The 60,948-nt window shown below is 32.1% G+C and overlaps 1 protein-coding gene across 1 annotated transcript; it reads right to left on the bottom strand.

Annotated features, from left to right (window-relative positions):
- Positions 1–367: 367 nt before the first annotated feature.
- On the bottom strand, positions 368–3,941 carry LOC145307045 (uncharacterized). The gene is made up of 13 exons (XM_080149385.1): positions 3,869–3,941; positions 3,497–3,589; positions 3,312–3,374; positions 3,159–3,209; positions 3,001–3,063; positions 2,831–2,887; positions 2,609–2,671; positions 2,232–2,294; positions 1,938–1,994; positions 1,584–1,640; positions 1,429–1,482; positions 1,099–1,161; positions 368–397 (listed from the first exon to the last, which is right to left on the bottom strand). The coding sequence occupies exons 1-13, from the start codon at positions 3,905–3,907 to the stop codon at positions 368–370; spliced, it is 753 nt and encodes a 250-aa protein (XP_080005511.1). The 5' UTR covers positions 3,908–3,941.
- Positions 3,942–60,948: the final 57,007 nt, after the last annotated feature.

Raw genomic sequence — 60,948 nt, 5'->3', positions numbered from 1 at the left:
CCCCAAGGAGGAAAGTGCCAAAATGAAATAAAAAGTGGCTACTTGGCTCAATTATGCAAAAAAAAGTATACTTTAATAAAATCAGCTTGATATCTCTAAAAATAAGCCCAGAACTTAAAGTTTTAGTAGTTTTGGGTGCAGTTTTACCCCACTAACCCCTTGAAGGAAAATACCAAACATTAGGTTTACTGGTATATTTAATCATATAAGAGATTTTACAAAAATGATCAGGTTAATGGCTAAAACAACAAGCCCAAAAACAAATTTTATACTGAATTTCATTGCCTATAAGTGTATAAAATTTCCCCCCTCCCTCCTTGATTCTTACTAAAAACTAAAGTATACACATTTCAAAGACAATTTTTAATTAAGCAAAACTTGAAAGTACCAAAAGTACCTAAAATATACAAATATATCTATATCAAATAATTAAATAACTCTAGGTAATAGCAATATTAAAAGGTTTGTGTATCAAGTATTAAACTTAAAATTCAAGGAATAAATTGCATTTTTAAAACTTGTGCATACTTCAGAGGATAGCTCAAAAACTAATAATAGTACAAAAACGTAATATACCAATATGAAAAATAGAGGTTATAAGCTTTCTAATGGTATGCATAGCATTTTTCTACAACTTCTATGTGCTGAGCAATGACATGTTTAAAATGTCTGTATATATTTTGCAGGCTTGCCAATGTGAATTTTAGGTTAAAAATAGCTAAAATCTTTTTCCCGGATTTTCTCCCAAGAAGGAACGCTTTTGATTTCGTTCTTTGCATTTTTCATTAGTCTATATATGTATATATCAGAATCTGTAATAATCTCAGAGAGCCTGTTTCAAAAAACTGCTTTTTCCTTCCGGCGACTAGTGCTTAGGGGGGTAGGTTTTTGTTTGTTTGTTGATTGATTTAGGTCAGGTTGGGTAGCCCCACAGGATTAGAAAAAACAGGAAAAGTTCCTGCAGGGTCAGTGCCCATCAGAGGGATTAGGCAAAGTAAAAAATCTTCATTATTTTCAAATTTTTTTTCAAAATTAAGGGGGAGGGAGGGGGGGTTCTGTTCTTTGTATGACTTTGTGTGAAAGCACCAGGAAACAAACCTGTTCAGTTTCAGTCAAGAAAGGATCATTCTCATCCATATCTCCATCTCTCTCACTTGCAATCTGGATAATAAATAAAAAAAATATTAGATAATAGTAAGATAAAAACTTTAATGATCCAAAACACCAAAGATTTATGATGTGAAATAGCTAAAAACCTGCCTCAAAGCAGTCCAACCGCAACCAACCGCAGTCCAAAGAAATTTCAGCCTTCTATCCTAACTAGAAGCTGAGAAAATAATGTTTCCCCCTCTCCATGACTAACATATAGACGGACAGACAGACATATGGAATTATAGAGTTGCTTTGCTACTAGAAATTAGTTTCTACCTGTTCATCATATTGAGTATTTACATTCTTGTCAACAACTTCAGTGACATTTACCTTGAAAAATTAAAAAAAAATTATTTATTAAATCAATGGTAATTATCAATTATTAGTTTCAATGGCCATGAAGGAGCAAAATTAATAAAATAGACTAAAACCTGCTTGGTGTTGGTCAAGAGAGGTTCATTCTCATCCATATCTCTCCCACTTGCAATCTAAAAAAAATATTAGATAACAGTAAGATAAAAACTTTATTGACCAAAAACACCAAATATATGGGGAAAATTTAAGATGTAAAGATAGCCAAAAACCTGCAAAAAAGCAGTCCAACCGTCATAGATATTTTTTTTTTGTGCTTCATTATAATAGGAATAATGACGAGAAGTTTCAGCCTTCTCTCTTAAATGGGAGCTGAGAAAATCACGTTTTCCCCACTTCATGACTAACAGATAGACGGACAGACAGACATTTTGAATTATAGAGTAGCTTCGCTACTTGAAAGTAGTTTCTACCTGTTCATCAACTTGAATATTTATTTCTTCAACAGTTTCAACTTCAATGACATTTACCTTGAAAAAATTAAAAAAAAATAATTTATGATATTGTGGTATTCCCCCTTACTTTTACAGCTATAAGTTATCTTCGCTTCCAGAAGCAAAGCTCTTCTATAAAACTGACTTGTCCACGTCTGCTTACACTTCCATAATTCTGGACTCCTAGCAGCCGAAATTCGTAGCCGCTACCATAATATCTATGGCAATTATCAAAAGCTATGAAGGAGCAAAACTAATGAAATAGGCTAAAACCTGATTGGTGTTGGTCAAGAGAGGTTCATTTTTATCCATATCTCCATCTCTCTCACTTGCATTCTAATTTAGTAAAAGTATTAAATGGTAGGGAGGGACAATTATTTTTGGGAAATTCAAGTATATTGAATCAGACTTTTTAAATAATACCAGAGGCTATTTGCTTATAATTCCAAACATTTCAGTTTAATCTATCTAAGTTAAATTTTTGGTGTACATGTCAATGAAAAAGCATATTTAACAGGAATAGTACATTTTCATCAATATCTTCGACTTTTTCCTTTTGGTAAAAAAAATATTAAGTATTAGAAAAATAAAGATAATTTCAGCAGTGTCAATGTTTATTAAAAAGCAATTATATTTCATAAATCTAAAACCTGATTGTTGTTAACCAAGAGAGAATCATTTTCATCCATACCTCCATATTTGACACTTGCATTCTTAAATAGTAAAGTTATAAAAATCGTAGTAAGACAATTCTTTTTGGGAATCAGACTTGTAGACTTATTGGTTAGTTAGCTATTCTTACATTTGAGTTTAACCCAACATATAAAAGTTGTAATGTATATGAAAAGCAAAACGATTAAAGAGACAAAAACCTGATTGTTGTCCAACAAGAATAGTTTATTTCCATCCATATTTCCATCCCTCACATTCTGATAATAATGTATATTAAATAAAAGTAGATAAATACTTGAACAGATGACAGAATCATAGGATATTAATATAAATATACAAAGAACTCTAATTGATATATTTTTCCTCCTACCTGTTCATCTTGAATATTAGAATTAACATTTGTATTTTCATGAATTTCAACTGCAACATTTACCTAAAATCATATAAAATTAAACACTCAATTTAAATTACATCTAAATTGCATAAATTATTAGTGTAAATGAGAATGAAAAGCAAATATAGTGAAACCTTGTATGTCAAGAGAGGTTCTTTTTCACCCATATCTCCCCCACTTGCAGTCTAGAAAAATATAAATAATAGTAAGGTATATAAATTGAATATTGTTTTATAAAATTATATTTATCCGATTTTATAAAGCATATACATAAAATAGTTCAAAACCTGATTGTTGTTTGGTAAGAGAGGCTTTTTTTCATCATTATCTTCATCTCTATCACTTTCATTCTAATAATAATAGAAATATTATTAAGTATTAAGATGTATAATAGATAACAGAACATAAAATTAAGAGTGTATTGGTAACATAATTTAATAAATAAAATATTGAGTAATAATTTTGTTGGTACCTGTTCATCTTGAACCTTGATAGTTTTGTTAACAGTAACAGAGTGGTTACTTTCATCAAGTTTGGGAATTTCTTCATGAACTTCTGCATTCACCTAAGATAATATAAAATTTTATCGAGAATATGTTAGAATAACGTAAATATAACATACATTTGGAGACCCAATTACAGAGCAGATAATATTTCTAATATAGATGATCTATTAAATTTAAATGATGCATATTGATTAAAGATTTTTTAGATTATGGTTAGAATTGTTTTAGATTTTTTTTCCAAAAAAATAATTTTTCCATTTCATATAACAGCCAAATAAATCATATTCCCATTGCTGAAACAAAATTTGTTCTAAAGCATTACTAAAAATGTTATCAACCTGAATAATGCCTCTCAAGAGAAGGTCATTATCATCCATACCACTGTTTGCTACAGTTTCACTCTAATATATCAATCATATATAATCCTTATATAAAAGTAACAGGATGTCTGTATGTCTGTGTGTAGTGGAAGATCTTGTTATTGGCTAAACATATATGATACTCCTTTGTGATGAAGCTTCTTACAGGTCTAGAGATGTTTATAACTATTTTTGGGGGAGAGAAACTATACAAAAACTATGCAATGCATAATAGATTTCCTACTATTGAGAAAAATTAATGGTAATAAAGAATTGAATACATTCAGACCAACTTCTGTTGTTAAACTGTGATATAACCTGATCAATCCCAAATGCCTCTAATTGAATCATTTCCACTTCTGTTGGTGTAATATCATGCTCTGATACAACCTGATACAAAATTGAAATACGATGAAATCAAATTAGTCTTTAGTGCTGGTTGAATACTTTTTTTTGAACATCATTATGCCATTTGATAGCTAGCAAGCTTGCTTTTGGTTACTAATCAAAAAAGTATTCCAACTTCAGCTTAAAATCTCACTACCCTGTTATGATAGACTTTCCTTTTTAAGTGAATATACATACTTTGTTGGGCCAAGATTGTATTAAAAAAAAACTTTAAAGTATGAATAGTGTCTGTTTCTGATCTTTAAAACAATTTGTTTGCAGACAAGCTTAATTAAAATAAACTCTTAAGTACTTCAACTAATCATTTCAAATACAAGACAAACAAGTTTAAATGATATTTATATATTATAATTACCTCAGAGATAATGAAATTTCCTGGCTCCCTATTCCAAAACTCAGTCTCTTCAGTTTCTTTGCCATCTTCATCAAATGGATTCTCAATTCCTTAATGAAAAATATTTTCGTATTGTCAAACATAAATAGTTTTGATTCATAGGATTTAAAGCTGTGATTTTCAACAACAACTAAGAAATATTGCTCAACTATAATCATAAGTTTTCCAGTATTTGACATTCTACCAGTTTCCAATAAAAAACAATGACTCAGGATCAAGAAGTAAAATGTTCATTTTATTGCCATACCTTTAAAATCCTCTGTTGAAAAATTGCAAGGGAAACTCCATGTGATTTTCTGTACATGCTCTTTACACAACCATCTTAAGAAAATAATGATACTGAGTTATATAAACTAAATAGCAGGTTTTTATTGGAGAAGAAGATAACCACCATCTCATAAATCTAGGATTTAAAAATATTAGTGTTACCCTTTACAAGTAATCATCTCTTTAAAGAACTGAAATAGCATTTATTGTTGTAAACAGGTTTGACTACTTCAGCTTAATCTTACTTTAGTTAGGATATTGGGGGAGTAAGAAGAGAAGCATCTATATTACCTGGTGTGAAAGGTATATTTTCCTTCTTCTAGTCTCTGAACTCCCAAGATTGTGTTCCATATGTGGAAATATTTGTAGAATATCAACTTAATAAGTAAAGTGTTTAATATTAATAATTATGGGGATTGATTGCAAGACCCTATTTAATAATCATAAATGTGCCTGATAGTAAGTTTTTATGGACCAAGGCATTTTCTCCATTTCTCAGAAGAAGGTAAAACTTTCAATGTCTTTATTTATGGTCTGCTTTGGACAATGATTTGAATATTCACCTTACCAATGATGATCAGTTTTGATCTAGTGATGTTGAGCAAGAGCTAATCATTCCCGGCCGGTTAGGCATGAAAAGATTAAAAAATGGTAACAATCAAATGGCCTCTCAGGGCCTAAACATTAAAGAATTGTGTAACTAACTTATGTAATTTGGCAAACCACCACCCCATTGGCCAAAGAGGGGGGGGGGGGTAATTTACCCCCCCCCCTCGATCTGTAAGGGTTAAAATAAAGGCTTTTTTGATTACCTCCGTAATTATACTGATTATCCATAGACAGTTAACTACAGCTACAATGATTCCAAAAGAGTGTTCTGATATGTTGGGGAAGAGATTGGGGAATATAAATGGTAGAATACACAGGAGGTTGTTCTCAATAAAAACCACCAACAGAAACAAACATCTGCTGATAATATCAAACTTTGGGTAATGCAAATGTGTTCTAAAGTTGTGTAGATTATTTAGAAGGAAAGTTGAAGATATGCAGCTAATGAACATCAATATTGGTCTCTTGGTTTTGTTATACAAAATTGAATATCCACTTATCACACTGTTTAGACAAGGAAGTGATTTCTTTATACATGTCTCCACTGTACTCTTGAGGCAAGCAACTCTTATTTTTTGTAGAACAAATTCAAAGCTCTCTTCTGATAGCACTTTGGCAACTTTCTGTTTCTTTTTCTTGGCTCTGGTTTCAAACAGGGTTTTTATCAACATCAATAGAGTTGTGTGGGTCACAAGAAACAAACTGTATTTCAACAATCCACTTTGTTCCATTAGCATCAGGGTACAGAGGGAGAGCAGCCTTGCAATAACTTGACACAGAGCACCAGGCAACAAAACAAGCAATGACTTCATTTTCTTGCTAAAATTCAGGCCTGGTTTTCTAAGTCTCAATAGTGAACAACCAGTAGAAATGGAAATGACAGCAAATATAATCTTTCCACACTTGACTGCCAGGTCTCCAGGATAATAGTAATTGAAAGAGAAAATATTTCCCAGTCCTCTGAGTCCTTGAAAGCACAGTTCAGTCCATGATACACAGGCAAAGTATGGAACAAGTAACCATATCATCAGAAAAAGCTGGAGACTATTTTCGACTGATGTTTCAATGAACTTAACACCAAGCCACAGTTTGTTTGACTTACTTCTTCCTTCGTTGTACTTTATTGGGTTGTCAGATGTACCTTTTAAGGGGTTTATATGTTTTAATTTATTCATTAAATTTTGTCATAAATCCTTGTACAATTTTTATTCTTCTTATTGAGCCATTTTTGAATTTAGTAATCATCTTTTTACACAATAGTACACAGAAAATGCAAAAAAAATTTTTTTTAAATATACAGTACACATGAAGCATTGACATGGAAATACACAGAAACATTAACATAAATATTCACCGCTCAATACCTTTGAAGTATTCTTTAGGTAATACAAACTAGAATTATAGAACATATACACCACTTAATACCTGTCAAGTATTCATGAGGCAATACAATCAAGAATGGCCAGAACAATTTTGTAAAACATCGGAAGACTTTGAAAATTGTCAGCTTTCTTTCAAGTTCAGGAAGTTTAGGTTTGAGGTCATCATATTTCTTTTCTTCTTCATCAGTAGTAACAAAGTTTTCATCTTTAAGTTTTTTGATTCTGTTGAACTCTTCTAAATCTTTATTCACTCTATCTATCATTTGATCTACCCAGGTTGGATTGCTTATGATGACTCCAATAATGTATGTTAAAAGATTGGATAGAAGTACCACCTTCATGATATATCCAGCTATAGCATATTGACTAGTCACATCATCTACTACACAGGTTGTTTTGTTGTTCACCTTGATTTCATCCCATGTTTCATTGACATTTTTTGAGCTATAATCTAACATTAAATTAACATCTGACACCTAATTAAAACAAATTTTTCCAAAATGATTTTCTTCCATTTCATGGAGCTAACTTATGAAAATATATACTTAGTAAAAAGTTTGTTCTTCTGTCTGATTATTTGTCCATCTTTGTGTCTGTCTAATATGTTTCTTGGGAAATATGATTCTCTATATAAGAAAGACATCTAAAAAAAAGGTTATTCTGTTTATCATCGAGGATCCAATATATAATTTTCTTGGTACAATATTGCTATAACTGCCACAAGAATTTTGTAAAACAATAATTAACATCTTTATGTGGACAGATGACTTTTATATAACCACTAATTTACAATGGTTAGTAAGTGTCAGTGTTTAGCTGTAGTGCTCTGAGGGATATCTAATTTCCATGAAGATACGATCTCTTCTGATTGTAAGAATAGAGGGCCTTTGTCTCAAATGGGTCTTAGTGAAAAGCAGTTGTGTTACTGTTCTTTTATTCTATCTCATATTTTTAAATTTGTCTATCCTGATCCATTGCATAGGTACCCATAGAAAATAGAAATGTGCCAAATATAATGGAAATCCACATCTTTCTTTCTTTGTTGATTCCTATCTTGCCCAAACAATCATTATCAACTTCTTCCTTTATTTGTCTAACAATCCATTGTTTCAACTCTTCATCAACCAGGTTTACTCTGGCACACTGCAGGAGAGGTAAATTGTTCTCATCATAATTATGAACGTCTTTTTCCAACTTTATAATTTCAGTAGCAGACTCCTCATCATTATTCTTAACACAGTTGTTTAAAACTGTGTCAAACATCTCATGTCCAGCTTTTCTTATGTGAAGAATTTCATACACTTCTTTTTTAGTCAATATGTTCTGACTGGTAGCCTCCTCCATACACTGAAGGAATAACTTCAATTTCTCTTTTCTTTTATATTTTGTTGACAAACTTAGATGAGTGGCCAGATAAGACTTCAGCGCTTCTTTGTAGGGTGGTAGTCTTTCATTTATTGCTGGTATATAAGTTTCTTTCAAATTATCTATGTAATCCTCTAAAATAATGAATATCTTTTTAAAATCATTAGTGTTTAGAAATCCATGGGTGGAATTGTTTTATTTCAATTATAACATGTCTTAATCAATGATAAGAGCTTTTTTACTAACCAATCATAAATAAAGAAAAGCTTTAATACGATATTTTTAATTTATTTTGTTCTTTCTTTCATACCATCTTTTACTTCATATCTTTTTAAAATTCAAACATGTACATTATTATGTTTGAAATATATCATAATAATTATATATATTATTATAAAACTAAAACTTATAAGGTTTGTTATGAATCTTGAGGTATAGAACAATGTATGATAAATTTGTCTAATTATTCCATTTGTAGATGATTGCTTAAAGTTTGAACACAAGAAGTTATGAACCAACTATTTAATTTTTAATAAAAGTTTCCAAAGTTTTTGAGCCAACAAAAAAGAAAACTTGGTAATAATAATTTGGGTAATAGTGTAATTTATAGTAAAATGTCCCCTCCCTCCTTGTTTTTTCCTGATTTTTTTTGTCATTTAAATTGTTACAAGGATAACTCAAAAATAATAAAACACAAGAAAACAACAAAAAACATTAAATTAAAATAATATGATAAATAAATTACAAAAAGTTGCACATCAGACAAAGACAAATTTAACAATTTCAAATGCAAATAAATAACAACTAGAAATATGGTTCATGTTCATATTTTTAAAATTAAACAAAATATCATTAACAACAAATACATAAAAGTATAATTGTTATTTTATTTTATGATTCACATCTGATACTTTACCCATAAAATTATGAAAATTGTACAAAAACATTAAAGTTACTTATCCTTAGAATTAGATATTTTAGCTATCTATCATATCTTGATTAACAGCTGACAATTTCTAATATATTGACAGATATTCACAATTATAAAGTAGCTTTACTGCTTAGAAATTACAATACTAAATATGTTTACCTGGCTTAACCATCTGATCTGACTCTACTCCATTATAGATGAAGTATTCCAAACACTCAGCACGAACATCACGGTGAGATGCATAATAAACTGCATTGTATCCTAAAGTTATATAAAACATTGTAGCCAAGTTCACAGAAGCAAAAAGGTGACCTATAGAAATTTTAGGCCAACTTTTTTTTGCAGAGGTCAACCTATAGGTTGTACTGTTAATTTTCATGTTTTAGTTGTTTTATACTATACTAGTACTCTCTTCCCTGAATTTTTTTTTCACAGGGGACATTTACAAATGTGGAAATGTTTAGACTTTTAAGAGTTGAGAAGGTTAAACAAATGGAAGGCAGATCTTCTATCTCCTAAATTTTTCCTATTATTTGACCCAACAGACATACCCATACCTCAAATACCTCACTCTTTCCCTTTATTAAGGAGATCTTCGCCAGCCTGGACTGGGACATGGTGACCAGGGACTGTGGGCAGAATGACGGGGTAATTGAGGCTGGAGGCAATTTTAGTGAATAATCTATTAGTCATATACCTAGTCTGCTTTTAAAATGAAACAAAAATTTACAGTTTTATTTTCATTTGTTAGAAAAAGTTTTGATTTATGTGCCACACCCTGTATATATTTAGGACTATTGAATTACTTTATAATTGTCAATACTGATTTGTCTGTCTAATTAGATAAACTTCGATTTTAGAATCTGTCATTGCTTATTTAATTAGTTTGACTTAGTTTTCTTGATGTGAAGCCACTAGAGGACAGGGGTGAAACCAATAGTTTAATATAAATATCTCTCTTTCATCTACATATCTATCTGTTCTTATATATTTTCTTTCTGTCCATCCATTTATCCATTCTTGATAATTCAATTAGATATATCTAGTTACTAATATATATTAAAACTGACCATTGTAATCTCTTTCTTTAAGATCACCACCTCTCTCCTCCACTAAATATTGTACCACAGGGAGATGTCCATTTTGTGAGGCAGCCAACAATGCTGTAACTCCTGAATATAATTTTAATCATTATCATTTGTGTTTCTATATTTATCAGCCTATCTCTTGAATATATCCTTCTTTCTATCTTTATCAATCTATCTGTCTATCTGTCAATCTATCTATCTATGTATATATCTATCTTACCTTTGTTTTTTCTTTCTTTAGGATCAGCACCTTTCTCCAATAAATATTGTACCACAGGAAGATGTCCTTCATATGAGGCAGCTAACAATGGTGTCTCACCTGAATATAATTATATTTATTATTGTTTTTTGTTTCAATATCTATCAGTCTATCATTTATATATATCATTCTTCCTATCATTATTTATCTATCTATCTATCTGTCTAAATGATAAAAATTACAATCATTATCACTTTCTTTAATATCAGCACCTTTCTCCAGTATCTTTCTTTCTTTCTTTCCTTCTATCTATCTATCTATCTAACTATCTATCTATCTATCTATCTATCTATCTATCTATCTATCTATCTATCTATCTATCTATCTATCTATCTATCTATCTATCTATCTATCTATCTATCTATCTATCTATCTATGTATCTATCTATCTATCTATCTATCTATCTATCTATCTATCTATCTATCTATCTATCTATCTATCTATCTATATATCTATCTATCTATCTATCTATCTATCTATCTATCTATCTATTTATCTATCTATTTGAAGTATATCAGACGGACTGTTAGATATCTATCTATCTATCTATTTATCTATCTATGTATGTATGTATCTATCTATCTATCTATCTATCTATCTATCTATCTATCTATCTATTATCTATCTATCTATCTATCTATTTACTATCTATCTATCTATCTATCTATTTACTATCTATCTATCTATCTGTCTATATATCTATCTATCTATCTATCTATCTATTTATCTATCTATCTATCTATCTATCTTTCTATCTATCTATCTATCTATCTTTCTATCTATCTGTCTATCTATCTATCTATCTATCTACTTATCTATCTATCTATCTATCTATATATCTATCTATCTATCTATCTATCTATCTATCTATCTATCTATCTATCTATCTATCTATCTATCTATCTATCTATCTATCTATCTATCTATTTATCTATCTATCTATCTATCTATCTATCTATCTATCTATCTATCTATCTATCTATCTATCTATCTATCTATCTATCTATCTATCTATCTATCTATCTATCTATCTATCTATCTATCTATCTATCTATCTATCTATCTATCTATCTATCTATCTATCTAGATATATCTAGTTACTAATATATTATATAATAAAACTTACCATATTTATCTCTTTCTTTAATATCAGCACCTTTCTCCACTAAATATTGTACCACAGAGAGATATCCTCCATATGAGGCATGTATCAATGGTGTGTAACCTGAATATAATTATAATCATTATTATCATTTCTGTTTCAATATTTATCAGTCTATGTTTTATATATATCCTTCTTTCTATCTCTATTAATCTATCCATCTATCTATCTATCTACCTATCTATCTACCTACTTATCTATCTATCTATCTATCTATCTATCTATCTATCTATCTATCTATCTATCTATCTATCTATCTATCTATCTATCTATCTATCTATCTATCTATCTATCTATCTATCTATCTATCTATCTATCTATCTATCTATCTATCTATGTATCCATCTATCTATCTATATATATATATAAATATCTATTATTAGACATACCTATAGATACTACTAAATAATAAAACTTACCATTATCATTTCTTTCTTTAAGATCAGCACCTTTCTCCACTAAATATTGTATCACAGGGAGATTTCCTCCCAATGAGGCACTTAACAATGCTGTCTCACCTGAATATAATTATAATCATTATTATTTAATATTTATCAGCCTATCTTTTGTATTTATCCTTCTTTCTATTGTTATTTTTTTATCTATCTATCTATCTATGCATATATATATATCAATCTATCTATCTATCTATCTATCTATCTATCTATCTATCTATCTATCTATCTATCTATCTATCTATCTATCTATCTATCTATCTATCTATCTATCTATCTATCTATCTATCTATCTATCTATCTATCTATCTATCTATCTATCTATCTATCTATCTATCTATCTATCTATCTATATATCTATCTATCTATCTATCTATCTATCTATCTATCTATCTATCTATCTATCTATCTATCTATCTATCTATCTATATATCTATCTATCTATCTATCTATCTATCTATCTATCTATCTATCTATCTATCTATCTATCTATCTATCTATCTATCTATCTATCTATCTATCTTTCTTTCTATCTATCTATCTATCTATCTATCTATCTATCTATCTATTTATCTATCTATCTATCTATCTATCTATCTATCTATCTATCTATCTATCTATCTATCTATTGATCTATCCATCTATCTATCCATCTATCTATCTATCTATCCATCCATCTATCTATCTATCTATCTATCTATCTATCTATCTATCTATCTATCTATCTATCTATCTATCTATCTATCTATCGATCTATCTATATATCTATCTATATATCTCCCTCTATCTATCTATCTATCTATACATTTATCTATCTATCCATCTATCTTTCTATCTATCTCTCTTTCTATATCTCTCTCTCTCTCTCTCTCTCTCTCTCTCTCTCTCTCTCTCTCTCTCTTTCTCTCTCTATCTATTTATCTATCTCTCTATTTATTTATCTATCTATTTATCCATCCATCCATCTATAAATCTGTAAATCTATAAGTCTATCTATCTACAGGTTGACCCTCAAAAAAGTATTTTTTAGCATCTGCAGCCCTTATTTCTCAATGAATTATTAAAAAATGTATATGTCCTTGTTCTCTATATATTTCCACATAAGTAGATATAAAAATATTTTTTTTTAACTCCAAAGTTTTGAAAAAGTGACTGAGGAAAAAGTAACTTTTAACATGAAACAACTTTTTTAGCAAAATTAATGTAGAAATCCTTTTATTTTTGTTTGATAATAAAATTACAACATAATGATTTTATAGTCTCAAAAGTTTAATTAACCCCCTATTAAATGATTGAGATGTCAGAAAAGGGGGCGGAGCAACTGTCAAAATTAATACTTTTCATAAAAAGGGGTAAATAAATAACCTAAATCTATCTATCTATCTATCTATCTATCTATCTATCTATCTATCTATCTATCTATCTATCTATCTAGCTATCTATCTATCTAACTATCTATCTATCTATCTATCTAGCTATCTAGCTATCTAGCTATCTAGCTAACTATCTATCTATCTAAAGGGTGTTAAAAAAATAACCGATCGCTCACAATTTTAACCACCATAAGTACTTCAAATCTTGGAGATTTACCCCATAATGTTTAGAGTTTTTGATGGGGCATGTAAAGACCTTTCTTTAGACACCTTAACAAGGTTTCTAACTCAATCTATGCCGATTTGACATAAAAAAGACATTCCCATCCAACTTTGAGGCATGAAGGCTCTGTCTATTCCAGGGATAAGGGATGGGAAACGTAGGAAAATATTATTTCAGGCCTATTTCAAGCCTTGGCCTAATAAACCAGTTTTGGGATGGCGCAGTGGTTCGTTATAAACGGTAATGAAAAAGCTGTGTGTGTGTGTGTAGATAAAGTATAGAATCAAATTCAGGTAGCTAGTTTAAAGTAAAAAACATAACTTTTTATAAACCTATATATTAATGGCTTTTGTTTAAATGAAGTTGTTTCTCTCCCAAAATTTTTTTTTCTTTTACTTTGGTAATTTGAATTGTCAGAAAGCTATCGTTGGGTTTCCCTCAGACAGATTTTAGTTTGTATTATTTGCATTTTTATTAATGAGTAAAAATTTTATTTGAAAATTTCATTGCTAATCAAAATTCAAAATAAACAAATTAATATGCACTTGGGTAACATTCTATCAAGTTCTTTGGATACTATTATGTAATGAAAATTTGTAGCTACCTCCTTTCCAAAAATTAATCCCGTTATTTTAGTTTTTTTCTATATGGTTCTTTTTTAATGTTTAACTCTAAGCAGATTTAATAATTAAGCTAATGTGATCTAACACCATTTATATTTATTTTTTAGTAGCAGAATAATAATTTTTATTTCTAGAATTGTCTGCTTCTAAAATTTCCGCCAATTGGTGATTGGTTGATAAAAACAGGCCAATTCTTATTGGATTAGAGCGATAGCTACTTGGGAGCGTCCGTCAGTTTGATAGTAATTTGTAATAGTTGCAATATCCCTTTAGAATATAGGCCGGGACCTAATTAATGGCCAGGTTTCCTGTCCCTTATCCCTGGTCTATTCGTAGTTCTTGATGATTGTCAAGTCTTTCTTTTTGATGCCAAATTGGCTAAGATTGTGTTAGAAACCTTGTTAAGGTGTCTAAAGAAAGGTCTTTACATGCCCTATCAAAAACTACAAACATTATGGGGTCTATCTACAAGATTTTATGTACTTATGGTGGTTCAAATTGTGAGGGATTGGTTTTTAAAAAGACAAATTTGTAATAAAATATGCACTTTCGGCGTAGGGCAAATTTCTCTGCAAGGGCTAGGTCTTAAGCTCTAGGGCTCTGGAAGGGTGAGTAGATTAAAAAATTTAATAATGTTTCCTCATTGTCATTGCTTGGGCTATCTATCTAGAGATACAACTAAGTAATAAAACATACCATAATTATTTCTTTCTTTAAGATCAGCACCTCTCTCCTCAACTAAATATTGTACCACAGGGAGATGTCCTCCCAATGAGGCAAGTAACAATGGTGTCTCACCTGAATATAATTAGAAACATCATCATTTTTGTTTTAATATTTATCAGCCTATCTATTTATCTATCTATCTATCTATCTATCTATCTATCTATCTATCTATCTATCTATCTATCAATCTATCTATCTATCTATCTATCTATCTTTCTATCCATCTATCTACCTATCTACTTACTATCTTTCTATCTATCTATTCCTATATACACTACTTAATAATAAAACTTACCATTGTAATCTCTTTCTTTAAGATCAGCTCCTTTCTCCTCCACTAAATATTGTACCACAGAGAGATGTCCTCCATATGAGGCAGCCAACAATGGTGTAGCACCTGAATATAATTATAATCATTGACATTATCATTTGTGTTTCAATATTTATCAGCCTATTTATCTTAATGCCTGTTTATCTTTCTATATATCTATCTATCATTCTTTTTATATAACCATCTATTAATTATCAAAATGTCTTTTCATCTATCTAAATATCTATTGGTTTGTTCACCTATCTGTCTCTCTATAAAGCTACCTGTTTACTATCAAAATATCTATCTATATTATAAGTAAATATAACTTATAATAAAACTAAATAATAAAACTTACCATCATTTTCTCTTTCTTTAAGATCAGCACCTTTCTCCACTAAATATTGTACCACAGGGAGATTTCCTTGAAATGAGGCAAGTAACAATGGTGTATAACCTGAATATAATTAGAAACATTATCATTTTTGTTTTAATATTTATCAGCCTATCTATTTATCTATCTATCTATCAATCAATCAATCTATCTATCTATCTATCTATCTATTTATCTATCTATCTATCTATCTATCTATCTATCTATCTATCTATCTATCTATCTATCTATCAATCTATCTATCTATCTATCTATCTATCAATCTATCTATCTATCTATCTATCTATCTATCTATCTATCTATCTAATATCTATCTATCTATCTATCTATCTACTTATATAGACACTACTAAATAATAAAACTTACCTAATTCATTTCTTTCTTTAAGATCAGCACCTATTTCCAGTAAATATTGTACCACAGGAAGATGTCCTCCCACTGAGGCAAGTATTAATGGTGTATCACCTGAGTATAATTATAATCATTATCATTTACGTTTCTATATTTATCAGCCTATCTTTTAAATATATCCTTCTTTCTATCTTTATTAATCTATCTATCTATCTGTCTATGTATTTATCTATCTATCTATCTATATATTTATCTACTCACTCACACAATAATCCTACCATTTCCATCTGTAAATCCTTTCCCTATTAAAATACCTTTATAAAATGTTTGCTTTCTTGTTTTAATAAATAAGATTTATGTTACTATTTATTTTCATTTTTTCTCTCATGTGACTATTATTAACCTTGTTTTTATACTATTGTCGTATAGCGGCCGCAAAGTGAAAGACATGTAATCTGCTTAAACTGTATTATAATAGTTCAATGATAGATATTAATTCAAATATATGTTAACAAATAGCAATTACAGAGCACAAATGTTTTTGTGCAATCCTAGGACAAGACAATACTTGTCACAGGAAAAGCGCACACAAAACTGACTTGAATAAATATTGCTCTGCATAAAATGAGAAAGCAATGTACTCTATTCTACATTTTCTCCCTTATTTTATTTACAATGTCAGAGCTTAAAATTAATTTCATATGGCATAAAAACATAATTTGCCAAAACATAATTATCAATTCATAATATATTTTTTTTATATATTTTTTATTCATATGGCAATAAAATAAGACTGCCAAACATGACATTTTATTTGTGTTTTTTATATTCTTCATTTTCTTCTTTTTTTTGTATGTTTATAAAAAAACATTTTTGTTTGTTATGTATACAATATATAAGTTCAATAAAACATGTAGACAATTCTGTCTAATAATGCATAAAATAATTAATAGGTTTTACTAAAGCAGATCCTAATCTATCATTAACACATAAAATCATTTCTTCTTGCCAGATCTCTTCTTGACTGCAGTGTCTTCAGATTCCATCAATACATCATTGTCAACGGCTCCATCAGTATCAGCAGCTCCAGTTCCATCATCAGCTCCATCTTGCGCAGCACCATCCTGTGAAGTCCAAGCACCGCTGTTCCGTTGAATAGGCACGTCCATTTTGATCAAGCAGTGATTCAAAACCTTTTCATCCAGTTCATCACTGAGTGCTTTAAACTTTTCCATCATTTCCCGCTCAATTCTTTGGAACATTGCACACAAACCTGGATTCATCCAGCGTATGTCTTCCATTGCCTGATAATCTAGTGTCCCTTGACGACTCGATGATTCCAGATCCAGACACATAGATATTTTCAGCCAAGCAGGCAACTCCGGTTGAGCCGTCAGTGGTAATCCGTAGCGTGATACCATTTTAAAATCCGCATCGAAGATTTCATCCTTCCTACCTTCCGCATTAAATTTCCACGCTAAATTTGTAAACAACATGTTGGAGAATTGTTTACCTGACAACTCAACAGATATTTCCTTTCTAACCGTATCCAAAGTTGTCGTTGGTTCACACAGCAAAGTCTGTTTAGCCAAGATTACACAATACCGATTCATCCTGTTTTTCATTTCCCAGCTAAACATCCTGGCATCGATTTCCGGATTAATCATGTCACCAGTATATGCAAGTTTTAACAGCTTTTCTAACACTCTGTTTTGTGCATTAATCCGAATATACCGATTCTCCGCCACATTTTCGTTGTGAGTCACTAGGCTTACAGCAGACAGATCTATCACCCGAGGAAGGAAGATGGACAAGTTCACCATCCCATTCACTAGTACATTCTCTATGCACACTTTCGCCGTCAGATCTTTCTCAGTCAGCCCTGAGCACCAATCTTTGTGCAATTCCGAAAGAGTTGTGGGTGGCATCTGTTGCAAAATAAAGGGAACCTTATTTACGCAATCGCCCCAGTGGGCCAGCAGCCGAACAGCAGATACCACTTGATTCTTTAACCGAAGATCTACCGTATGATCAATGTTTCTTAGCTGACCAACAATTGGTAGCAACTCTCCAAGAACATTGCTGCTCCTCCTTTCATTATCAACCGCGTATTCCATCTTAGCCAGGAGAACAAGGGAAGGCATCACCTCGCAGATGAGTTTGGCCGAAAAGATAATTGCATTGATATAATTTAACGAGGTTTTTCCTCCCAGAAAATCTTCCTGTTTATACTCTTGGATTGTTCATTAGCCGCTTGCAAATTAAGATGTCGGGAATTCTGGGAGGTCCACAATAGTGTTTTACTTGTATCCCAATTCATTGCCATCAACAGACGTCCAAACTCCAAATGGATACTAACCATTTGTGCCAAATTCACTTTGTATTTAGGTTCGTTATCTAAGATATCCAATAAATGTCCGATGGGAATATCCTCCACACTCGAAAAAACCATTGGGGATGCACGACCAACACTAAGTGTAGATAGGTCAGACCGATTAATCCGTAAAGCTAACCGTGACGCCGAATTCTTGACCAGAGCCTGCAACGGTAATCCGGGTTTCATGTTGCCTCTGTCCTCTGGCGCCATCTGATCCTTGTTATTTTCTTCTTCAGCATAAAACCGCATTGCTAACGAATCCTCTGTAACCAGCCTGTAAAAGAAAAAAAAACATTTTATTATTTTATTCAAAAAATGAATTAATTATTGGTAATAGCTTGAAATTCTTCCTCAGTAAATCTTTTTTTTACAACACCAATAACAACCATACATCCCTGAACCGATTATTCCTATAGTCACCAGCAATACTAAAATCATAACCAAAAATTTAGCAAATAATGGTAAGATATCCGAGAATAGATGTTCAATACTATATAAAGGACTCATGATTTGGTCAAAGAACGACACCTTATGTTCAACAAAATCCATCTTTGATGCCTGTCCGTTAAAATCTTCAAAATCCTCTACCCCTTTATATTTAATGGTACTGTTAAAATCCTTTATATAAACACTTTCATCGTTTAAATATATTTTCTGTCCTAAATGATCCGACTGTACATTCCCAATATGAAGTAATTCTATCCCGTGTCCCTGATTGCCTAAAAATAGATTAACTGTCAACCTCAAAAACAAAGGATTTGTAGAACAGTTTACCATTTCAGTTTTACCCACAGGAACAATCATTCTGCTGTATTCCTGAACACCAACTATTTCCCCTCCATAGTTTACCAGCAGATGTCCTGCAGCACAACCATAATCTTCTCCAATCTTTACCGGAATATTAACATTTGTACACTTCTCATATTTAGCGAGTTCACCTAAGAAAACCATCTTATATCCTTTTATCATCTGTCTATTTGTTCTTGTTTCTGTCTGTACACATTTAGAAATACTTGACCACTCCATTAATCTCTCATTTCTCTCTTTACAAGCTACAAACATAGCATTTAACTCAAATCTAGCCTCCTGTTTTAACATATCACCGAAATAAATCCTAACTGCAGCTTTTGGCTGTTCTAAAAATTTGATACCCTCTAATTCCGTTAATATCACATTAAAATCTAAATGTTGTAACACAAATTTTTCCGTATCCACAATATTAACCAAAATATTTCTTTCAAAATTAGACACAAATAATTGCTCGTTCCAACGCGTTATGTTAAAAGTATCCTGAAAAATTACCTTTAAAGTACTTGCTGGTTTTCTTAGCACGTAAGGAAAAAATGTAGAACTAGGTGCAACCCACCAAGAATTCTCTATAAATTTTCCTACAACCTGTTGCTTGTCATAGTCTATAACAATATTTTCCTTGATTAACACCGGAGTATTTTTCACCAATATATGTAATGTTCCTATTCCGAAACCATTCGCAAACCAATCATTATGAGCATAAATACCTAAAGTCTTGCATTGAATATTTTCTACACCTAAATCATTCCAGGCTGATAAAGAACCATTTACCACAAAACTATGACTTGTCTTCACGCCTAAACTCGTCAGAAATGTCTGTCCGTCGAATTGAAACTTTCCCGAATGAAAAACACTTCTACATTCCTCGACACTTATCTCTACCTGCCTTTCATGTGGAACGTCAAGCACATGCACATGACTAGCAGTTCCGCAAAACCAACGTTCCATCTTAATTCTAGCCTCACAACTAACAGCCTCGGATAAAATATAATCAGTCTCTGATAATCCACAGTCCTGACTAATTCCGTTTTCGCATGTAAACAAGCAGCTGACCGCAACTCTACCCCTTCAACTGTATTACAATCATATGCCGATAAATACGGTGTATACATACAACCCACCAGAATAAAGCAATAAATCTGCCACACACACGTGAAAATCAAAATATTATTGTACCTGGCACTTTTAAGTCCACTGCTACCAGGCCTGGTCCTCGAGTCTCGACTATTGTCCGGCGAAGGTCTTTTCCGAACACCAAAATTACGGTCATCCCTTCTATTGTCATCTAGATTCATTGTTTCCCTGCGCTCTATCTCCTCTCTACGCTCCTTTGGCTTCTCTACCGCCCAAGGTTGTTGTTGGCGCCTCATCTAAAAGAAAATAAATATTAATATTCAACTATTTTATTCATCATTTTGTTCACCAAAATTTTCGTCAGAATTGTCTTTTCCCTTAAGAAGATTTTTAACCATCCTAGTCATTACATCTGACCGCGAGTAGCGCGCCATGCGCTCCTCATCCCGTTTTTTTTTATCTTCATCTCGTTTTTGTAACAAAACCTCATTAGTTGAACCTTTAGGCCGTCCCCTTTCATGTAATGTATCCGACATTTTTTGTGTTTTAAGATTAGCTGCCGACCTGTCTAAATCATCATTTTCTACATCCCTACCACATTTAACACTACCTCTTCTTTGTTCTAAATCTGATATTTTATCTTGAACTTTACTAAATGTATCCTCTAGAACACTCATTCTAGACTCAAGTTCCCCAGCTGATTCCATATTAAGGTCATTAGTATTTTCATTAGTATCTGTTACTAACAAATGACTATCATCCGATAAATTGCTATTATTTAAATTATCCTCGTAAAAAACGCTGTCTTTACCTATACTTGACAAAGTAGAATCTAAAGTAGAATTTTGAACCGAAAAATTTGAATTTCCTAAATTATTGCTAGAATTTATCTCTGTGTCCTCTGCCAAAGAACAATTTTCCATTGATACACTAAGATCATCAACCAAAGAATCTGTATTTGTTTTGTTTGCATATGGAATTCCTGCACCCAAATAAGAATTATCAAAAGAAGATATTACCTCACTAGAATCTGATTTTTTGTTGGACACTCTTCTACTTGTTTTTTCCGAATTTCCTTCAGTTTCCTCGTCAGATTCGGATTCTGTACCACCTGAACAAGTTAAATTTCTCAATGTATTGGGGAAGTCGAAATTTATGCACACCTGGGAGTCGATCCCGAAAAAATCATCTGTCACCACTAAGTCTATCTTTTCGTCTGGTGTCAAGTCCAGTGTGCTATCAATTACGTAAATCTTATCTCTAGGAACAATTCTAACACCTTTATCTTTTAACCTACATGTTTCAAGAGGTTGTACCTCGAACAAGCTATCCGAAATTACCCTAGAAATAAGACACGGCCCAATCCAAAGAGGACAAAGTTTTTTAGATACACCAACCTGAGTTACATCGTAGAAGATGTAACAATATGCATTCAACCTAATTGCCTTTGATGTACGTACCGAATTTTCTATCTGCAAATATCTCTCAGTCCTGGTCTAGGAACAATTCTAACACCTTTATCTTTTAACCTACATGTTTCAAGAGGTTGTACCTCGAACAAGCTATCCGAAATTACCCTAGAAATAAGACACGGCCCAATCCAAAGAGGACAAAGTTTTTTAGATACACCAACCTGAGTTACATCGTAGAAGATGTAACAATATGCATTCAACCTAATTGCCTTTGATGTACGTACCGAATTTTCTATCTGCAAATATCTCTCAGTCCTGGTTTGTCCAGATTTCCAATTCGCTTCAAGGCAATCCAACAACTCTGAAAAATTCATATTTTTAATTTTTGTCCTTGTAAGTGGATCAAATTGATCCAATGGGAGCTTAGGCGAGCGACAGTAAAATTTGAAATACGGAGAACATCCCAACCTCTTATTAAACGAAGTATTCATACAAAACTGCACTGCTTTAAGTTTATGAGCCCAAGATCCCTCCTGAAACCACCTATCAGTCTTTAAGAAGTTGTAAACCGACTGGTTATATCTTTCGCTATAATTTGACTGAGACGACCTAGGTGGAATAAAAACCTGTTCAATCCCTAATCTTAAACATACCTCCTTAAAAATCCGTGACTTAAATGATGCTGCGTTATCAGATCTTATTCTATCACACACGCCCATAGTAGAAAATATTTCATTTCTTAAACAACTAATAATTGTTTCAGCTTTGACATCCTCAATTGCAAATAACCAAGTAAACCTCGAATAGCTATCTATCACAATTAAAATATGCTTACATAGAACTCCATTATATTCGCACTCATTGAGCGGGCCAAGCGCATCGATTGCTATCTCGGCCATAGCCTCCGCTGCCATCGGAGAAAATTCAATTGTATGATTATGCTTAGGTTTTTTCCGTCTATTTAAACATGTAACACAATTAGCTATAGCTGCAGCCACAAACCTACTAGCATAAGGCATACAAAAATGCCTATTAATCCTACTTAAAGTCTCTAGGTACCCCCTATGACCTGCCGACACATCCGCATGAGCTAACAAAAAAACCTGCCTATACATCCCTAGGGGCAAAACTACACGCTCAATGAATTGAAATTCCTTTTGCATCCTCATTGGCGTAGTTAGGATAATAAGACCATCCCGATAACTCAAATGCTCAAAAAACTTAAAGATCTGTTTTCCTCTGTATGGTAATTGTGATAATTCCCTAGCAAACGGCTTAATATTATTAACTATGAATTTTCTAACTTCAACTAATACCTTATCTCGTTCCAGACTTTTGGCAAAACCACGAGCACGAATCCGTTCAGCAATCCTGTCTGCCACCTCTGTACTGATTCCTACAATTAAACATAATTTAGGTTCTTCAATTTGATAAACTGTATCCAATATTAAATCTCCCTGCTCATCCGAATTTAATTTAGATATCCTACTAGTATTATCCTTTAAAGCCGTTCGAGATAATATGTCAGCATTGGTATGCAATGTGCCTTGACGATATACAACTACATAGTCGAAGGTGGATAAAAAGTTTATCCACCTAATCGTTAAACCAACAAAATACCCATTCTGTCTCCATGTAGGCAAATGTTTGAGCGCTGCGGAATCCGTTCGAACTATAAACTGTTTATGCCTTAAATAACACTCAAATTTTTCAACCGCATTTACAAGCGCACATAATTCACCTTTATGTGCAGCATAATTAGCCTCATGAGCCGAACGAACACGCGACCAACACAAAATCATCTTCTCCTGCCCCCCTTGTTTTTGACTCAAAATTGCAGACATTGCAGTAGCAGACCAATCAGTGTCTAAAATGAACGGCTCCGCCTCCATACTCCAGTCCAGAAAACTCTTGCTCACCTCCATGCAAAATAATTCCTTAGTATCCTTGAAAGCTTGTAAACCTTTTTCATCCCATTCTATTTTGGAACTATTCCTAAATTTATTTAAAGGTGCCGTCACATCTGAAAAATCTTTAAAATATGAACCGTAATAATTTATAAAACCAGTAAACCTTTGAACATCTTTACCTGTCTCAGGTACTGGCCAACCTTTAATCTTATCTATATACGCCCTATTCATGAAAATACCACGTTCATTTATTAAATGACCTAAAAACTTAACTTCCTCAGCGAATAACGAACATCTGCCTAAATTTATCTTAAGCCCCGCTTTACAAAAAGTTTGCAACAAAACATCCAAGTGCCGTAAATGATCTCCTACATTCATACTATAAACCAAAATATCATCAAGATAAACCAAACAAAAAGCTCTCAACTCCAGACTCAAATCCATTACTCTATCCATTAACTTGACGAATGCGCTAGGCGCATTCATCAGACCGAAAGGAAGCCGCTTAAAACAATACTGACGCCCAGCAGAACAGAAAGCGGTATATTTCCTAGCCGATTCTTTTAAATGCATCGAATTATACGCTGAAGTTAAGTCAATCGAGGTGAAAACCTTTTTACCCCCTAACTTATCAAATAACTCTCCAATATTTGGCAATGGGTAACATACAAAACGTACCTTTACCTCATTAGTATTACCAACCTTTTACTTAACCGCAAAAATTCCAGAATTATATGGTGAATTACACTCCTCAATAACATCCGTCTCCAACCATAAATCAATTTGTTCTTTAAGTTTTTCAGCATGGTGTGGATTTAATCTTATCATTCTATTTTTAAATGGCTGAGCTCCGGGTATCAGCTGAATATCATACTCCACTAACGTACAGGATCCAATATCTGTAGGTTCTACCGATAAAGCCGAAAAATTCTTCAAAAACAAACCAACAACCTTTCCTCGTAAGGCAACATTATCCTTTAAATAAGGTGACTCATCTATCTTTAACTTTTTCTTGATAAACCTAATCTTTTTCAACGTAGATGATACGTCTTCTTTAACCCGATTCTCCTGAAGCATTGCTACCTTTTTGGCCAGAAATAAATTACCAACCACTGTACCAGCAGGAATTGATTTATCAACCGACTCAAAATTTGTAATTTTACTAATAATTCGCCCTCCAACACCTACTTCCGTAATTCCCTCATTCAGTAACAACTTATTACGACTGCAATAACCTTTCCTAGGTGCTATATAACAAAGTTGTCCTTCCGATAACAATTTTTTAACCTGAATTTCAACAGTAACAGTACGTGAAGCTGGAACAACTATCCTATTTTTCAGCATGCAAGTCCATTCCAATTCAGCTACCCCCACCTCCGGCACCACAGTTTTATTTTTATCTACCTTATCCAACACGGAATGTACTAAATTCTTTACAATCACTTTCCGTTTAGCAACCAAATTAATACTTTTATTATACAATTCAATCCTATTTCCTTCAGACCCGAAAACTGTCTTCACACCATGTCTTTGCATCCATGCACTTCCGAAATTAACTGGTATTATCATATCCTTTATCACGAAGAAATCCTCCTTAAACACCCAGTCTCCATTAATTACAAAACTAACATTTTTAACTATTCCATTAATAACAATAGAATTACCCGAAACCCCTGCCGCCTTTAAATTTGTCTTTTCAACCGATAATCCGAGCTTCAAAGCTTCGAAGCCCGAGTCAACCAATGCCAATACATTTTCACTCTTAATACTTATGGGTAAATAAACCTCTGCCGCCATATTTCACCAACTCTGTATAAACCAATGCCGTTAAAATACTGTAAACACCGTCAAAAAATCATTCTTAAATAATCATTAAAAGTTCATAATAAAATTTTCACTAAAACACCATAAAATAACAGAAACTATCTAACACCTCGTTAAAATATTCACACTCACCTAATATTATAATCAAGATGCTTCAACCAACAAATCAAATACACGTCTGACTGAATACAATCTAAAATAATAATCTAATTTTAGACTTCACAAATAAATCCAAATATCATACATCACTATTAAAAATCATTATAAGAATATGCTAAAAATTAAAACGAAATATCTGAATTATTATAATTCCGAATAACACTAATATAATACCAATTTAAATATAAAAATCTAAATACCTTAAAATAATAATTCAAGTTAATATGGTAGCGAATTGCAACCTCAAAAATTAAGCTGGACCTATTAGAGGCACCAGATGAACTAGAAGACTGATTCAATTTGCCGATAATTCCGCCCAACTATCTTCTTACCTGAGAGCACTCCATGCGCCAAAGCACGCCTCTACGTCATAAATATCCTCTTTGCGCAGACCAACGCCTCGCCACCTATGCCAGAGCAGTCCAGAGCAGGCCAGGTTTCTCTTTGCCTGGCTTTCCTCTGCGAGAATTAAGGAATGTCTAAATGAATACAATAACAATTTTGCTTCATGATCCAATTTTAATGATACAAACATTCCTAAATAATGAAACGTACTTAAAACAAATGAAATCATGCTAAATCTGCACTTTCCTATTTTTTTAAAAACAAATAACATTCCGATACCAAATAAATTCTGCTGATAAATATTATCAAATAATCATCATGAATTTAACACTTTTTAAAAAATTTAACCTTAAATATATTCATTTTAATACTTAAATTAAAAAAAAATTGTTATCCCTTTTAATTACAAATTTCCTTTTTCTGAACCAATTCAGATTTTCCTTCATTCCTGTTATTCCAATCATAACCTAAAACAAAATAAAGTATCAACAAAAACGAATATATCCGAAACTAAAATTAATCCAATAAGAAATCCGATTCTAATCAATTCAAAATATAATATAATATTTTAAAACAAAACAACTTACTTGTCAACAAATTGAAATTTCACTATTAAAATCCTTTATACACAATATCACAAAAATAACAATTATTGAGTGGCTCCGATTTCCCTTATATTTAATATTTTGTTTAGTTTTTGTTTATAATGCGCAATAACCCAAACATAATGAAATCCGTATAAGGTTTTAAGCGCATCATAAATTAATCTTAATACCACATAATTTCATCTATTAGCACCTGATTCCAGGCGGCTACTTCGGCAACTAATTCCTCCTCATATTCAGATGTTCCCTCACCATCCAAACATGATATATCCTTTGAATCCACCGAATCATCTTTAACCTCTCCCACTAATTTCTTCCCCTCCTCCTTTTTCTTGTAAGGAAAAAATTCTTTCCCCTCATCCTTTTTCTTGTAAGACACAAATTCCTTATTCTCCTTTTTATAAGGAATAAAAGGTTTATTTCCATATTTTTGAAAATATTTACCCTTAGGATTAGGTGGTTTTTTATCCCGAATATCGAAACATGTTCTCATTAAATGTCCTTTCCTATTACAATAGAAACACACAAAGCTACTCTGAACAGCCCCAATTACAGCCAACAATTCTTGAGGCCCTTCAAATTCGTCCGCTAAGTCAATGTCCAATTGATAAATTTCATTAGAAACATAATCATCATCACTAACCTGATCAATGGTTATTGGATTTTCCTTTGAACCTGCACCTCCAATCATTGTCCGAGCCAAAACCATCTGATTTGTAGCACATGTAGCATGTTGTAATCCTTTGACAATTAATTGAGCTCTTTGCAGAAGTTCAGTCCGAAACTTTCCTAAATTCCGTACTTGTCCGTCACGCTCTAAATCCACCGCAAACTGTCTCATTTGATTAGCCAATGTTGGAGATAAAATCACATTACACACTTGAGAATAAAAATCCATAAAAGTGTCATCAATTGTTGCTGGATAAGCACGACGCCAGAACGAAAGTATCTTATCGAAAAATGCATCAATCTTATCATTCTCATGCTGTTTCACACTCAAATACGCATCTTTGCATACATTCTTCATGTCAGGTGGTAGGAATAGATCACGCATTTTACATAAATAACCTTTAAAAGTTAACCTCCTATTCTCTATGTCCGTCGGTTTTAACGTATAACAGCAAGCCGCCCTAACCCCTGTACATTTCTCATACAAAATTTCTTTACACAATTGATGATTAGTCATATGATACCTCCTAACAGCCATCCAAAATCTCTCTAGATAATCAACAAAAAATATAACATTATCTTCCGTCGTAAATTCCGGCGCATGTTTTCTAAATTGATCACCAAGTTTAGCACATGTCTCATTATTTCTTGAAACATTTTCATCCCCTGTTTGCATATAAATGGATCTATCCGGTACAAAAAATAAGTTGTTTACACCAATTTACCTGTTCAATTCCCATTCTTTCCTCGAAAAAATTGATGGTATTAAACTCCTCTGCCTTGACCTCATTTACATCTGGCCACCACATCCATTCCATGTCAAACATTGTATTTTTAGCGTCCACTCTAGCTAATTCCCACAGCCGAATAACTTTATCCTCCTGCTGTAATGATCCTCCAAAAATAGCACGTGTTCCTCCAGAAGCCATTTCAGGTTTTGTTTCATAATATTCAGTTCCATTAAATCCAGTTTTAGACCGATTCTTTTCCGCATTCTTACGCTGAATATTTTCTAACACAGACGTTGTTCCTGGCATAAAAGTTTCAGTCACCGCCGTCAAATTCTCATCCTTAACTCTTGGCTCCTCCAGATCCTCCACCATTTTAGCTTCCAAGTCCGCCAGCCGATTATTCAACGCCGTAATAACCTCACCATTCGAATTAATAGTAGCCGTCAGACCATCAATCCTTGATTCCAATGGCTGCAACCGCCCAAAATTCTCCTCCAGCCTAGTAAACCTATCCTCGATTTTACCGAACTGCAGAAAAATATACGCCATTTGCTTAGGCAGCGGCAGCGCCTCAAACTCCGAAACATCCATCCTCCGCCTGACAAAAAATCTACCAAAAAACTAAACAATACAATTAAGCAGAAAACATAGGTCCATCACTTTAGACTGCGCCAATTTTATGTCGTATAGCGGCCGCAAAGTGAAAGACATGTAATCTGCTTAAACTGTATTATAATATATAATGGGCCAACTAAAGTTAAAGTGACCAAGAATCTATTTTTTCAAAATGCATTTTCGTTTACCTTTTCTTATTTTTAAAGTAATTTTCATAGAATAATGCCTTAAAAGTTCAACTAAGTTTGAAAAAAATCAGTTTAAAATGGCGAAATTGTTTCCACATGAAAATAATGTTAAAATCTGAGCAACAATCAAACTAAGAGAAAATTAACCATTTCTTCGCTTACAGATAAAAACAAAAAAATCAATACTTAGGAAATAATTTTGTAATAAACCTCTACTAATATTTGTCTTCAAACTTTCTTTAAAACGTAATGACAAAATTCTCTATATTTTATAAAATGATTAACTAAATTCCGATACGTAAGCGTTTTATGAAGACAAAAGAAAAATTGTTCAAATCTGTAAAAAGAATGATATTTAAGATTTGAATTGTTAATATAGAATAAACAAATAATATATGCTGCACATATCAAGCATAAAATATAACATTTCTTGGCGTTATCCTCTTAGAAATTTTTTTTTCATTTTTTTTCAATTTTGTACCCCACCCCACCCCCCCCCCGACTACCGACTACCGACTACCGACGAACAACTATTTTAGGTTAGGTTAGGTTTTAGGCTAGGGAGCCGAGCGCTGCGGCTAGGCAGGCAAGGGGGCCGAGCGCTGCGGCTAGGCAGGCAAGGGGGCCGAGCGCTGCGGCTAGGCAGGCTAGGGAGCCGAGCGCTGCGGCCAGAGTTCATAGTTCGCTGTCGGGGGGGGGGGGGGGGGGTACTCAAATTTTCAATATTGAAAAAAAAATTTCTAAGAGGATAATACCCATTTCTTTAGTATTTACATAAAAATAAGCATTTTATCATCGTAAAATAATCATCGTAATTTGTCGAATTTAATTAAATACCTGTCATTATACCTACACACGCCTGCAGCCTAACTCACACACACACTTACATAGGCCATTCGTATTTCTCTCTTCCATTCTCTGTCTCCCCCCCCCCCACACACACACACACTCGCTTATATTGGCCATTTGTATTTCTCTCTTCCATTCTCTGTCTCCCCCCCCCACACACACACACACTCACTTATATTGGCCATTCGTATTTCTCTCTTCCATTCTCTGTCCCCCCCCCCCCTCCTTATCTTTTGTACCAACGGATTTTGTTAAGTTGAAGTATAGAAACCAAACATTACTGAATATTATAATAGTCGCAGTCCCTTCAGTGTATTTTAAGTTGTAAGTTTGGACCAGTACGGGAAAATTTCAATAGCTATAAAAAGTAAATAATTTTATTCCCATAACTGAAAAAACATGTTATTCTATTCCCTTTTTTGTATATATTAATTGCTAACTGACTTGATTTAATATCTCAGGAACCATCTTTGCAAAATTTTGTTTAGTATTAAAATAAAAGCCTTGCTTTAATTATTGTACATCCATAAATAAATTCATTAAAAGAATAGAAATTGTGTGCTCTTTATCTTATTCCATGTTTTGAAGAATAAACTGTAATACAATCAAGTTCTGTGGTGTCCGTACTCTGTCTGTGTGTATGTGTGTGTGTGTGTGTTTAATGCAACCTGACTGTACTCATAAAATGCCTATCTTAGAAAACACCTTTAATTAATTCACATTTTAAAGTTTGTTTCTTTTAAATATCTTTATAAACTTTAGATTTCACAAAAAAAATCAGCGACTTTACTAAATTAATATATTGATTGCTAGATATAAAATAATGCTTTGCTTTTTAAAATGTTTTTTAGAAAAGCATTTTCTGAGATAAGCACTTTTTGAGATAGGCATTAAATAAGATAATACATTATTGATGGTCCCGAGAATAGCTTAATTTTATAGTTTCAATTATAATATTATCAATTGCCTGTATGTATCCGGTTCAATGGTTATATTACATTTTATCATACATATACAAAGCAATTAACTGATTTAAAATGATATTTAACGTCACATATCTAAAGCCATGTAGATATGTAGATATTCATATAAATTTTTAAATAAAGGAAAAAATGAAAATCCAGGTACCATTATCAGTAATATCATTTTCCATATATGGCTTTATTTCTGTGACCATCGGAAGAAAATCTTTAATCTATCCGTAGATAACAATTTCAACATTTATTGGTTAGTTTAATAACGTACGTAACAAAAGCTCTTAATTTACTATAAATTTGCAAGTAAACTTCAACTAAAAGATTGTTATTTGTCGATTTTGATAGGTTTTTAGATATGTATAATAAAACACAAAATACAACAATATTTTCTAGGGAATAAATTCGTTTTTTTAAAGTTTGATTTATTTTTAAATGGGAAGTATTTAAGACTTAATTCTCAAATTAGTACTCTTAAAAAACATTAATCAGTGACATATATCAACTTTTTTCCAGCTTCGTGAACACTTTAATTGGATACTAATAAAAAACCTGTTTCTGGCTTTGTTATTAAATTTGGCTTTCAATAAAAAATGTTAATTATTTTATCAATTTCTTAGTAACTATACATTGGTTTAAAGCAAGAATTATGTTAAAGGTTAGCTTAACTGTTAGGAAAAGTCAAGAACTATGTGAAAAAGTTTAATTTTAGCTATAATGGGAGAAAAAAGCAATTTAATGCACATTTTATATAATACGGAAAATTTCTTCCTTTCCCAGTACCTTAAAAATCGTTGGAAAAAGCCGTTTTTTAAGCAAACAAAAGTGCGTTTTGCTCTATCTGTGAGACATTATGAATGAGATAATGTTAAGATTTGATATTAAGATGAGAAAAATTTACGTTCACAGTCCCTTTAATTAGGAAAAATTCCCCACACCCCACCCGAAGGCGTGTTAGCTTAGAAAAAAAACCCCGAGGAAAGGGTTTACACAGGATGTACTGGGACCTTATGGTGAGTTCAGAACATGCTTTCCCTAAATTGAGTTAGTACCTTCCCATAGTAAAAAATTTTAAAATTACTTTTGGTGATCATATTTAACTTTTATTTTTATTCTACCTTCACCTAACCTGCTTTATTGTCTTATTTTGTCTTTCATGATTTTCATGCAAATTCGCTCACAATACAGTTGAAATAACAGATGTTGGAGCTTTCTTAAAAGGTCTCTAACATTTTTCTAGCTCTAATACTTTTTGAGATATCTTATTTCAAAGTATTGCTTTAAATTCCTCTGTTACACAGCAAAAAGTTGAAATATAAAATTAGTCATTTTAGAGAAAATTACAAGTATCTTCATGTAAATATCTCTAATATTGCTCCAAATTGACCAAAATGGAAAGTTAAGATGCCTAAAACTATCTACATTCAATGGAAAATCCAAATACACACTTTTTGATACTTTTTTAGCGTAAAAGAGCATGCTGAAGTGATTTTTAAAAATTCGAAAGGAAAAAATATTTCCTGTTTTTTTAATCAAATTGAAATTTAATCGACTTTAGCAAGGATTTTAAGGTAAGCTATGGTGTATAAAGTTGTCACTTTGTAATTAGAAAGCCAAAAAACATAATTATCTGATATTTGAACTAATAGAAACATATCGTAAGAAAAATATACATAATCATTAAAAATAAACCAAAAATTGGTTAGAATTTTAAGCATTTCCAAGCAGTTTACAAATGTAATCTACTAATTCTAGTAATTTTATCTAAGAATAGTTGATTGGCCTTTTAAATTTTTTATAAACTTTTGAAACAAATTTAGTTTTGCCACCTTAACTAAGAAAACAAAGTAATTAAAAGACTTTCATGGATGATCTCACATATAATAAAAGAAAAAAATTTATTCTTTGGCCACATTTTTTTTGTTAACCCATTAATGACAATAGGGTCTTAAACGACGCACAAATTCAAACCTATACTATCACTCTATTTTTTTGTGCTGTCCTTTTTAAATGTTTGTAAATAACTGAATAGAGCTTCAAGTTTTGTCCTCTACATTGCTTGGGCTCTCACTTAATTCGATGACCAGATGAAATCATATTTTCATGGCAGAGGTGGAAAAAATAGGAAAAAATTTCCACACCAGGTCTAACTTTTTTCTATTAATGAATTAAAACATACTTATTTATAATTAATTATAGCATTTATTATATATTTTTAGTTTCTGCTAAGTTTTCTTTAATTTTAGTTAGTTTACATACTTTTTTTTGATAATTTGTTGTGCGTCGTATTCGACGCATTCGGACTAATCATTTTAGCCATTGCGTCCTTTTTGACCTTATAGGACTAATCATTTTAGAATTTTACTGTATAATCTCCTATAATCTGCTAGTTGCTTCGCCCCTAACCTCTAGGGTGGGTGGGGGATGTCAGGAAAAGAGCACAAAACCATCCCAAGGTGTTTATAAAGCTTCCCTGATAAGTAAAACCAATTCAGACCCGCAATTTCTGTAATCTTTGGCTTGAGACAAAAAAACCTTACTACTTTTTAGTATGGAATACAATAAAAGCAGCGGCTACGCCCCTAGAGGCATCTAGGGGCTCTTAGGTTGCGGGGGGAGTCAAATCCCCTCTTTCAATTACAATTTTTTAAAGAAAAAGTTTTTTTTTTTATTTTGGTTTTTTTTATTTTCTAGGGGTGATTTCTCTCGGGATGGGGGTGGTACCCTCCTTCAAAATAGCTATAAACCTTACCAGGACCTAGTAGAAGCTACCATGTAACGGAGCACCATATAGGTTCAGTGGTTAGCAAGGTCCTTTGATACACACACAAAGACATACAATAACCTGTTACTTTATTTTAAGGATATAAAAATAGTAGCACAGATAATCTACAACTAGGGTCTGTCTGTACGTCCACCTGTCTGTATTTCCATAATTGCATCCAAATGAATAATAGCTACCTTACAACTAGTGAATGTATGTATGTCTGTCTATATATCAAAATTACAGCCAATTAAAGACTGTAAATATGTTTATACTTCTGTAATTTTTATTGCAGCCTAGCTGTTAAGGGATTCATGAAAATAGCGCAGATACTCTACAATTATGGTCTGTCTGTATATACGTCCGTCTGTATATACACAATTGCATCCAATTAATTAACAACTACACTACAACTAAGAAATGTATTTGTTAGGGATCTAAAGTAATAAGTCAATGGCCGATAAATTGATGTACTTACTCAGGGCTATTATACCATAAAATCTTTCTGTAGATTACATTTAGTGGTTGAAACATTTGGACACTTAACTTAATAAACCAACCAATCAAAATACAAATACAATTCCCCAAAGTTGGCAAGACAACAAATAAGAAAAAGTTATTATTAAACTTTGGGGACTAACAGGGGCTGGGAGGGGGGGCGAGGGTTTGTCATGTATTGGGTTGTTCAATATAATTGTCGACAAAATCATATTTCTTAGCTAAAGCATTGTAATAGAGTGATAGGATATCTCTCTGTGTATCTGCTTAACTGATATGCTTCTTTTTTTACTTTGTAGCTTCTCATAGGTCCTGGGAAGGTTTATAACTATTTTTTGGGAGGTTACCTCCACCCTCCAAAGAGAAATTGCCCCTTAAAAAAAACAACCAACACAAGAAAAAATAGAATAAACTACATGAAATTAATTCTTTTTAAATCTAAAATAAAAAAAAAACATTGTTGTTGAATTCAATGACCTCTCCCCATCTCAAGTGCCCCTAAAGGCCTCTAGAGGCGTAGCCATTGGTACCAAATAATTATATTCTGAATTGTTTTATGCAGATGAATGGACGTAGAGACAGACACTGATTGTAGAGTATCTGTGTGATGTATCCTTATAATAAAGTAACAGGATATACATTCTACATGTGTCTGTGTGTACTAAGGGATCTCACTAACCACTGAACCGATATGGTTCTCCTTTACATGGTAGCTTCTCATAGAACCTGGTAAGGTTTATAATTATTTTGGGGGAGAGTATCACCACCCTCCAAAGAGAAATAGCCCCTTAAAAAAAAAACCAAAGAGAAATCGCCAACACAAAAAAAAAGAATTAACTTAATTCAATTAATTCTTTTTAAATCTAAAACAAAAATATTGTTGTTGAATTCAATGACCTCTCCCCATCTCAAGTGCCCCTAAAGGCCTCTAGGGGCGTAGCTACTAGTACCAAATAATTATATTCTGAATTGTTTTATACAGACAAATGGACGTACAGACAGACACTGATTGTAAAGTATCTGTGTTATGTACATCCTTAAAATAAAGTAACAGGATATACATTCTATATATATGTGTCTGTGTGTACAAAGGGATCTCACTAACCACTGAACCGATATTGTTCTCCTTTACATGGTAGCTCCTCATAGGACCTGGTAAGGTTTATAACTATTTTGGGGGAGAGTACCACAACCGCCCTAGGAGAAATCACCCCTAGAAAGTAATAAACCCCTCTCAAATTTTTTTTATCAATTTTTCTCTAAAAACTGTAAGTAAAAGAGGGTGTTTGACTCCCCCCCAACCCAAGGGTCCCTTAATGCCTCTAGGGGCGTAACCGCTGCTAGTATAGTGTTCCATACTATAAAGTAGTAAGGTTTTTGTCTGAAGCTAAAGATTATAGAAATTTCGGGTCTGAATTGGTTTTACTTATCAGGAAAGCTTTAAAAATATCTTGGGATGGCTTTATGCTTTTTTCTAACATTCCCCACCCACCCTAGAGGTTAGGGGCGAAGCAACTAATAGATTATACAGTAAAAGCCTAAGATGATTAGTCCGATATGGTACATAATAGACGCATGGGAAAAATGATTAGTCCGAATGCGTCGGAAACGACGCAAAAAAAAAACTTCTTTGGTATGCCACAAATCAAAAAATCTAAAAATACAAATGTCTTACAATCCCTTAAGGAAGCTGTGTTTAAAATTTGAAGCGATTCTGACGACAGGGGGGAAGTTCGGCACTAATGGGTTAATATACACTATTAGATACTCTAAACTAGTACTGAGATTTTTAGAAATAATAAATAATAATTAATTTTGAGTTTCTTGTACCTTAAACACCTATTACATTATTAAAAATGCCTTAAAAGTGATTTTTAATTAAAATTAAATTGCATTTGTTTCTTTGATATTACATTTTAGGCTTCTCCTGGTGACTTATAAAGTCTCAAAAAGTGTGGATTTGGATTGTCCATTGAATATAGATAGGTTTAGGCATCTTAACTGTCCAATTTGGTCAATTTGGAGCAAAATCAGAGAGATTTATATAAGAATACATTTAATTTACTCTAAAATAACTAATTTTATATTTCAACTTTTTGCTGTATAAAAGATGATTATACAGAAATACTTTGAAATAAGATATCTCAAAAAGTAATAGAGCTAGAAAAACGTTAGAGACCTTTTTAGAAAGCTCCAATATCTGTCATTTCAACTGTAATGTGAGTGCATTTTCATGATAAACATGAAATACAAAATAAGATAATAAAGGAGGTTAGGTGAAGGTAGAACATCCTGTGTAAACCTTTTCCGCGAGGTTTTTTTTTCTAACCTAACACGCCTTTGGGTGGGGTGTGTCCCATAAGCATTACTAAACAATAAAACTTACCATTATTATTTCTTTCTTTATGATCAGCACCTCTCTCCTCATGTAAATATTGTACCACAGGGAGATGTCCTCCATATGATGCAGCTAACAATGCTGTCTCACCTGAATATAATTATGATCTTTATCATTTTTAAAAGAGAAGCTTTTCTATAATTAGGGTCGGTCCGCATGTACGTCCAAGATAAATAGCTTTTATTCGTTTATTTAGAATTGTCCTATTGATTTCAAACTTTGCATGATGATTCCTGTAATAGTTAGGTACGATTTAGAAAGCGTAGCAACTCTAAAATCATTACCAAAATGTCCGTATGTCCATTTTAATGTTGATTTTTCTACTTTTTTAACAACAAATTTTTATGTGATCTAATTATCCATTTGATCAGATTTTTGATATATTGATTCTTGGGACAAAGAACATATTATAAGCGAAGCAACTCTATAAACAAGTAATAAAAATGTCCATAAACATTATCCTGTATCAAGCAGTTTTTCAACAAATTTATTCACAATTTTGCTTCGATTCTTATACTTTAATATTCTAATTTTTCAGTTCAGACACTAAACAAGTGTTAATTTCCGTTTGTCCTATCATTTCAGTGCTTTGCTTTTATGAATGTTGTCATCCTTGTTGTTTTAACATTTATCTGTCTTACTATATGTACATATTTTTCTCTATTATTGTCTATCTTTCTGTCTGTCCTCTCTTTGTCTGCCTGTCTTTGTCTAAGATGAAGCTAAAAAAATGTTAAAGATAAAAATTACTCCTAAAAGTATACAAAAATGATTTTTAATATGTATGTTAAAAAATCCATTTTAAAATCTTAATTTTGATGATGATGGCCTTTAAGATGCTCCTACAGGTAGTGATTGTGAGCCAAATGTTATCGAAGTGCATGACCATGATGACAACTTATATATTGAACTGTGGTCCAATTTTTGTATTCATAGCATCCTCCAGCCAAGCAGTAATTAAAAAGAAAAATATTGCAATTTTAATTACTCCAATTCATAAGGTAAATACTGTCATTTTTAGAAGATGTTTACATTTCTTGAAATTAGGCTCCACTGGAGATTGCTATGACTACAACAATGGTACATAGGTTGATAGACAAGTTGTTGTAATGGGAATGTACTTAGATAACATTTAGCTCACCATCATCACCAATAGGAGCATCTGAAAGGTCATCATCCTCAAAATCAAGATTTTAAAATGGATTTTTTTTATCACATTAAAAATCATTTTTGTATACTTTTGGGATTAATTTTTATCTTTAACATGTATCAGGCTACAACCATTAATCTGGAGGCCAGCAGCTGACATCTAAAGTGATAGGGGTCGAATTTCTTTTTTTCTAATATTTCTTATTTTATAAAATCATTAATTTCTACCTTATACTATATTTCATAATAATTAATTCATAAATCCCTTCAAAAATGGTTAATTTATCAGAATCAATCTTTAAAACAGGATAAAAGTGGAAAAAAATCATTTTTCCATTGATTTGTTTTGGATTTGCATATCTTTTTGATTCACCAGTTTTTAACCAAAATGCTATTTTTGAGATCTTGTGCTTCATTGGTGCTGATTAAAAAAAATCAACGGTGGAAACTTGTAACCAAAAGCTGCATCTACATTTTATATTTACAGTAGAATCATCCTAAATGAATATTAAAGCTGCCATTCTACAAATTCAGATTTTCCTATTTTTTTGGTTTGCATTTTAGTTTATCTATGTGCCTTTATATTACATCATTCTTTAATCTATCTATCTATCTAACCATCTATTTATCTATCTAAATGTCTATCTATTGTTATTTATTTTACTTTTTATTGTTTCTATGAAATGCAAGATAAACATTTTAAATGACCTTTCTTGTTTGTTTTGGTTCTTTATTTTTTATTTACTTCACCTGTCTCATCTTTATATTTGATGATAGTATGATCTTGTCTCAATAGTTGAGCAACTCCATCCACATCCCCCTCGTAGCACAAGTCCAGAAATTTCTCTTTGTCCTCTTTACTGGTAGCCATTTCCTAGAAAAAGGTTTTTTTCAGATTTGAATAATGACAAATCTTGATATTACTCAAGGCCTTTAATTTTGTACTAAATTAACATTATTCATTATTTTGTATCATATAGTATACTTGTAAAATTTAAAAGTTTTTTATCTTACGGGGGTACATCCTTTACCCCTCCCCCACCCCTTGGACGCCCAAACACCTAGGGCTCTACCTCGCCAGGAGTTTGTTCCACTGCACACCACCAATCAAACAACCAACCCATTTAAAACCAACTGAGACATTTATTTTAGTTTCTGTCCATCTGTATGTCTGTCTGAATGAATTGCTGAACTTAAATATGACAGTCAGGATGCATGTTTTACTTTTGAGTATGTTGACACCCCTCCCACCCTATAAATATCTGTCATACATCCTAAGGCTTTCACCCCTTGATTTAGGTCTCAATGGAGAATATAAAAAATAACATATTACTACCTGATTAGTTCTACCAGAGCCAAGAGAAATCAAATCAGCATGATACCATATTCATAAATCTAAAGCAATTTTATGTATACAACAAAAAAGACAATGATCACTGAATTTTTTTATGGAATTAGTTTTTCATGTATTAGTGTTTTACACAAGGTTAGGTTAGGTAATATTTGAGATATGGTAGGGCATTGCCGGTATAGGCCCATTTATGTGTGTGCTCCTTGAAGGGGTTAGGCATAAAAGACTACCTCTCCATCCCCAAAAATATTCTCTTGAAAATACAAATTAAATAATTTTTTGCTTGATATGCACTTTAAGGGAATGCACCAACTTAATGGTTGAATTTGTGAATTTCATCCCACTAAAATTTTAAAGATTATTATGAACACTTTTTATCATGAGCTTTAATTATTTTCCTAACAAATGATAAACTTAATTTTGTTCCTATCTGACAAATGTTTGGTTTAAAGTAAAAACAAGGATGACAACATCCATAAGTAGTGAAGCACAAAAACATTAAAAGATGCCTGATAAAATGGAAAACCTTGTTACTCTGTTTCTGTATTTTTATCCCTCACTTGTTATGCTTCACTATTTGGATGCTGATATCCTTGTTTGAAATTAATATATAAAATAAGTATTACTGTTTTGATTATTCTGTTACGCCTAAAGTAAAAACAATAATACAAATAATTGGAATCTAAACAAAATTAGTTTTGATAAGAAATTAATACTTCCCTCAAACAGCGCAATTTCTCTATGAGGTAGAAATACTTACAAATCAAATAAATCATGAGATATTTTTAATGAATAAATACCATCCTAAATTGTTAAATCATTGATAGTGTATCAGAAAAATTTCTTTTTGTCATTAATTATTATCATTTTTTTTCTTTTTGATTTTAGTAATGTCATGGACATTATTACATTAAAAGAAAATATTAATTTTGTTCTGAAATGCAGAATTTTCAAAGTTAAATGTGTTTTTAATTCCATAATTGAAGAAGACAAAATTGGATACAATTAATCATAACACAAAAAAGAATAGTCATAAGTAAATAATTGCGACTTGACACCTCATTTATGACCATTCTGTCAAGTTAGAGGGTTCACCCAAGCCACTGTTTGTGTTTTCTGATCAGGTTGGGGATTGGGTGAAGGCAGAAGGACAATACAGGCTGAATGGCCAATAGCTTTGAGTGTATAGTCATAATTTGTTATTTTTTATGTACGTGGGCTGAAGTAGCCTTCATTCCTGCCTGTCCCTATATGAAAGAAAAAACTTTAGTAAGCAGGTTAATGGTTCATATTGTTACTCTTTTTTTTGTTATTTCATACAGTAGTTATTTAATTTTATTTTGTATAGTATCTCTTTGAAAACTAGCTGTAAATGGTTGAATCACATACACTGTCAGTTGGGTTATTTTGTCATTTTATGTCATGTCACAGTAGTATTATTTTATCATTCTTTGTCTTTGTATATTTTTTTGCTCTTTTTGTAATTTCATAGTACATTTTTTTTTTTTATTTTGTTGGTGAGTTTTCAGTTTTGTATATGTTTTTGTTTTTATTGGTGGTTTATTTTCTTGTTCTGTCACTGAGTGTTTGAGTTTTCTCTTTCTGTGTTATGAGCTGTGTGTCAGAGTTTTGATTCCAGAGCGAGTTGTTGATCTAAAATAAAGTAATTGATATATTTTTAATTTTTAGTAATTAGGAGTGTCCTTTTAAGGAATTGTTTATATTTAATTAATAGTATTAACTGTTCATGAATAAGATTGTAATTCTATAACTTAAAACTCAGCAGCTTAGCAGTTTTAATTTCAATTTTGATGTATCAATGAATATTTCTGAGAATTAAGTCAGCAGATTTTTTTATAAGTACAAATGTTAACTTAGTAGTTTCAATTTAATGAACTCTAGTAATAAGTATTTTAGTCGTTATGTGTTTAAATTTTTGTTTTGCCCATTGAGTAGTTTTGTTTTAAGGTTTTCAAATTTGTGCTCCATACTAGAGTGTGTTAGGATTTTATTTTGTGTAGGTACCTTTTATTATTTTTTTAGTGTGTTAGGATTTTATTTTGTGTAGTAACCTTTTTTTAATTTTTTTAAGTCAGTGTAATTGATTTTTGTATTAGTAACATTAGTGTTAAAATTGCTTACCTAGTAAATGCTTTCACAGTGAGTTTAACTGAGGTGTGTGTGTAGGAATGAGGTGTTTTCATTCTGAAGCTCTCAGCACAACTGAGCTCTCAGCACAACTGAGCTCTCAGCACAACTGAATATATATAACAATCAAGATTTATAATATCTACATTTTTCTTAATTTTGTTAACATACAGATCATCATCAGTCTTTTTTTAGTTAAGAGGTGTCCCATGGTGTAGTGATTAACGCACTGCGCTTTGGTTGAGAAAATTTCAAGTATAATTCTGCTCACAGACTTTGAACTTGAATGACAAATTCATTTGCAATTTGTCCAAAATACTATCATGCAACTTCTCTATGATACCTCTAGGTTGTAAGGAGGGAGATTTGTTGGAAGTTAGGAACCTACAAATCAAGCAAATCAAATCATGCTTTCTCTCATCCATGCTCTTCTTCATACCTGTGAGAGTGCCATTCATATGGGTGGCTTAAAATGGAACACCTGCCATACTCAATAAGGCAAGGGTGATGTAATAAATGAGTTGCAGGTCAGCTTTAAATTAACAAACATTACAATCAGCTGTGCGCAAAACTTATCAATCTAACAATTGGCCAAAGGATTCTCACAACCAATCTCCTGGACAAAAACCTGGATGTTGGTTGTGACAGAAACTTCTGTTTTGAACTTTTTGCATAAATGGAATAGTATATAATTAAATAAAATATGGTATAAAATATGGAAGTTACCCACGACAGTGGCTAAACACATAGCGCACTCGCTAGGAGGTGATAGGTTCAAATCTTGGCTTAACACAGCATCATATCTAAAGACGTTAAAAATGGTTCCAGGTGCTACTAAGTCATGTGCGCGACATTAATAGTTAGAGTAGGGGGAATGCCTTGGCCCAAAACAGGTGCAACACATTACCATACACAGTTAGGACTTCTCAGACAAAGATCATGAAATCAAAGGGTTGGTTGTCTGATAGGTGTTACTTAACCATATACCCCGGGTGTTTGGACAGAAAAGGAGACAATTGACTCCCCTTGGTTATCCTGGGTTGAAGGACCATGGCGTCTAATATCATGGACAGCATCTCTGCCCGAATGAGGTAATGAGGTAGAGATGGAAGTTATATAATCAAACTAACTCTATGACTGATTATTCATTATTTTATCGCTGATCATTCATTCTTTACACTTGGAGGGAGGTACTCACACCTATTTAAAAAACCTCTTTGATGTCTATGAAACTTTCCCTTCTGAAATATATAGCATAGATATGTGAACAACTTTATTAAAGGAGAGCACTGAGATGGGTTTTAGAAAGATGAATGCCGCGTTTTTTTCGGCATTTTTTTGACATTGCGAAGCCCCTAGAGGCTAGGGGCGAAGCCGCTAGTATGATATAAAATAAGATTATTCAAACTTATTTTTTTTAAATATTTTTAAAAAGTGTGTATCTTTTACGTGTATAGTTTTCATTCTTTTCATTTTAATTAAATAAAAATTATTTAACTACATTGTAAATAAGTCACTTTGTGAAAACACTCTTTCGGAAATTATAAATAATTGAAATGAAACAAGAAATCTTATTGGTTTAATTTTAGCATTATGTGTTTTATTGTATTATGTTAAATTTTTTACTGAAATTGATTGTTTTAGAAAAATAATTATTTCCATCGAACAGAGTAGAGTTTTTTTATTATTGTATTGATATAAACTGAATCATATAAAATTGTTCTGTAAGAAACAATTTAGCCCCAAACTAAAAGTTGCTTTTGCTCCCGTCAAAATGATCACAGCAACATATAAAATTAATTTTTAAATCCCCCCAAAAAAGTTTATTGGGGACTTAATTCAAATTTGGGCTTTGCAGTCTGATTTTACTGGTATCATAGTATATTTTTGATATATGATTAAAAAATAGGTTAAAAACAGTTTCATAATTCTCCATAATTCAGCCTTGTGACGTCCTAAAAATTAGAGATAATTAAGCCTTTTTTAAGGGTTTTCTTTCCAACTTCTCTCATCTCCCTCATTTTTATGACATCACATATGTCTGATTTTTGAGACACTTTGTCCCGCTACTTGTTATTCAAGAGCGTAGTTCTCTTACAACTAGCTTGTTACCTTGCGACAGACAGCTCGACAAAGCCCTTAGTTGTGTATTTCATTATAGTTGATAGTTTTCAATTCTAACTACTGCACCATCCTGGTTTTTTAGGCCTATTGGTATAATAGGCCTGGAATAATATTTTCTTACGTTTCCCATTCCGTATCCCTGTGCTGAAAAAGTCGAATTTTAATGTATTCTGATTATTCAGTTCTGACACTATATAAGTTTTAATGTCCGTTTGTCCTTCCGTTTCAGTCCTTCGCTTTAATGGATGTTGTCATCCTTGTTTGTTATGATTATTTATGATATTATAACCTTTGATGTAATAAAAATTCTAAAAGGAAAAATTAAGATATGTTTTACCTTAGGTTCCATATTTCATTTCTATTTTTAGAGCTAAAAACATGCACATTGCTGAGAAATTGTTAAAACTGTCGTGCTACCGTTATCTGTTAATATTTTACATTCCTGGCGCTAGGTCGCCAGTAGAGATAGACAGCTGAAATTTTGTACATGCATTTCTAGGTCCCTAAAGTAACTTGAGGAGGGAGGAGTTGAATTTGATAACCCAATTAAGATCTTAAAAGATTTTTTTTTTTGGGGGGTGGATTTTCTAGGGACGATTTCTCTTGAGAGGTTGGTGGTGCCTTCCCCAAAAATAGTTTTAAACCTTCCCAGGACCTATGAAAAGCTGTAACCTGTAAAGGAGAACTATACCAGCTGTTAGCTAGATCCTTTGGTACAGAGAATTCAATCATGTACAAACTAGCAGCTATGCCCCTAATAGCCTGTAGGGGCACTTAAGGTGGTATTTGGAAGACGACTTGTCCCCCCCCCTCCATCTATTTTCAATTTTAATTTTAAGTAAAAAAAAGTTAGGAGCAAGGGGTAATTTTCTAGGGGCGATTTATCGTGAGAGGGGGAAGATATCATCCCAATAAATAGCACTAAACCTTCATTGATCCTAATCTATATTGTACAGGAGAACCATATCTGTTCAGCAGTCATCGAGATCCTATATTACAAACAGACAAACTCTCAAACACCCTGTTACATTTATATAAGGATTCTACGATAGTTATAACACATATAAGCTTCTATGAACGATTATCAACGTCACAATTTTTTGATTTTTTTTATCTCTACATATTCTCACATAATTCAAAAATTTGAAATCATTTATAGTTCGGCTTCAAAACCGATTAATATTCGCTGGATTAGAACCAGTTTTCAGTCACACTGAATAATTATGTATAGCATCGTATTACAGACAATTTTCCATGAATAATAAGATGGAAATAATAAAATTAAAACCAGATTTGCTAACAAAATCTTTTGTACATTGAAAAAGTGGTGATTCCACCACAGCCGATTTTTAGTAGTGAAGCTACTCTATAATTTGAAATGTCCGTCTGTATGTCTGTCTGAAACGTTTTGGAGGTAACGTGATTTACTCAGCTCCTACAAAAGATAGAAAGCTGAAATTTTTTGTCAAGATTCCCATAAGCATAATTAAGTATTTATCATCAATAGCGGCCGGACTGCTTTGAAACAGTTTTTAGCCGCTTTTACATTTTGCAACAGATTTTCTCGGCTCCTATAAAAAATACACTACTGAAACTTCTTGCCAATATTACAGACTTTGATATGATAACAGTTAATCAACTCTATAAATCACTTTGTCTCTTTGTCTATTTTATTATAGATTTTGTGCTTCGCTACTTATGGATGTTGTCATCCTTGTTTCTCTTCATCTATTAAAGTAACAGGATGTCTTTATAACATTACAGGCAGGAATACAGTGTATAAAAATTTTACTGGCGACTTGGCCCCTACTGCAGGATGTAGGGGAGAGGTTAGCGATGGAGACTTACCAAAAGACCTGCACATATTATCTCTTTAAAAACTTGCACTTGAACTAGAATTTGCACATTTGTAAATAAAATTAAACACATCAATTTGCACCCATAATATAGCTATTTCATCGTTGTTCATATTTTTCCAGTATGGCTTCGAAACTGATAAATATCCGCTGGATTAGAACCGGTTCTCAGCCGTACCCAAAAATCATGTATGGCATCATATTACAAACAATTTTTCACAAATATTACAATAAAAAAATCATTAAATGAGTACCAGTTTTGTTATCCTGTACCATTGGTCCCTCAGGGCTAACAAAAATGGTGCAAATGTTATAATTTTTCATTTTAATATTCACAGAAAGGTATCTATAATACGATATGATAAACTAGCAGCTTTGCCCCTAGCCTCTAGGGGCTTTAACAAGGATGACAACATCCATAAAAGCAAAGCACTGAAATGGTAGGACAAATGGACATAAACACTTTATAGTGTAAGAACTGAATAATCAGAATATAAATGTATAAGAATCGTAGCAAAATTGTAAGTAAATTTGTTGAAAAACTGCTTGATACAGGGTAATATTTATGGACGTACTTACATTTTTAGGACTTGATTATAGAGTTGCTTCGCTTATAACATTTTACTTTGTTGTCCCAGGAATCAATATACCATAAATCAATCGGATGATTCGATCACATAAAAATTTGTTGTTAAAAAAGTAAAAAAAATCAACATGTTTAAAACGGACGTACGGACATTCTGGTAATGCATATAGAGTTGCTACGCTTTCTAAATCGTAGGAATCACCATATAATATTGATAGGACAATTCTGACATGCCTAAATTAACAAAAAAAGATATCTCTCTGTGCCGGATGGACCTAGGTTTAGATCCATCAGGGTTTAACATTAAGAAAAAAACCTCCCCCACCCCCTCCATCCTTATATGTTGAGGGGAGGGGGGGGGGGGGTAAAAGTGATCAACCAGAAATTTGTGTGAACGCACCGGAAAATATTTTGTTGATAAGCATTAAAATTGAACTTGAAACATTCAAACTTTTGATAAATATAAAAAATGCATTTTTATGATATTCATGATTACAAAAGCTCATAAATTACCCAGCTGCCATATGGATGGACCCTCACTGTTTTAAGTTGTATTTTTGAGCTCAGCACCCATGAAAACCTACCCCTAGACACGTCACAACTACATGTAGCTTACAGTTTTCTATAAAATTATAACAGAGTGGGTTTAAAATTTAGTGGTAAGTAAATTTCTTTTTTTATTACTGTGTTATTAGGTTTTTTTTTGAAAAATTAAGTTTTTTAAAAAACTTTAAGCTATAGGCGTACATAGTAAAAATTTTTTTTCTTCAAAAATTTAAAAAGGTTCATTAGTTTTGATAAAAATCCACACTTTTTAGCCTATACGGTTCAAAAAATCTTTTGATGATTCATATCTGGACATTTTCACTGGATATAACCTCTAGGGGACAGGTACACAAAAGATCTTTTTTGTTAATATAAAAACATTTTTTACCTCTAGAGGACAGGTACACCACAAGGTCTTATTTAAGTGTACCTAAACCTGGATAACCTCTAGAGGACAGGTACACCACAAGGTCTTATTTTAGTGTACCTAAACCTGGATAACCTCTAGAAGACAGGTAAACCACAGGGTCTTATTTTAGTGTACCTATACCTGGATAACCTCTAGAGGACAGGTACACCACAAGGTCTTATTTTAGTATACTTGAACCTGGATAACCTCTAGAGGACAGATACACCAATAAGGTCTCTTTTTAGTGTACCTAAACCTGGATAACCTCTTGAGGACAGGTACACCACAAGGTCTTATTTAAGTGTACCTGAACCTAGATAACCTCTAGAGGACAGGTAAACCACAAGGTCTTATTTTAGTGTATCAAAACCTGGATATAACATCTAGAGGACAGGTACACCACAATGTCTTATTTTAGTGTATATAAACCTGGATAGCCCCTAGAGGACAGGTACACCACAAGGTCTTATTTTAGTGTACCTAAACCTGGATAACCTCTATAGAACAGGTACACTATAAGGTCTTATTTCAGTATACCTAAACCTGTATAACATCTATAGGACAGGTACACCACAAGGTCTTATTTTAGTGTACCTGAACCTGGATAACCTCTAGAGGACAGGTACACCACAAGGTCTTATTTTAGTGTACCTAAACCTGGATGACCTTTAGAGGACAGGTACACCACAAGGTCTTATTTTAGTGTACCTGAACCTGGATAACCTCTAGAGGACAGGTACACCATAAGGTCTTATTTTAGTATACCTAAACTTGGATAACCTCTAGAGGACAGTTACACCACAAGGTCTAATTTTAGTATAGCTAAACCTGGATATAACATCTAGAGGACAGGTACACCACAAGGTCTTATTTTAGTGTACCTAAACCTGGATATAACTTCTAGAGGACAGGTACACCACAAGGTCTTATTTTAGTGTACCTGAACCTGGATAACCTCTAGAGGACAGGTACACCACAAGGTCTTATTTTAGTTTACCTGAACCTGGATAACCTCTAGAGGACAGGTACACCACAAGGTCTTATTTTAGTATACCTAAACCTGGATAACCTCTAGAGGACAGTTACACCACAAGGTCTAATTTTAGTGTACCTAAACCTGGATAACCTCTAGAGGACAGTTACACCACAAGGTCTAATTTTAGTGTACCTAAACCTGGATATAACCTCTAGAGGACAGGTACACCACAAGGTCTTATTTTAGTGTACCTAAACCTGGATATAACTTCTAGAGGACAGGTACACCACAAGGTCTCATTTTAGTGTACCTAAACCTGGATATAACTTCTAGAGGACATGTACAGTGTACACCACAAGGTTTTATTTAGTGTACCTGAACCTGGATATAACCTCTAAAGGACAGGTACACCACAAGGTCTTATTTTAATGTACCTAAACCTAGATATAACCTCAAGATGGGTACTAGGACAAACGTCAGAGAGACAAACGTCAGAGCGACAAACGTCAGAGAGACAAACGTCAGAGCGACAAACGTCAGAGAGACAAACGTCATACTGGACAAACGTCAGACTGTACAAACATCAGAGTGGTACAAAGGTCGGACAAATTAAGCTTTTTGTAAAAGTCTGACGTTTTATAAAAAAAAATTTAAAAATTATGTTTTATAAATTATTCATTGTTTTTGAGGATTTATCAATTTTACAAAGATGTATGGTTGCCAGGGGCGAATTTATGTAATGTTTTTTGTTTTATATTAGAAAAGAAGATTTTATAAGATCAAATATTTCCTCCCTATTTCGGCCTTTTTGTGAGATTAATTTTTCGAAAATGTGAGAAAATTTAGATTATCTTTATTTCTAAACTAAGCCTATATATAAGCAAATATAAAACCACCTGCCAATAAGGGACGGAGCTATAATTATTTGAAGTGAATATTGAAATAACAAAAAAGAGGAGGAGAAATATTATTATGAAAATACTCCAAAAATAAAGAATATAAATAAATAAAACCACATTAAAGTTTAGGGTGGAGTTACTTTGAGGAGAAGAAAAAAAATTAGGGGGGGGGGGGCAAAATGAAATATTTTGCAGCATGGGGAAAAAATAAATCTTTTAGAAGAAATGCCTACCTAAGTAATTAAGCCTGTGGTTAAAGTTAAAGGCATAATAGTTTTTCTTTGGATGCCTTTCTGCCAAAACAAATTAATTTTGATATTTTTAGTAGCAAAGCTACCATATAATTCACTTTGTCTCTCCGTCCGTCCGTCATTATGCACCATAATAAGGTATAAAACAAGGATGACAACATCCATAAGTAGCGAAGCCCAAAAATTCATGGATGGGAATACGGTTGTTTTCTTAAAATGACAGGAAATTTAATTTATATATCCTTAACTTAAAAAATTTGGAAAATCGGACATATACATAAGAGAAATGGAAAAATAAGGAAAAAATTAAAAATAGCCAAAAACCTGTAAAAAAGGCAGTCTGACTGTCATGGTTGTTTTCTTTAAACGACAGGAAATTTATTTTGATATCTATAACTGAAAATTTTTTGGAAATCGGACCATAAACACCAAAGATATGGAGAAAAATGTGAAAAATACAAAAATAGCCTAAAACCTGTTTAAAGGTAGTCTGACGGTCATAGTTGTGTTCTTTAAAAGACAGGAAATTTAATTTTGATTTCTATAACTGAAAAAAATTTGGAAATCGGACCATAAACACCAAAGATATGGAGAAAAATGTGAAAAATACAAAAAAATAGCCTAAAACCTGCTAAAAAGCGGTCCGACCGCCATTGATGTTTTGTAGTTAATTGTGCTCCTTATTAATAGGAATGTTGTCAAAAATTTCAGCATTCTATCTTTCATAGGAGCTGAGTAAATCCCATTTCCCCCATAGCGTTACGGACTGACTGACTGACTGACTGACAGACTGACGGACTGACTGACGGACAAAGTGAATTATAGAGTAGCTTCGCTACTAAAAAGTGAATTATAGAGTAGCTTCGCTACTAAAAATCTATGGTAGTCTGACTGCTTTTAAGCTGCTATTCTTTTTACAACTTTCGACAAGACATGAACCTTTTGCTGTTATGATAAGAGATTATTAAGAAAATATTTTAACAAAAAATTTGTATTCATTTCAACTTTTGAAGTTCTTTTAATATGGATAGAGCTTATTTATAAAAATAGAGTTAAAATCTAATTACATTGTTTTACATATTACTATTGACAAATAAAATTAAATTTGACACACCCTAACACATACTTTAATTTTATAAATTATACATATTTTTTTACTTATCCCAAAAAACATAATATAAGGTATAGTTGTTTAGTATAGTGTTATTTTTAATGTGCAAGAGCAAGGTTTAAAGCAGTACCAAATCTAGGGTGAAAAAACAAACCACGAAAAAGACTAATTGTGTATAATAATTGAAAATGATTTTGACACAACCTACTTTAGTCACATAAAAAATACACACTTCAACTTATCCTACTTACAGTCGTATTTTATATATGCAAGAGCTAGGTTTAAAGCAGAACCAAATCTAAATAAACACTATCTAAGCCTCTAAAATCCTGTTCTTTAAACAACAATATCTCATACTTGACTTCCTTCACCAAAACAATGAATACAAACAAAGATTTTAAGGTTTATAAAAAAACGTCAGACTACTACAAAAAGCTAAATTTGTCTGACCTTTGTACCACTCTGATGTTTGTATAGTCTGACGTTTGTCCAGTCTGACGTTTGTCTCTCTGACGTTTGTCGCTCTGACATTTGTTGCTCTGACGTTTGTCCTAGTACCTAGAGGACAGGTACACCACAAGGTCTTAATTTAGTATACCTAAACCTAGATAACCTCTAGAGGACAGTTACACCACAAGGTCTTATTTTGGTGTACCTGAACCTGGATAACCTCTAGAGGACAGGAACACCACAAGGTCTTATTTTAGTATAGCTAAACCTGGATAACCTCTTGAGGACAGGTACACCACAAGGTCTTATTTTAGTATACCTGAACCTGGATAACCTCTAGAGGACAGGAACACCACAAGGTCTTATTTTAGTATAGCTAAACCTGGATAACCTCTAGAGGACAGGTACACCACAAGGTCTTATTTTAGTATAGCTAAACCTGGATAACCTCTTGAGGACAGGTACACCACAAGGTCTTATTTTGGTATACCTGAACCTGGATAACCTCTAGAGGACAGGAACACCACAAGGTCTTATTTTAGTATAGCTAAACCTGGATAACCTCTTGAGGACAGGTACACCACAAGGTCTTATTTTAGTATACCTGAACCTGGATAACCTCTAGAGGACAGGAACACCACAAGGTCTTATTTTAGTATAGCTAAACCTGGATAACCTCTAGAGGACAGGTACACCACAAGGTCTTATTTTAGTATAGCTAAACCTGGATAACCTCTTGAGGACAGGTACACCACAAGGTCTTATTTTGGTATACCTGAACCTGGATAACCTCTAGAGGACAGGAACACCACAAGGTCTTATTTTAGTATAGCTAAACCTGGATAACCTCTTGAGGACAGGTACACCACAAGGTCTTATTTTAGTATACCTGAACCTGGATAACCTCTAGAGGACAGGAACACCACAAGGTCTTATTTTAGTATAGCTAAACCTGGATAACCTCTAGAGGACAGGTACACCACAAGGTCTTATTTTAGTATAGCTAAACCTGGATAACCTCTTGAGGACAGGTACACCACAAGGTCTTATTTTAGTGTACCTGAACCTGGATAACCTCTAGAGAACAGGTACACCATAAGGTATTATTCTAGTATACCTAAACCTGGATAACCCCTAGAGGACAGTACACCACAAGGTCTTATTTTAGTGTACCTGAACCTGGATAACCTCTAGAGGACAGGTACACCACAAGGTCTTATTTTAGTATAGCTAAACCTGGATAACCTCTTGAGGACAGGTACACCACAAGGTCTTATTTTAGTGTACCTGAACCTGGATAACCTCTAGAGAACAGGTACACCATAAGGTATTATTCTAGTATACCTAAACCTGGATAACCCCTAGAGGACAGTACACCACAAGGTCTTATTTTAGTGTACCTGAACCTGGATAACCTCTAGAGGACAGTTACACCACAAGGTCTTATTTTAGTTTACCTGAACCTGGATAACCTCTAGAGGACAGGTACACCACAAGGTCTTATTTTAGTGTACCTAAACCTGGATAACCTCTAGAGGACAGGTACCTCACAAGTTCTTATTTTAGTGTACCTGAACCTGGATAACCTCTAGAGGACAGGAACACCACAAAGTTTAATATCTGTAAATGTAAATATTTATAAATGTTATATTTAGGTCCCTGTATTGGATATAAGATAATACCTGCAGTGAAATCTTTACCTCCTCCCAGTAGTAATAATCCTATAACTTCACAACAACAACAAAATCCAGGTAATAAAAATAAAATAATAGGATGTCTATGGGGGGGGGAGGATAAAGTTTTTAATTAGAAGATAGAAATAAAAAAGCTTGGACGTCCTTGCCTTTATGATATAAGGATTACCCCCACCCCCCCACCCCCCACCCCCCCATAAATGAATTTAAGAGGCACTTCCAACATTTTTAATTTTACATCCCCCTCTCTCCCCCACCCAATGACCCTATATTCCACAAAAAATTTGATGGAGGGGGGAATTATTTTGTAAATTAATTTTGTAAACAAAAGGGACTATACCCTAATATTGTAATTAATAATGATATTTTTATTTTACCAAGGACAAGGAGTTACTGTTCAGCACAGCACAGGGACTCAACTACATCATCTACAACCAATACATATGCAGCATAGATAGATACATAGAAACACTGTGGGGCAAATACATACATAATACATATACACTGCACTGTGGGGCAAATATATACATATTACAAGGGTTACTGTTCAGCACAGCATAGGAACTCAACTACATCATCTACAACCAATACATATGCAGCATAGATAGATACATAGAAACACTGTGGGGCAAATACATACATAATACATATACACTGCACTGTGGGGCAAATACATACATATTACAAGGGTTACTGTTCAGCACAGCACAGGAACTCAACTTCATCATCTACAACCAATACATATGCAGCACAGATAGATACATAGATACACTGTGGGGCAAATACATACATAATACATATACAATACACTGTGGGGCAAATACATACATAATACAAGGGTTACTGTTCAGCACAGCACAGGAACTCAACTACATCATCTACAACCAATACATATGCAGCATAGATAGATACATAGAAACACTGTGGGGCAAATACATACATAATACATATACAATGCACTGTGGGGCAAATACATACATATTACAAGGGTTACTGTTCAGCACAGCACAGGGACTCAACTACATCATCTACAACCAATACATATGCATAAATAGAAAAATATGAGGTCAATGAAAATGGCCAAATATCCATCAGAGTGAGGAGCAAATGGATGAAAGTAACTCAACATTATTCAAAAAAGACTGACATTCAACCAAGTGAAATGATTTACACATACTCTAATTATAAACTTCAAACAACTGTAGAGGATTTGTATTCTCGCTCGTAAATTGGTATATAGTTATAAAGTTATGTAGATACTACTGACACTCTAAATTATTTTCTCTGTTATTTGTTTTACAATACAACACACACACACACTCACGCGAGCGTCTCCTCAACATAATCACATTACACTTCCCCTTACACTTTTTTTTACTCAAACGCACACACACATAAAATTCCTCTTTTCTTTACCACACGCACGCACACGCACGCACACATACATTTATAATTATATACTCACACTTACATTTATTTGTATTTCTAATTTTTTTATCATTTATAATTTAATTACAATGTTTTTGTCAATCACTAAAAGTTTATTTTTTCTTAGTAAAATGGCTTATATTCTACTTTTCGTTTTGTTAATCGTTAATGTTTTTTTTCAAACATTTATTCTACTTATGGTTTTTATTCATTTTCATAAGTTTAATTTTCTTTTTCTTAACCCTTACTTTAAAATACATTTTTTTGGATATCTTTTGCTTAAAATGTTTTATAAATGGAGCAAAATAGGATTCTGAATTTTGAATTAAACAGTAACTTTTTCTCAATTTTAAATAATGAAACGATAAATGAAGATTTATTATTTAATCCATATGAAAATATTGATATAAAATGCCAATACTTTGATATTTGTAAAGTTATAAACCACTTAAAATCAAAGAAAGGTTTAAAAATTATAGGTTTAAATATTCAAAGCCTTCAATCAAAATTTATTGATTTTCAAGAATTTGTTGATGAATTCTTGAGGCAAGGTTGTTATCTTGACATTATATGCTTAGGGGAAATCTGGAATATAAAAAATGATGATTATGTTAAACTAAAGGGGTATGATTTTATATACAAATGTCGATCTCAATCTAATGGAGGTGGGGTTGGTATATATATAAAAAAAGGTATTGCATTCAAGGAAATAAAAGCTTTATCTAGATTTGAGGAAAAAATAATTGAAAGTTTAACCTTAGAGATTAGTATTGGGAAAAATGATAAAATATTTCTAACAAACGTCTATAGATCAAATTGTAAACATCCTAATCTAACTGAAAGTGAGCAGTTAGACAGGTTTATCAACTTGTTCTCTGACTTACAAGCAGATCTAAATAGCCGCAGATACCCTTCCTATATTATTGGGGATTTAAATTTTGATCTATTAAAATTTGAACAACATGATAAAACTAGATCACTACTTGAAAATAGCTTTGCAAATGGTTTCTTAGAATTAATCTCATTGCCAACTAGGATCACTCATACAAGTGCTACTCTCATAGATCATATTTATACCAATGATAATAAAAATAAGTTTGAGTCATTTATTATTACAGCAGATATTTCTGATCATTTCCCTACTTGCACTATTATTCTTGACAAAGTTAAAGAGTCTGGTCCTGTTTTTATTCAAACTCAAAATTTTAGTGAGGAAAATATTTCCTCTTTTAAACATGATATGTTAAATGCTGATTGGAGTTCTGTGTCTAATAATTACAGTGCTCAAGATGCATATAATAAATTCTATAGTATTTTTAATGAGTCATACTCAAGACATTTCCCATTTAAAAAAGTTAAACTAAATAAAAATATTCATAAAGTTGAACCTTTTATGACAAATGCTTTGCTTAAATCTAGAAAGACAAAATTTGAGTTATATGACATTAAACTTAGAGAACCAACTCAAGAAAACATTTCTAAATACAATGAATATAGAAAATGCTATAATAAAGCAATTAAAACAGGAAAAAAATTGTATTTTCAAAAATCTTTTGAAGAAAATAGGAATGATTTGAGAAAAACATGGTCAATATTAAGGGAAGCAATAAGGAAGCAAAATGACAAAAGTTCAGTCATAACTGAAATTTTTAGTGATGGGGTTTGCTATAAGGAGGGGAAAGATATTTCTAACAAATTTAATGAATTTTTTACAACCATTGCAGATGATATTACAACTAAAATAAATCCATCAGATAGAGACTGCACTTATTATACCACTGCATCTGACTCCATATTTTCATTTACTCATATTCAGCCTAAAGATATAGTAACAATTGTAAATGGTCTAGAGTCTAAATCAAGCCAAGACATGCTAGGTGTTTCTAATAAACTTATGAAAAAAATCATTGAAAATATTGCTATTCCTCTCACTCACATTATAAATTTATCCTTACAGTCAGGCAACATTCCAAATGAGCTCAAAATAGCCAAAGTTTTGCCAATTTTTAAACTTAAAACAAAAGAATCGGATCTATTAAGTAACATGTCTAATTATAGACCAATAAGTCTTTTGCCAATCTTCTCAAAAATTCTTGAAAAAATAGTTGCAAATAAACTTACTGCATATCTTGATGAAAATAACCTTATTTACAAACATCAATATGGCTTTCAGAAAAAAAAGTCAACCATACAGCCCATTTTTCATCTAATAAATGAAATTGTAAAGAATAGTAATGATAAAAAGTATACAGTTGGAGTCTTTTGTGATTTACAAAAAGCTTTTGATTGCTGTTCTCATAGAATCTTGCTGGACAAACTTTCTAAGCTTGGAATCAATGGTACAGAATTGACATGGTTTAAAAATTACTTAGCAAATAGACAACAATTTGTTTACATCAACAATGAAAAGTCTGATATGAAATATATTAACAAAGGTGTACCTCAAGGTTCTATTTTAGGACCCTTACTATTTTTAATTTATATCAATGACTTAGCTAAATGTACTACTCTATTTACATTACTTTTTGCTGATGATACCAGTTTTTTAATTTCGGGTAAAAACCTTCATGATATTATTGATATTCTTAATATTGAATTAAGAAAAATAACTTATTGGTTTAGAACTAATGAGTTAAGCCTACATCCATCAAAAACTAAATTTATGATATTTACAAAAGATGAATCAACAATTGACTTTGATAGCATTAGTATTAATCTTGATCACAATAATGATAACCAAAATGATCCAAATTTGGTACACAAACTTTCATATGTCAACTCAAGGAGTGAAACTCCTGCAATTAAATTTCTAGGTGTTTATCTAGATCCTAAATTAAACTTAAAATATCATATTGATATGATAAATAAAAAGATTTCACGCTCATTATTTGCTATAAATGCTGCAAAACATATTATTGGTGGAAAAGCATTGCAAACTCTATACAATTCACTTGTCCATAGCCATCTTACATATTGTGCCCCAATTTGGGGAAGTGCAGCAGCATCAACTCTTGATAAAATTGTAAAACAGCAAAAAAAAGCACTGAGAATAATCACCAACTCAAAATATAATGCACATACTACAATTTTATTTAAAAATTTAGAAATTCTTCCTGTAACTCAACAAATTGTCTATTCTAAATTACAATTTATGTTTGATTACGTTAATCATAGGCTTCCATGTTCTTTTGATAACATATGGATTAGAAATAGCACAAGAACAACAAGAGTCCTTAGAAATAATCAACAGTACAATGTTCCATTTGTTAGACTTGAGACATTTAAAAAATTCCCTTACTCTGATCTACCAAAGTTATGGAATGAAATCATTATTCCTAATACTAATCCTAATCCTGAATATGAAAATAATAATAATAATGACGAGGTTATTTATACTTTTAGCACAGTTATGTCAAGAAAACAATTTTGTATGAAACTCAAAGATTTTTTGTTGGAAAAACTTAATTTTATTTGTAATAGAGAAAACTGTTCTGAGTGCATAAACAGATCTTGAAAATTGATTTCATAAAAAACCTAGTGATTTTTTTAAGTAGGGGGGGGGGGTTGTCTTTTGGCGGGGAGGGGAGTGTTGTTTTTTGGCGGGGAGGGGAGGGTTGAATATAGGGCAAAGCTCAAAGTGGCATTCTATAAAAAAATATTATTTTGAATTGAGAAATTTCTGTTTTTTTTTGAAAAATAATACAATGACAAAGGCTTGACGTATTGCTTTTTTTTTCCTTTTTATGTTTTTTTTCTTTTTCCTTTCTTTTTATAAAAACTTTACTTATTAATCTTCAATGATATTTTAAAACTTGAAATATGGTATTAAAATTATATACAACAATGATCTATCTTATTATTTTTCCTTTTTATTCTCTTTACTTTCATATTAATTTTGTTTTATTTTTCTCTAAATTCCTTCACATATTTTTTTTTCATTTTTCTTATTATTTACTGATTTCTCTAACATAATATAAATGTTTATTTGTGTTTTTTTTTACTTTTTTTTACCATCCTCACAACTCAATTTAACTAAATTAAAGTTTCAATTTTCCCTTTCACATTTAATTTGTTTTATATTCTTTTTTTTCTTTTCGTCTTCTTTAAAAAGGGGCTTCAGGAATCAAATACACTATCCCCATTTTGGTCAAGATAGTACTCCTGTAGCTCCTGGTGCATATCCTGAAAATTTTACTTCTTTTCCACCAATTTATATTTAGTTAATAATTAATCTCTTAGTATATATTATTTTATTTTGTATGAGACTAAACATCATAATGTAAACTCTAAATTGTCGATAGATAGCAGCAATTTAGAGTATTGTATGTGCTATCTCCTAAGCTAGGGGGTACCTGGCAGCACCAAATAAACATTATTATTATTATTAGATAGATACATAGAAACACTGTGGGGCAAATACATACATAATACATATACACTGCACTGTGGGGCAAATATATACATATTACAAGGGTTACTGTTCAGCACAGCACAGGAACTCAACTACATCATCTACAACCAATACATATGCAGCATAGATAGATACATAGAGGCACAATGGGGCAAAATAACATTTAATTATGTAAATGCATATTTTGTTGTTTTTGTGTAGGAAAATTAGGCTTTTGGGTCAAGAAATTCATTTGATTTTTTTTACATGTTTAGAAGTAAAAACCCTGTATCCCCATTTCCCTTGGGAAAAAGAAGGGTGGGGGGGAGGGGGAACAAAAGTAGAACTAGCAATTATGAAAATAGTGTCATCACTTACAAAACCATTGTTTAATACTGACATTGCCCCAATGTGCACTTTTATCTCATCGTGTTATAGACAGCTTTCCGCGGATATTAAAATGAAAAATTATATGATTAAAACCACCCCAATATGGGTTATAAGCCCAGTTCAACAAAACCCATTTATTTTATAATTTTTATATCAATATTCGTGGAAAATTGTCTAAAATACATTGCTATACATGATAACTTAGTATGGCTGAGAACCAGTTCTAATCCACCGGATATTAATCAGTTTCGAAGCCATACTGGAATTATATTTATATTTTGTAAATAATAATTATGCATTGTCTAATACATATATGTAAATATTTGAAATAAAATAGATATTAATAGGGATCTAAAGGGATAAGACAATGACCGATAAATTAAATGACGTCCCCAAGGAGGAAATTCATAGGACAATTCTAACAAATTACGTACTGATAGAAAAGCTTTGATTTTATACATACGATGCAATTTGAAGATTTTTAATAAAAATTTAGAACATTTTTTTTCAAAAATAAATTATTTAATAAAGTTTTATTTCAACCCATTCTTAGTAGATTTTAAATTCAAAAATTAGTCCCCAAAGTTTTATAAGAACCTTTTATTATTCGTTGGCTCAACAACTTTCGGACTTTTCTTAAATGTACATTGGTTGGTTTAGTAAGTTGAGTGTCCGACCGTTGCAACCATTAATTTTAATCTTTAATAAGGGTAATGTTATGTATCATCATTGGGGATGTACATTAATTTATCGGCCATTGTCTTATCCCTTTAGATTCCTGACATTATCTTATTGGTTGGCCAAATAACTTTGGGGACATGTATAAACTAGCAGTATTAAAACTTTTCTTTCAATAATATAAATCTACAGAAAAGTGGTACTTATGTCATATCATAATTGGGGTTGTGCATCAATATAACGCCGATTGTCTTATCCCTTTGTATCCCTGATTAATATTTTCGTATCTGAGGCCAACTGTCTATAAAATTATTTTGAACATATTTAATGAATGTTAAAAAACAATCTGAGGTGGATTCTCAAAAAACATCTTGGCTCACTGCCTCACTAAAAATTAGTGAGGCTTGCTAAAAACCTACAAAATCGCATTAATAATCTACAAAAATTAAACAAAATCTTATGTTAATAATAACCCTTTTATGATTTTATTTAATTTTTGTAGATTTTTTATGCGATTTTGGAGGATTTTCCACAAAAAATTTTAGTGAGGCAGTGAGCCAAAAAGTTTTTTTAAGAATCTATCTCTGATATAGCCAAGATCTAACAATAATTACATAACACTTTTAAGCTTTAATTATTTTTTTCGCGCATTTACCTAAGCTGCGCTATCACTTTATACTTTAGGCTATTCCAGATTATATGTATAAAAATGTACTTAGAACTAGTTAGAATGTTTGTATTATAATATATTTGTAGCATAGCTGCTCTACAATTAAAAGAAGAACGTTCGTATCTTCTTCTTAAGTTTGGTTTATTACAGAGATTAAATGAAAAATATCTTTTACTATAATTGAATTTATTTATTAATAGTTATTCATTATATTTAACCGTACTATTGATCATTCTATCTATAATACAAAGTAGAACGATGTCTGTTTGTCCGTCCGTCCCTTAAGATCTTGGTAACCACTGAACCGATCGGATTCTACTCTTCAGGGTATATACCTGTGGATGGTTTTAAGCTATTTTCTTGGATGAAAAGTCCCCCCAATAAAATAAAACTAAAATTAAAAAAGGGGAGTCGACTAACCACCCCCCCCCAAAAAAAAAATCCCCTCCCTTTTTCTTTTAAATCTAAAATACGAAAAATCTGGTTGATCAGGGGCGAAACCGCTAGTTATTATATAATTCAATTACGTTTAAAATAGTATAAATAGTTATTTTTGTTGTGCTACTTATAGACTTGATTGTCATTGTTTTAAAATGCTCAATTTATTTAAATTATGTATATAAATAAATATACATATGTATATAATATATCATTAATACCTAATTATAGTTCATATGTTTATTTAAAGCAAAGCTTTTCTATGATTAGGGTTGGTCCGTACGTAACGGTTAGCTCTTTTCGTTAATTTAGACATTTTAGAATTGTTCTATAGATTTCAAACTTTGCATGGTGATACCTATATTAGTTAGGTACGATTTCGAAAGCGTAGCAACATTCTAATCGTTATCAGAAAGTCCGTACGTCCATTTTAAACATATTGATTTTTTAACTTTTTAAACAACAAATTTTTCTGTGGTAGAATAATCCGAAATATCTAATTTTTAAAACTGATTCAGAGGACAATAAGGCACAATGTTATAAGCGAAGCATCTTTATAACGAGGTCCAAAAAATGTAAGTATGTCCTTAAACATTATCCTGTATATAACCATTTACAACCATAACAAGTTTACTTAAAATTAAATCTGTTTCCACTTTTATACATTTATATTTTGTTAATTGTTATTGTTCGTTTGTCCTTCTGTTTTAGAGCTTCGCTTTTATGGATGTTGTCATCCTTGCTTTGTTTAGTTTTATTTAAGTAAGGGGTGATCGTATATTTATTAAAGACACATTAATTACGTGAAGTTTTAATTCCTGTTGTATAAAGTAGTAAGCTTTTTTGTCTGTAGCGAATCTTAAATCTCCCCTCCCTCCTTATGTGTTGAGGGGGTTATCAGTGCTCGACCAGAAATTTGTGTGAAATTACCGGAAATATTTGATTTTGTTGATAAGAATTGAACTTGAAACATTCAAACTTTTGATAAATAT

Source organism: Acartia tonsa, chromosome 15 (genome assembly GCF_053477335.1).
Source record: "Acartia tonsa isolate MP-2025a chromosome 15, ASM5347733v1, whole genome shotgun sequence".
NCBI lineage: Eukaryota > Metazoa > Arthropoda > Copepoda > Calanoida > Acartiidae > Acartia > Acartia tonsa.
Note: the sequence above shows the minus strand (reverse complement) of the source record. Positions and strands in the feature narration are given on the sequence as shown.

Excerpts from the sequence above, each read along its gene's own strand:
- LOC145307045 (XM_080149385.1), bottom strand. The coding sequence starts at position 3,907 with ATGGATGATAATGACCTTCTCTTGAGAGGCATTATTCAG. Across the intron at positions 2,672-2,830 it reads TCTTGTTGGACAACAATCAG|AATGCAAGTGTCAAATATGG; the intron begins GTTTTTGTCTCT and ends TTACTATTTAAG. Across the intron at positions 1,162-1,428 it reads ATACTCAATATGATGAACAG|ATTGCAAGTGAGAGAGATGG; the intron begins GTAGAAACTAAT and ends TTTATTATCCAG.